Source organism: Ailuropoda melanoleuca, chromosome 5, assembly GCF_002007445.2.
Source record: "Ailuropoda melanoleuca isolate Jingjing chromosome 5, ASM200744v2, whole genome shotgun sequence".
Taxonomy (NCBI): domain Eukaryota; kingdom Metazoa; phylum Chordata; class Mammalia; order Carnivora; family Ursidae; genus Ailuropoda; species Ailuropoda melanoleuca.
The window spans coordinates 93937554-94009642 of record NC_048222.1 but is presented as its reverse complement, the minus strand read 5'-3'; the positions used below and the strand labels follow the sequence as shown (position 1 = coordinate 94009642).

The following is a 72089-nucleotide window of genomic DNA, read 5'->3' as shown; positions in this document are numbered from 1 at the left end:
TCAATTATCTCAAAATATGTTAAAAAAAAGATAAAACCTGTTTCCTTAGAGGGGATATCTATAGCAACATTCCAGCAGAAGAACACAGACATGCTCAAGGCACATTTACACGAAACTCAATTATAAATTTAAAAACTGGGGGTCTGATACTAAAGTAAAAGATAATTGTATCTTTGGAGATGCTTAAGTTTCATTTTCATTCAGTAACCTTTCTGACCAAACACTGTCTATCTCTTTCCACCATTTATCATTACCACTTGTACTTTCCACAATAAATGGATATATATTCTGGATACTGAGTCACTCACAGAGTTTCAGAACCCCACACTGGGTAAGAGAGGGCACCTCTTCATGGGGCACCTGGGTGGCTCAGTTGGTTAAGCAACCAACTTTTGATTTCAGCTCAGGTCATGATCTCAGGGCCATGGGATCAAGTTCCTCATTGGCTTCCATGCTCAGCATGGAGTCTGCTTGTCCTTCTCCCTCTGCTCCTCCTCCTCCTCTCTCTCTCTAATAAATAAAAAAATCCTTTTAAAAAAAGGATTATTTCTTCATGAATGGGCCTGCTTCTTCACATGCCCGGGTACTAAGGGGGTATAGACTTGGTGGTTTGTGATTTTTATTTGTTCTTCTAAGGCCTGGAACATTTCACTATAAATCTTGTAAGCTGGTGCTTCTCTCAAAACTTCTTAATTATTAGAAAATTATTTTATTCTAGACTAGAGGGGGAGAAATCTTTTCTTAAAATTTCCAGTTTCTTGGTTCAGAAACGAATCAAGAAAAAGAAATGGAGATTTCAAGTTTCAAGGTAGAAATTCATTCATTCAATTATTCTGCATTAGAAACTGAGGAAAACATGGGAATGAGCACCCAAGGAATTGTGTCTGCAAAACGGGATGGATGGCCAGTGACAGGAGTGAGGTAGCAAAGGATGGGGTTCTGGAGAGCACGAATTTACACCAGAGCAGGGGTTGTTCTACTGGAAGGCTTTGGGCAGGGCTTTGATGCTATTAGATATGGATTTTGAAGAGATCACTCTGCCTGAAGCTTAGACAATGAATGAAAGAAATCCAAGAGTACGTGTAGAGGCTTTTGCAGTAGGCCTAAGGAAAGAAATGAGACAGGAATAAAGGGAGCTGGACTTCTGTTTTTAGGTTTTTAAGAATTCAGAGACATTTAGAAGTAATGAAACTTAACAACTCTATTTGCAAATCTAAGTCTTTGTGGTTAAGACTCAAATAGAAACAAAGCCTTCCTTTCACTTCTTCCAAGATTTTTGCAGACTTAGTTTGTTCCTACTTTTTATAAAATTGTACTTACGTGGGACATTTGGCTTAATTTTAAGGACATTTAAAATAGGCAGTCCTTTAGAAGATCATTCCTAAAAGTAGTATTTGTGAAATATTCTTGAAGCATGTACATTTTCTTTATTACTCTAGGTAATCTTTTTCCTTGCACCAGACTAATAAAGAGATGTACCTGTACTGCAAGATTAAAAGTGTTTGGGAAACCGCCCTTATCTACCTGTGCTTTATATTACAGCTATGTTCTACAATGAGGAACACTGTGAGAACCTATCTTATGGAGCTCATTGCTGAACTTATTGTAAGGATGCTATTGCAATTGTTGTTTCTTATAATATGCAATATCCTTTTCAAGAGGACCTTGGGAGAAATTTCTCACTGGTCTCAGTATAATAAATGAGTATCTCCTAAAAACTGATGGCTTTTATCTAATGCATACTCAATGACAATCCAAATATTTTTAGTGCTAAAGACTTTCATACCTTTTCATCAAAAGTACAGAAATGGATGGAATAATTATGAAATTATACCACTTTCTACTAAGGAAGCAAACTTGAGTCTGTTTGGGCAGGGATTTCCAGGGTCCTGAGTATCCAGAGAGTGGGATAGAAAGAGGAGCATGGACTCCATGTGGGCATGTTCTTTGGCCTATGGACTCCTTGCACTAGGGGTAGGGCATGGCTGAAAGAGTTCTCGTTAGTGGGGGCAAAACCTGTCAGCGACCAACCACTAGCAGCTGAATGGAATGAGTGCTTTCGTCCTACTGGATAAATCATAGGACTGGCATTCCAGAGCACGTAATACAAGGTCAGATCAATACCAACATTTCTGAAATATCTCTTCAGTCACAGGTTTCATAGCTAATATTCACAACTAGAAAAAGCATGGCAAGATACCATTACTAATTCAATCCCTTTAGTGGAAAAAAGAGAATTCCTGAAAATCTACAAGAGTTAAGAGTTGCAGGGGCACCTGGGTGGCTCATTTAGTGAAGCATCTGCCTTCAGCTCAGGTCATGATCCCGGGGTCCTGGGATGGAGTCCTGTGTTGGGCTACCCGCTCTATGGGGAGTCTGCTTCTCCCTCTCTCTCTGCCCCCTGCTCATGCTCTCTCTCTCTTTCAATCTCTATGGCAAATAAATAAATAAAATTTTTTAAAAAAGCGTTAAGAGCTCCAGGATAGTCATTCAAAGTGTTTCACTTCCTTGTTTATAAGTCTATTTGGATCCATTGATCTTGGCATTAGAAAAATAACCTTGGCGTATGGCTGGAGTATTTGTATAAGCCCTGCAACAGTGTTAGAGGTATGAAACAACATCTATAAATCTCAGTAAGGTCAGATGGAGGTTAGTTAAAAGGGTGAGTAGATATATTTAATCCACTGAATGTGAATACTTAGCCTTAGATTCAAAAGCTAAGATCAGTGAGAGGAGAGAAATACTCTCTTCTGAATGGAAAATAATGAATATAATTGAAATATACCAGAAGTGTGTTCAATGAGGCTGGTTTGTTTGGTTTTTTTTTAACTCTAACGAATTTTAGTTGAGTGTTTCACTCTGTCAAATGATTCAGACAAAGCAGGAAAGACTAAAACCATGGATAAGCATTTCCGAGCAGCCGCAGGAAAGAAAACTAGGGTCAAGAAAACTAGCCTCCTTAAAATTTTGAGACTAGAGACTCCATTGAGATTTCTGATAAAAGCTGAGGACTCTGTCTCCTTCTCTCTTTTTTAGTACTCTCTCTCTCTCTCGAAAAATACTCCTACACTAAAATATTTACCTGTAATGTGCTGAGGGCTTCGGTATCCCCACAGGATCTTCCATGGACTCCACCATTTCAAGAGGCCAGAATGGGACCTCTGCTTTCTGTGATTTTTCATTCCTGGTATCACCACCCTTCCAGGCAATTTTATAACACTCCTGCTCTGTGTTATCCTCTCCCAACCTCTCCTATTGAGTTAACACTTCCTGTTAAATGTCACTCACCAGTTTAAAATTTGAAATAGTTTTCCCTCTACTACTGATCAAAGCACAAACCCCTCAACCCACTATTCAAATCTCTCTATGGTTTGATTACAGTTCATCTTTTCTCCCTATAAATTCTACTGTCCTTCCAGCTTTATTTCTTGCATGTACCTAGTAGAACTTTTCCATCCCCATCCAAGTTGTTTTGCTTTTAATGCCTTCTTTCTTGTCTCTGCCTATCAAGCTCAAGGTTCAGTTCAAACATCAACTACTCTTTAATGTGGCCCTTAGGTCTTTCTATATTCTCTATATCCCCATGACATTAAGTTAGTCTTTCATATGGAGTTTGGAATATATTTATTTATACTGTAATCATTTATATACATATAATTTATCTCCTTTTAAGACAGTCAGTGCTTTGGGTTTGTGATATGTCTTGTATACCTTTTTAACCCACATTTATCTATTCAATAAATTTTTATTGATATCAATCATGTTCTTTGTACCCGGCATAAAATCATTAGCAAAGCACACATGGTCTTTGCTATCATGGAACATATAGCTAGGCAGACAAAACACAGACAATAAATTGGCAATGAAATAAATAATTATAAAATGTAAAATTCAATGAAAGAAATAAACAAAGAGTTTAGTCAAAAAGTAACAGAAAGGTGGGGCGCCTGGGTGGCACAGCGGTTAAGCATCTGCCTTCGGCTCAGGGCGAGATCCCGGCGTTATGGGATCGAGCCCCACATCAGGCTCCTCCGCTATGAGCCTGCTTCTTCCTCTCCCACTCCCCCTGCTTGTGTTCCCTCTCTCGCTGGCTGTCTCTATCTCTGTCAAATAAATAAATAAAATCTTAAAAAATAAAAGTAACAGAAAGGAAACACATTGACAATGATCAGGAACCCCAAGTAGGAGACATTGAACTGAGAACTTCAGATTGAGAGGAAAGCTGCTATAGGAAGAGCCTAGGGAAGAATACTCTAGATCAAAGGAAAAGCATGAGCAAAAACCTGAAGATGAGAAAAGGAAAACCTTTTGAATGTTCTAGAAACTGAATTAAGGTCTATGTGACTGAAGCATAGTGAGTGAGAGGAGGGCTTGCATGAGATATGATTGTAGATAAAAGCAGGGACCAGATTATTTAGGGCTTCATAATCCATGATAAGAATTTTAAATTTTATGCTACATGTGAGGAGCAGAGGTGAGGCATAATTCAATTTGGATGTAAAAGCCCTTGTAGGCTCTTGTGTGGAGAATGAACTGAAGGTTCAGGAATAACAAAGAATCAGGAAAACTAATTAGAAGGCTACCTCTCTAATGAAGTAGTAGAGAGAGATGGTGGGAACAATGGAGAAAGTGCATAGTGTTGACTTGATCTATGAAGGTAAAATTAATGGACCTTAGAAATGGATTTGAAGTGAAGATGAGAGAAAGAGAAGAATTAAGGATAATTTCCGCACAACTGGATGATTAACAATTAATTCCAATCTTCTTGAGGAGAAATGGATTTGAGCAATTAGTAATTTAGTTTCTGACGTCATCAAAAATCACTAGAAGATTCTAGGAAGAGGATGGCTTGAAGATGATTCTGTTGACCTCCTCCCAACTCTGGTCTAAATACTAACATGAAACCTGAGAGAAGCATCTGGGGCCTGACTACAGGTCAGAGTGAGAGCCACATCCAGGCCATCGTAGTTCCTGCTTGTATAGCCTGTCCCTTCTGGTTGGGCAAGAACCTTGAGATTGAAAATTCTTGGAGAAGACAAAATGCTCAGGAAAACCTATATACTCTCTCTGAAACAAGGGGAAGATTGTTTCTGAGAAGACCTGAGGGTCTACCTGACCTCAACAGAGAGGAGCAGAATTCTCTTTGCCTTCGAGTCTGGATGGAGAGGAATAGATTTAGATATGGAAACAGCAATGTCAGCTGTGGTAATGAATCTTGTAATACACATATTCCATTTTGAATTCATAATGTACCATATGATATAAATGGTTTTTTAAATAGAAAAGAATATCTAGAATTAAAAGTATAAAATCACCTCAGCTAAGACCTAGCATATATAGAATTAAAAGTATTAAGCCACTTCAGAAAGACCTCACCCACTACACTGTCAGTATCCTCATGTTACATATAGAGAAACTAAGGCATTCAAAGAGTAAATCACTTGTGCAAAGTCACATAGCGACCAAGTGGCGGAGGCGATTTTTAATTCAGGCAAACAAAATCTGGCCACAAATGGCTTCCAGTGATAAAGATGCCCCAGGTTTGGAGGCCATAGAAAGCAAATCATTTTAACTTATTGAGCCTGCAGTTCATCATCTATAAAGTGTGGTGTGAGGGTCAGATGACTCTTACAGTCTTTTCCAACTCCAAGGCTCCATGAGAAGCACATATCAATGTCCTTAAATAAATGAACATTAAGGATTTGACATCAGAATCATGACCTATTTGGACTTAGATTTAATAATATTGAAATTTTCTTAAATCAGGCTTTTTGCCCTCTCAATGGAACAAGATTTAGTTACAATATATAGCACCGAAAAGCATTATATAAGCACTGACAGTCTTTAAGTGAACCAATACAGAGACTTTTTTTCTATAATTTGAGATTATTGTAGTTTTTTCAATAAATAGTATCAGGCACAGTAAAAGATGGGCCAATGTGAAGGTTTAGGTAGCTAAATTTACAAATATGGCCTGAATTAATGGAAAAATACATTTGGCATTTAGTGAATTGCTTGTAATGCTGATATTGGCAATGAGTCTACCTCGAATTTTTGATAGTGCCTAACAGGCAAAACAAAAAATAAGCTTGTAACAGCAGAAGCAAAAGACAATGGATTATGATATTAATAGGTCATGAAATGATGAGTGTGCATTTTTTATTAGTTAACTTCCCCAAAGCTGGTGTTTTTAATAAACTTTTTATTTGGAAATAATTAAATTTGCCTTTCACCAAATTTTCTCCAATGGTTGCATCTTATTATACTATATTATACTATATTATACTATATCAAAATTAGAAATTTGACATCAGTACAATGTGTGTGTATTATTCTATGTCATGAGTTTGTTTTAAACCTTAGGAAAAAATCCTTCATTTCTTCATAATTAATGTGCCTTTCCAACTATACTTGTGGCTGGAATTTTCCCTTGGGGTTGACATTTTAACAGGATAAAGCCTATTCTTGAATAAGGGGCTTACTGCACGCTCCTCTTGCCATATTTAGCACTGCTTAAGATATGCTCACCATTAGCTACAGTAGATCCTTATTTCTCCAAAAGCCAGATTTTATCCTATCTTTATAGGTAAAGTTGCTTCAAGAAAAGAAGTATTTGAAAAGTCTATTAAAACGTTTTTTTAATGGTAGAATTAGTCATGGAGAATGTTTCTGCCGGAAGTCAGAACTGGTGTTTCAAATTCTATGTACTCTAAATTTACAATTTTCTTTTCCTCTAGTGGTGCTGTCATCTTATCTGCTTTAGGATTGTTTGGAGTAATTTTCTCTGTACACCCTGATCTTCTGACAAGTATATTATCAGCTCAATGTATCATTGTTGGTCCTTGAGTCTGGTGGAAAAAGCAGTGCCTGAGTTCCCTCCAACACACAGAGAGGGTTACTGACCCTCAGCTCCCTCCACTATGTGATATGGAAGGACTATGTTGCAGGAAGGGCAGGTTGGAGCTCAAAACCTGACAGTAGCATCAGCTAGATTATGCTTACATAGACTTTGCTGAGCCTCCATTTCCCCATCTCTACAATGGAAATTATAAATTCAAGGACTTCTGAGACACTTTGTTTTTCTTTTTCTTTTTCAGATTTATTTAGTTTAGAGAGAGAATGTGTGGGGGCAGGGGTGGGGTGGTCACAGAAAGAAACTCAAGCAGACTCTGAGCTCTTCGCAGAGCAGATCAATGGTGGGGATGGGGGGGTGGGGGGGGAGCCGATCATTGGGCTCGATCCTACAACCCTGAGATAATGATCTGAACCGAAACCAAGAGTTGGAGGCTTAACTGACTGTGCCACCCAGGTGCCCCTAACAAACCACTTTCTATGTTTAATTCAATAATTCTGTGATTTCTCCAATTCAGCTAGGCCATGCAAATTCTGTAGCCAGCAGTCCCTAGTATAGAATGTTATCAGCAGGAACATAGTTTTAATTCTTTGAAAGGATACAGTTGATATACTTGAGACATCAATGATAACTTGGATGATGGGTCAATGAATCCTCTCCACCGTGACAGTCTGACTTGGCCACAGCCTTGACCATTGCACACTCCAGGCTAGGAAGCCTCTGCCAGGCTGTGAGCTGTGCCAGGATATGAGCAGCAACAAATTGAATTTCCCCTGCTCAGTTGCCAAAAATCTAGGATAATGGATGATGTGTGGTGCACTAAGAACAGGAGATTTGGAGCCAGTCCTTGGTTTGAATCCCAACCCACTTCTTGCTAGCTATATTTATAGCTATATAGGTGGGTCAGGACTGAGGGAGGACCAGGGTGGGTGAAATCTGGACCGAATTCTAAGAACAAGCACAGAGATAGTTTTATCCCCTCCTTCATTTCAAACTGCCTTCTGGCATAGATGCTCCTGGACCCAGAGGTATGATTTCTAGCCAAGCAGAAGTCAAAGGATTGAGAGTAAATCCTGCCCTTAAAAAATGAAGTCAAGACAAGGTAGGATGACCTCACAACAGGTAAGTACAAGCTAGGAACACAAATGAACAACTATAGACCTTTAGATTTGGAAAAGGAGTTCTAATGGCCTAGTCAATATCCTACTATACCCTACCCAGTGGCTGTTGACTCTCTGCTTCAATATCCCCAACTGTGGGTAATTCACCACCTCCCAGAGTAAACAGTTTAATTTTCTGCCTTCCTAATTGCCTTCTCAATTCAGTCCTTCCTAATTAAGAACGGTCCTTAATTTTCTTATATTTTTCTTATGCAATGTACTGAACAGGAAGTAAAAAGGAATATGGAAGAAAAAAACAACAGCAGCTGTTGCTGAACCTTGGCCTAAACGTTTGACAGTAATTTCGTTGGTTTTATTCACAGGAATAATTTAACCTCAGAATCCATGAATTGCTATGGATAAGCAATTTTTGGTGAGCATTGCCTTCAGGCTTATTTTGAATTTTATCACTTTAGAGAGAACCAGTTTATATTTCTCAAAATTTTACCATATTGTGACCAAGTTTTGGAAAAATTCCAGAATGGTTTCTTTTTTTATATCTATTTCAACTACATGGTTTGATGTTTTCTCCAAGCTCTTGCTTGAACTGCAAAATTGTTCCCATAGCTCTGGTAATGCTCCTTAAATTTCTCATTAAAAACAAAGGACAAAAGCATACTGTATATAAAAAAACTAACTTTAACAAAAATAACCAATCTTAGATGGAACCCGAGCTACAATGGCTGTTTCATACTTGTAGCCTCCCAAATGGTTAAAAGGAATCATTTTTTCTTTCCTCGAAATAGAGGGTTCCTTTGTATCCTTCTATGTGTAAATAGATAGGGATTATATATGAGGACAACCAGAACCATTAAAAATGAAGGGACTTTGTTTCAGAGGAATAATTTGTGTTTTCTGCAACCGCACTGCCATTATATTTTAATATCTAATACATAGTTAGCAGAAACTTGCTGTACTACTCAGCTCATCAGACTGCACTCCAGAAAAAACCAAACATAATGAATTTCTCCACATATGCAAGCATAAGCGAGGGTTACAATGAAGTCAAAGGGTTTAACTCTTAAGGAATCATCCATCTAGGAAATAAAGATACTCTAAGAGGAATATTGATACAACTAACTTTAACAACGAAGATTACCATGAAGTGACTAAAAACAAGAGAGAGTCTACTAATTAAATATGACTTTCTAATAAAAGTTACTGATTTTAAGGCATAAGAACAGAGCAGTGTTGAGAGGGAAGTCTCCAGAATCAGGCAGTCATGAATTTGGATTCTAGCTTCACCGTTAGCAAGTTATTTGTAGTTAAACCTAAGCCTATAATTATATGCTGAAAGATAAAGCCAACACAAGTATTTTACCTCATTAAATCCTTGTGATGGGTAGTGAGATAACACAAAAATTCACGTCCTATAGCCCCTAACTCATAGCGGTGCTTAGTAAATATACACACTATCGCATTATTGCTTAACCCTGGATTTTAGAAATATGTATTGCATTTGCTGTATTCCAGATCCTATGCAAAGTACTGAGAATATAAGAATTCAAAGTTCTTTCCTTATTGGTTCTCAAAATCCAGTAGAGAGGAGAGAAATAAAAACAAGTGGCAGTATAATGTGAACAGTGCAGTGACCCAGAAACGAGGGAACATAGCCTAGAAGGGTCAAGGCAGACATCTCAGATAAGACGTTACACTATTAGATGGCTTTATCACTGAAAGTCTTTTCATTGACGCAAACTTCTAGAAATGGCTCTTGATCCTTTATCAGTTATGCCAGACTCTCAATGGGTAAGGTTTCTAGGAGTAAAGTTATGTGCGTCTAAAATCTGCCGTCGTTTCTTTAGGCTCTTAAGGATGTTGTCCGGGCGCTATTCTAGTGATTATCATTAAACAAGAGCATTCAAGGCCTTTCCAGAAGTGTCAGGAAGTTCTATGGGGTCTCTTGGGATCCTTCACTGATGGGAGAGAATATGTAATCTTATATCACATAATGGTTTCAGTGTGGCCTCTGGAATCAGGCTCCTGGGATTGACTCTTTTATGAGCCCTGGTTTGCTGTGTGCAAAATACTCTGTTTGCCTTAGCCTCAGTGTTTTCCCCTATAGAATGGGGAGCATAATATCACTTATTTTATGAAATTTTGTGAGAATTAAAGAAGATAATATATGGAAGGCAATTGACAGATGTTAAACGATAAATGGAACACCTCTATTTGTGATTTAGTTCAATTTCCCTGGATAGTGAAAGATGAAGGATTCTGTGAGTGTCAAATTAGATAAGGACTGGTTTCCATTTACATTGTTGTGATAGCTATATTTTCTCTGTGCTTGTTCATAATGTTCTCATTTAAAGTGTAAATATGTTTTAGTCCTGACATAGTGTGCTCCTGGTTTTATGACCAAATCTGTTGCTATGCTGCCCATGGTTTTATTTTTTATATTTTAATAAGAATCCATTGGTTTATCCCTTTTATCAGGTTCTTGTGAGAATCAGCCAGAACTAAATAGCAACGCTTTGCTGAATACCCAAGACAATAAAGAAAGAAGGGAGCAGGGCCTTGGCAGGAAGATATGTCACCCATAGAAATATGGATAATAGACCCTGGACACAGGAAGTGGTGGGAGTGACATTCATACTAAAATAAACATGCTGATTAATTAAAATTTCACTCGCCATGCTTTGCTTGCAGGCACTTCATTGTTAGTTTCACCAGCAGCCAAGCTGTATTGTCATTCTCTGATTTCTAGAGATTATTGTCTGAAATGTTTTATTGTGATTGAAAAAAGCAGCTCCAGAATCACCAGCTATTCCCTACCACATGACAACAAAAAAGACCCCCACATTTGGTGGGTTCCATCAATCAGACATGTTTACACCATTTCATCAGTAAACCAAACTCATATCATTTACCTGTTTTAATTCCTAACCCCATACTCTCGTGCTGCTCAAATTTGATGGTATTTATGCAAGGTTTTCTGCTTAAGCAAGCTTTTTAGTGCTTTTTCAAAATTGTGAAATATGACACACATACAGAAAATTGCATAAAGTTTAATTGGAGAGCATAATGAGTAATTATAAAGAGAACGCCCAGAATGAGAAATAAAACCGCTGCCTTTTGAGTTCTCTACCTCAGTTTGTCTCCTCCAGATGCCATTCCTTTCCTGTCCTGCTGGAGGTGACCATGGCCCTGATTTTACAGTAACGTTTTGTCTATGGTTTCCCCAAATATGTGTGCATCCCTAAAAATATAGTTTATTTGGGGGTTATTGGGACTTCATATGAATGGTATCATACAAAATGTATTATTTTAGTCGTTTCATTTATTTAATATTGTCTGTGAAAAATTTGGAATTGAACCAGAGTTTACTTAGTTTTGTTGTTGTAAAATATTTCCAGGATATGAATATACCATGATTATCCTTTCTACTCCGTTTGGACATTTGGCTTCTTTCTACTTCAGGAGAAGTAAGGGCAATGATGCTATAGACATTCTTCTACATATATAGCATTCTGGTCCACATGGGCAAGAGAGTTTATGAGTTCTATCCTAAGGTTGGAACTGTAGGATGATAAAGTATGCATTTTTTTCAATTTTACTGGATAATTCCAAATTGTTTTCTAAAGTGGTTGTACCACTGTACCAGTGTATGCAACTCATACTGTTCGTATTTTGGGCAATTTTAGGGGTGAGTAATGGTATTTTATTGTGGTTTTAATTCACCTTTTCCTGGTTACTAATGACATTGAACCCCTCTTATATGTTTAGCAACAATCTGAATTTCCTTTTTTGTGAAGTTCAAATATTTTGCCCATTTTTTTAATTGAGTTTTTTCCCCTTTTTTCTTAATAGTATTTTTTTTTATAAAGTCTGGGTACCAGTACTTTGGAGGTCTCCCCAGTTTTATTGAGTTATAATTGAGAAATAAATATACCTAATATTTAAAGAGTGCAATGTGATGATTTGATACATTATACATTGTGAAAAGACTCCCCCATTGAATTAATTAACACATTCATCACTTCACATATTTATTTTTAAAGATTTTTTAAAATATTTTTAAAAAAATATTTTACTCATCCATTTGGGAGAAGAAAAAGAGCATGAGCAAGGGGAGGGGCAGAGGGAGAGGGAGAGGCAGACTCCCTGCCGATTGTGCTGAGTGTGAGCCTGACTCAGAGCTCAATCCCAGGACCCTGAGATCACGAGCTGAGCTGAAGTCAACCACTTCAACTGACTGAGCCACCCAGGCCTCCCTACACTTTTTATGGGGGAGGGAGGTCGGTCAAAACATGTAAGTTCCACTTTTTAGCAAATTTTAATTATATGATACAGTGTTATCAGTTGTAGTCACCATGTTACACATTAGATGTTCAGACTTAATTCATCTTATAACTGAAAGTATGTGCCCTTCTATTAACCACTTCCTGAATTTCCCCCACCCCCCCAAACTCCTAACAATCACTTTTCTACTCTCTGTTTTTATGAATTCTACTTTCTTTTTTAGATTCCCCGTGTGAGTGATACCATGGGGAATTTATCTTTCTCTGGCTTATTTCACTTAGCATATAATGCCCTCCTGGTTTAGCCATGTAGTTTCAAATGACAGGATTTCCTTCTTTTTCAAGGTTGAATAATACTCCTGTGTGTGTATATGTGTGTATGTGTGTGTAACACATTTTAAAAATTCATTTATCTGTGGATGAATGCTTAAGTCGTTTCCATACTTTGGCTATTGTGAATAATGCTTCAATGAACATGGGAGTGCAGGTACAAGATACTTATCTCATTTCCTTTGGATGTATACCCAGAAGTGGAATTGCTGGATCAGATGGTAATTCTATTTTTAATTTTTTGAGGAACCTCCATACTATTTTCCACAGTGGCTGCACCAATTTTCATTCTTACCAGCAAGGGTTCCCTTTTCTCCATATCTTCACCAATGCTTGTTATCTCTTGTCTTTTATTATTATTGTTATTATGTTAAGTTAGTCACCATACAGTACATCATTAGTTTTTGATGTAGTGTTCCATGATTCATTGTTTGCTCTTGGCTTTTTGACAACAACGATTTTAATAAATGTGAGGTAATAGCTCATTGGGGTTTTGACTTACATTTCCCTGAGGATTAGTGACACTGAGCACCTTCTCATGTATGTATTGGCCATCTGAATGCCTTTTTTGGAAAAATGTGTATTTAAGTCCTTTGCTCAGTTTTAGGTTGGGCTATTTGGTTTTTGTTACTATTTTTATCGTATTGAGTTGTATGAGTTCCTTATGTATTTTGAACCTTTACCCCTTATCAGATATATAGTGTGCAAATATTTCCTCCCATTCCATGGGTTGCCTTTTCATTTTGTTGTATGCAGAAACTGCAGAAGCTTTTTAGTTTGATGCAGTGCCACTAGTTTATCTTTGCTTTTTTTTTTAATTTAAATTCAATTAGCCAACATATAGTACATCATAAGTTGCAGATGTAGTTCTTAATAATTTATCAGTTGCAAATAGCACTCTGTGCTCATCACATCACGTTATCTTTGGTTTTGTTACCTTTGCTTTAGGTGTCAAATCCAAAAAATCATTGCCAAGACCAATGACAAGAATCATAATCATTTTATTTTCTTTCAGGAGCTTTATAATTTCAGGTCTTATAGTCAAGTCTTTAACCTATTTTCAGTTGATTTTTTGTGTATGGCATAAATACTTCAATAACAATAACAATAGCAACAACAATAATGATAATGATAAAGAATTGGTATATACTCATTTAATAAAATGTGGATATCTGTTCCCAGACTCTTTTGTACCATTGTTTATGTATCTATCTATTTCTGTACCAATATTATCTGAATTGTTATAATTTTGTATGTTAAAATGTTTAAGGTAATTATAAAAAAAACATATTGAGGGTATTACAGGACAGTAAAAACTAGGTATTTCTTAGTCAAGTTTCATAATTATTAATGGTCAATTATTAATGGTCTGCATGGTCAGAATCCATGTAAGATGTTTAAGCGTAGTGAAGTCAAGAAGTCATTTTTAAAAGATGAATGATTCTGTTGATCTGAGTCTAGTTTGAGAAGAAAATGTATAATAAAGAATCAAAGGGGAAGCAGTGGATCTTAACCAGGGGTGCACATCAGAGTAACTTATGGAAGCCTACAAAATTTACCTATGGTTGCTTAGTCCCCAGGAAGTCTGAGGTAAAGGGTAGGCATGTATACTTTGATGAAAAAATATGTGATTCCAATCATCATTCATGTTGATAATTACTCCAAAGAGTCAATAAAGTGATTTCAAGTTCCAGATCCGCCACTTACTAGCTTTATGACCTTGAATATGTTACCTAAACTTTGTTTTCTCAAATGTAAAATGAGGACACCTACCTAAAAGGGTTTTTAAAGACCTGTAGGCATCAATAAATTTTATTTCTCTTTCTCTTTTAATCTTGGTTTTCTGATCTGTAAAGTGGAGCTAATAATTATTTAGTACAAGAGTTGTAGGGGCCTAGGTAGCTCAGATGGTTGGGTGTCTGTCTGCCTTCGGCTCAGGTCATTATCTCCAAGTCTTGGGATCGAGCCCTGTGCCAGGCTCCCAGCTCAGCAGGAAGTCTGCTTTTCCCTCTCCCTCTGCCTCTCCCCCTGCTTGTGCTCTCTCTCTCTCTCAAATGAATAAATAAGATCTTTAAAAAAAAGTTGTTGAAAATATCTAAAAGAAGCAAATTATATAGGACTGGTTTATGACCTGAAAAACATTGTTTAAATAGAGGTATTTTCAGCTAAAGAGCTGTCAGGTCAAGGAAGGGCTACACAACAAGGGGTAGTGAATTTACTTAATACAAGGTATGAATGCAAACTTTAGGAGATTTAGTGGCAGGCTTTAAGTGACACTGAAAATGGTCTTTTGTGCTCCTGTTGGTATACCATCTTCTTGTGTGTGTGGTCATTTGGCAGGTAACATAAATAGCAATGGAAGGAGTAGGCAAGGATATGTCTTCAGCCTTAGTATCAAGTCAACCATACTACTGGGTCTCCCTGGTGCAACTCACTTGTAGATTATGCCCACTTGATCTCCACTTAGTTTACTTGGTTATTATTTAGTAGCCAAAGTGACTTGAACAGCAAACTGGAATGGAGTAGCCTTGTCAAACAAAAGTTAGGAGGAAGTCAGTGTAGTTAAAAATAATAAGCTGCTTACCTACCCAGAGAGGTCCCCAAGAGAGCCTCTTCATCCTAATAAAATGGCTCTTGTTCCTAAAGCCAATTGTTTGAATAAACACAAATTTCTGCTTAAAGCAAATGAAAGTACACTTAGGTGTCACATGTACCTGTCGCTTTCAAATTTCTAACTTACACCATAGATATCCACAATAAAACCACATATTCTTAAGCAGCCTAAATATATTTAACAAACTTTTGAGTCTCCTGACCTGTCCTAGGTGCTGCTTATGTGCCAACGCCTGTATTCAAGGAAGAAACATCCTATAACAATTGGACTTGGAACCAACAAGTAAAAAAAGAATAATTCTTGAATATGATAATTATCATTCCAGCAACATGAACATGAGCTGAAATTTTACTGACACTTATCTTTGGTTAATGCTAGCTCCTTTCTCAGCTAAAACATTTGTTCTTATTAAATGTTTAAAAATGACTTTTGCTTTGAATGTATGAATTATGTATAACATAGGCAAAGATAAAAGCAAAAAATTCTAATAATCTTGTTGTATGCTATTTGACTTGGCCAGATTAAGATTCTCTGCAATTCTTCCCGTCATGTGATAGCAGGCCTTAACTGCAGCTAATTCCCTTGCTCGCTTTGAAGGCTTGGTTTAGATGTCTTCAAGAAGCTTCCTTCAATCCAACTGAATTAAGTACCTACCAGAAAAGTATAAATGTACACTGGATTACCTTCACCACCTGCTATATGTTAAAATGATACGTTTCAGTACATCTCTTCCATGAAGTTAACATCTGTCAAGAGTAAGGGCAATCCTGTTCTATTGCCAGCATCTTCCACAGAACGGGGCACTGTATTTATGTGTTAGTTGAACAGAACTGAACTGATTCTACCATTTGCTGAGAGCCACAGTTTCTAGTATATTAGCTTATTTATTTTCACCCTGTTTTTCTCATTTGAGTGACTTCTTGAAGGCACTCTAGTAATGTTGAGGCACTTAGACTATTATCATGGCTATTTAATTATAAATTATAATTTCATGCAAGATGTGATTTTTACATTTTTAATACATTGTTTACTTATATTCAAGTACAATCTTTCCCTTAAAAGGTACTTAAGAGGTACCTGGGTGACTCAGATGGTTAAGTGTCTAACTCTTGGTTTCGGTTCAGGTCATGATCTCAGGGTCATGGGATCAAGCCCTGTGTTGGGCTCTGCACTTAGCAATGGAGTCTGCTTGTCCCTCTCCCTCCACTCTTCTGCCTGCTCTCACTCTTGCTCTCTCTGTCTCTCTCTAAAATAATTTTTTTTAAAAAGTACTTAAACAGGAAAATAACATTTCCTTGAAAAAAAAAGGCTAGTTGTATGGATGTGCTCAAGCTGAAAGCCATGTATACAACTTTTAAAACTTCCATTTGCTTGCTAGTGGGAAGTATAATGATGCAGTGTTTAAGCAGACACTTTTTGGAGTCACCCAGATGTGGGATTAAATTCAGCTTTTGCAAATGACTAACTGATTTGGGGGGATGTTTTGTAATCTTTGTGAGCTGCAGCTTCCTTACCTAAAATAACAGCACTATCTAACTTACGGCTTGTTGTGGGGTTCTAAGTGCTCACTTGGTAACTAATAACCTCTATGAAATAATTTGTACTACTAGTCATTGATGACAAAGCATTTCTTTCCCCATGGCCCCTTTCCTGCACTCAGAATGAGATTGTTTTATTGCTTTTGTTATTGTTGTTTGTCATTTTGTATTAGTGCTTTCTAATTAAATGTTTTGCAATTTCAAACCTTTTATTGGACAGACAGATCACTATCTTCCTTTTAATCCTTACTAACTACTGATTTTCACTATTTCCTTGAACCTCAGCAAAATCTCCTGGCCTCTGTGATCCTATGCTTGGCATAGGCCATATTGCATCTGAATTCCACTTTGCATACAGTCTGTTAGTTGGGGGCAATTTGCTTTCTTCTCCCCAACTTCATCCTACCCAAATATATTTCTAAATATCTTGTTCTGTTCCCAGTTTCAAAATGTCTTTTATATGACCTTTAAAAATATTGTCCATTTGGAAACTCAGGTGCATGCCCCTCATTGGCTCCTCCATACCCCCGACTCCCCCAGTCTCCCTCAGTCTTACATTCTGTTCCAGCCCAACTTGTTTCCCTTTGGTCATGTGTTTTAGCGTCTCTATCTTTCCCCAGTCTGTCCTTATGTATGGCACACGCTTCTCTCTTACTTTGCTATACCATGTCTCTCCTAATTTTTCAGGATACCTTCTCTGGGAAGATCTGCTACAGGTAGGACATTTTACCTACAAACAGTCCCTAACCAGGTATCCCCTTTCTATTAGCTCATTCCTAGATTTACTTAAATGGAATCACATAATTTTGGAGCTTATGTCTATCTTAGATATAAGATAGAAATTATTTAGTCTAGACATATATATATATATATATATATATATGATGTAAATATATCTATATAAGATACAGATATTTAGCCTAATTTCCTCTTTGTGCAAATTAGAGTGCTGAGGCCCAGGGAGATCATTATAAGCATTGCATGCAAGTCTATTAAGATTACCTAGAAGGAATGCATGAATAGTATTGTTTCAAAAGGAAATAAGAAATAAAGCAAAACTAATGGAATGAGAGAAAACACTTGATATGGGTACTTATTCATTTCACTAATTTTTTTAAAAGCCATAAAATACTAAGGCTCAAGATAAAAAAGAAAATTAAAAAGAAGGGGCCAAAACTACTAGCAAAATTTATTTTAAAAAAAAGAAAGAAAAAGAAGTCACACTCTTTTTTTTTTTGTCATTTGGGAAAATCACAATATTTTGCTTGATTACTTTTCCTTGCTTTTCAACCAGTAATATGGATTGCACAAAAAATAAACAAAATAATTAAACTTTATGGTTTCATTCCAATGCTTGCTGGTGTAGACGTATAAAAGAACAATCCATGGATTTTGCAATCACATAAATCTAGGTTTAGATTCCTATGGGCATCAGTTTACTCATTTGTAATATCATGAGTTAATGTAGAAATAAAAGCATCTGGTAACAGACCTTGAGTCAGACACATATTTTAATACAACATTCCCAAGAGGCAATTTAATCAACAAGCCTTTCTCTTCTATCTCCCTTAGAAGTGTAAGATGTAAATGCAAAGCCTGACATCAATACAGGTCTATAGATCGGTGACTTTGTCTCTGGGGGATATTTTGTGCATATCCAGTGAATCCATATGAGCACTAATACAGCAGCTTTCCCTGGAAGAAGTTGGAGCACTGCACAGATCTAATAAGAACGACACAATGTGAAATATAGGGAGAATTACCAAAATGCAACCCAGAGACATGAAATGAGCAAACGCTGTTGGGAAAATGGTACCAACAGACTTGCTCAACCCAAGGTTGCCACAAAACTTCGATTTATGAAAAAACACCATGTCTGTGAAACACAATAAAGTAAAGTACAATAAAACAAGGGATGCTTCTTTATGACATTCTGGAAGAGGCAGAATTTTGTGGAATAGAAAAGGGGTGAAAATATGCAGCTAACAGCAAAGAAATAAAACTCATATGAATAGTCAGATTCTATTTTCAAGCAGAATTCTCTAGTCCAGAAGGAAATTAGAGATACATATAATCTTAATGGCCATTTTCTCTCAACTTTTCTTCACTTCATTTCTTTCTACAGCCAAAATCAGAAAGAAGGTGAATGGTAATATCGTGCCCTAATAATTTAACTTGGAAAGAGAGAGGAATAAAGTATTTCTAAAACTCTATCCTAGGTTCAGCTCACTGCTTAGTTTAGTAGCACTGGACAGACCTTGGCTTGATTCTTAATCCCCCTGTTACTCAGTGTGGGGCTCAAATTTTATAACTTGAGCTTCGGTTTCCTCTTATGTGAGGTTGGTCATATTAGTCACGCATTCTCATGGGTATTGAAATATTTGACGTAGTGCTTGGCACATGCGAAGTGTTTAAAACTTCTAGCTATTGTCATTTTACTCTACATTGTCATTATGCTCTTACTAAAACAGTTGATTGGTTTTTGTTCTTGGGTTTAAGAAAACCCAGAAGTTCCCTAGTTGGTATTTAGTGTGCACATTTACTTCTTCTTGAATAACTCTGGATCTGTTGTTGACAAGCTTCACTATTAGTTCTTTGACATCTATGGATAAAAAAGAATTTTATATTCGGTTCATTATTTATGTAAAGCTACGGAGTCAGTGGCCTACGTAGCTGAATGAGAATCTTAGAAATGGCCATCTCAACAAATGTGCTGACAAAGAAGCACCTACGTATTAAGGCTGTTCTCAAGTAGCAATTTGTTTCCATAGCACCTAAGTGGAGAAAGACAAAATTTCCCATTAGTCCCCCAAAGCAGAAAAATGTTTAAAATTCCAGGATTTGGTAAGGAACAATGATGATATTTTCCAATGTATGTTAAAAGTTGGTTTTAGAATTTTTTTTCTTTGTTCAGTTAACAAAAAGTCATTATTAGGTAGGATTTGAATTCATATGAACATTCACCATGTAAAAAGTTTGATATTTGTTTGAATTACTTTCTTCTCCCCTGGACTAAACATGCAGGTTTCTAAAATCAAAAATGTCATTTTTGCTTAGTTTAGAAGGGAAAATAACATAATGAAAAGGGCAAACATCTCCTTGGTAAATATGAACTTAGGAGGAGGAGCCCCCCAAAATTTCAAGAAGCAAAGTCTGTAAGATCACAAATGAGAAGAGGAAATTTATTGTTTATTCATTTGTTTGTTTAAGAAATGTTTTTTGAGTAACTTGTAAGTACCTGGCACTGTGGTAAATGCACTGGGCATGGAATCCTGTAAAATAGCCCCTGCAGCCAAGAAGCTTCAAGAAGCATTGGAGGAAGACCACAGGGTAGAAAATGTTTCATTAATAAGCAGAAAGAGGATGTTGTGGGAACATCATGGGATGGAAACCATAAGAGAAAGAAAGAAACAAACAAACAAACAAACAAACTGAAGAGAGACATAAAAGAGACTACTCAGAAAAAGCAAAAACGATTTTAATAAAGAAAATGTCCCTCTGAAATCAAACACATTTAATACTTTTATAGTACACTGAAGTTATATCTTGTTCTTTAAAATATCTTTCCTCCAAATGATTCTGAGGCTCAATCACAATTACAGAATACATAAAATTAAGTATATTAACATGACACAATGACTTAGTACTCTATAAAGTACATTATTTATGACTCCACAAGGCACACAGTTTATACAAGTTAATATGGGCTATATGAAGTGTTCTCAGTTTTCAGGTATGTAGCCCTGCTAGCCAGGGTGAACATTCTTTTAACAGTATACTTTGGTGTCCTTCTTTGAAGAATGGACATTGAAAAAGTTAAAAATGAGTTAATATGTAGGCACTGATGTATGGAAAATACACTTTGTGTTTTTATATATTGTAAGCTGGAAATGCCTTTTGAGTCACATATAGATTTATGCTAGAAAGCCTGACAAACACTGAACAGTCTGTGAAGAATAGAAAACATCTTGACCAACAATTCAGATGAATGTAATTCAACCATTTGCTACAATATTAATTTGCTTATTAAATGAATTACTCTGAAATCCTTTGGTTGTCAGGTACCAAAATAATTTTGAAGTTAGAGAACTGCTTTCCCACTTAATTCTTGTGGGTGGCCCAATTCCCCATGATATTCACAGCTGAGAAGTATTTTTTATGCATTTTTATCTCAAGTGATAATCAGGAGCAAATTAAATCCTGTCTTAAATTTAAAAAAGATGCAAACCACTCCTCAGTGACTTCAGACTGTTAGGTCTGCAAGACATAGGCTTAGCTCCACTTCTTGAACGCTGCTTTTGCATGCTGTCACCTCTGTAACAGACTGAAATATGTCTATCATTACATCAGGATTGCCCAACCTAATGACCATCTAATCTAATCAACTCAGGATGGCCTGACCTAATGAGTTTCAGATGTAGTGCTTCTAAAGTCAGTCAATAGTAATACTTTAAAGAAACTTCATTCCAACAAATTAAATATAAAATCTTTGTATTATATGCAGAAGTTCACAAAAAGCACTTCAAGGATGTCTGGTCAAAACTATTGCCAGAAGATTCCAAAGCCCACACATTTTGTCCCAGTGTAATTATGACAGCTATAATAAAAGCAGTAAAAAGCAAGACAGCAAATCTTGGTCTTTCTTACATGATTACAACCTCATTCCCTAGGGGAACAGGTACTGAAAGGATGTTGCAAGTTGTGCTTGTTTTTAGACAGATGTCATCTGGGACAATAAGCTACAGGAGTTTCAGATTTTTTCATTATCATCATTGTTGATTTTCTTAAATGCGACTGGGCTTGCTTGTTTCAAAGAAGTCTTAGAAACATCTGTGTGCATGGTAGACATGGCTATCGTCTCGTAGTCATCATCCCGAGACCGGAAATCACAAAAGTTAAAGAAGAACTGCAAGTCTCTCTGGAAATTTTTGTTCAGGAATCCATAGAATATGGGGTTGACACAAGTGGATATCATTGCCGTCAGATGGCACAGCAGGAATAGTAGATTGTGGTTGCACGTCGCAATGATCTGGTGATTCCAATCAAACACAGTGTTAAAGATGGTCAGGGGCAGCCAGCAGACCGCAAACGCTACCACGATGGACAACAGCATGATGTTGATCCTTTTGGTTTCACTGGACCTGTATTTATTGTCTCTCATCTTGTCCATCATGTTGTTTCTCCTTTTTAAGCGTATATATATCTACAGAGAGACATACACAATAAAGTTCAAATAGAACCACTAATTTAATGTGGAATTCTGTGGAAAGCAGGTTAAAATGGAAATGGTAGGGGGAAACATTCTCTTACCTTGAAGTAGCAAATAAATATAAAACAGAGTGGGCCAAAATACTGCAGCATCAAGAGGAGAGTTGTGTATGACAACCTATGGGAGTCCGATGGAAATTTATCAAAACACACGTATTTGTCCTTGAACGCGTCAAGTGTTACATTCTGGAACGGCTCATCAGTCAATACTTGATAGATGAGGAAAGGTAGAGAAGAAACCACAGCAAGAACCCAAATGACACCAATACCTACGTAAGCATGTCTGTTATTTGGTCTCCACCCTCGTGGGTTGATAATCAGCTGATGGCGCTCCACAGCAATGAGAACCAGAGAGAAAATGGACACGGTGATTGAAACACATTGCACAAAAGGATTCAATTTGCACATTGCCTCACCAAAAACCCAGTGGTCCATTAATGTGTAGACAAATGTGAATGGGAGACACATGATGGCAACTAGCAAGTCTGAGAAGGAAAGGTTCACGATCAGGATATTGGTAACATTTCTCATCTCCTTTTGTTTCAAGATGATTATAATCAAGGCCAGGTTTCCAGACACCCCAAGAATTATTACAGCTCCATAAGCAAGAGCTAATGTAAATATCATGGCCAAGGGCAGATGACAATCATCACTTTCAAAAGCCAAAAACTGGGAATTCTCTGAAAAATTACAGAAGATTGAATGATTTTCAACTTGGGAAAATAATGTTGAATTCATTTTGATTGGTTGGGTTGTTATAGATTACTCTAGACAAATGGAAAATATGTTTCTTCAAAGCAGATCAAATGTTCAGCTTATTCTTAATTCTCCATATTGCAATCCATTTATCAAAATTATTCTCAATTCTTCATTCCCTTGAACTGAACAATCTGTAAAGAGAAAATAACCAATGGCATTACTAATTTTATTACGGGCAGTCAAAATGAATTCTGACTCACAGTACTGTTTTAAGTGAAGACATTGAAATAAATAAACAAAATGTAATCTGTATAAACATCTTTTTAAAATAGCAGAAACAGTGCAAACATTTTGAAAAAAAAAAACTCTTCTAATATTTTTAACTGGACTTGCAATTACCACATTTTGATCCAGCAAAATGTAGTAGTCTGTAAATTAGTAAGGTGTCTATAAATCTCATGCCCAAAGTCTTACATGAACCACTGCTAACAGATTCTGAAACATTGTAAAAATATGAGTGTGTAACAAAAAATTTAATGCACAGATTAACACATAAGCTGTGAAACAAAGGAAAACAACCACAAAAATTTCCCTAATTCTTCCTCTTACTATAGAAATGAACTAATTCATTAAGTTGTACGAATAGCTCCACCATATACTGAACTGCTCTTCAAAGCAGATATTATTTAGAACAATTATGTTCAAAAGGGAATGATCAATACAGGGAAACATCACAAACCTTTGTCATGTGAAGGGCTATGGAAGGGACAGAAGACGTTTAATCCAGAAAAGACTAGGAATGGTATAGATGTCTTCTCATATTTGAATGGGTAGCATGTGCCGTAGGGAGCTGGGCTTAAAATATTATATCTTAACTATACAAGTTAGAAATAGGACCAAGGGAAGTGTAGTACAGGGTATATTAAAAACAAAACAAAACAAATTTCACATCATTATGAGGAACAAAAGTTTAATCAAATGAGATCAACTGCCTGCAAAACTATGGGGTGCTCCATATACAAGAGTTTGCAGCTGCTATGTGAAAGACTTTTGGGGAGCTCTTGCATTGTGTAAGAGATTTAACTGGATATAACTGAAGCTCCTTCTAACTTTAAGGTTCTAGGATTTTATTAATACGTCAGAAGCTTTCAAAGGATTTCTAAGGTTTTATACATTCAAATATCCTCCCTCCCCCCTAGACTGTATACTGATACAATGCAGGGACCTACATTTTTGTGGTAATTTTGATCTTTCACAGCATTTTGTGATATGAAGACTCTTTTCTTACCAACAAGAGAAATTACGGACAGTGGTTTTTTAGAGATTAAAAGCTCCTTTAAAAAAAAAATGTGATTTCCTCCAGATTGCTAAATAAATATATGAGATTCAGGGTTTCTTATGTTAATTAACAGGCCATTGTGCCTGTGTTAAGAAAGGGAATTGCATTTATTTCTTTTTTATGTGAGAATAAAGAAAATCATGCAAATGTACTTCCATTTCAAAGGAGATAGAAATTTAATGAACATTTGCCTTTTAAGTGGTACCTCTAATGAACCCTTCCTTGAGTGTTTTTGCTTTCTAGAATATGAGGTGTTTTTTATTTTAAAACCACAACTTGGCTTTATAAAACTGAAGAATAAAAATAAAGGTTTCTAACATTTAGGGAGAATGGAGGAATTAAGACTAGGAATGATTTCAAGTGTAAACATTTTTAGAAGCATGGCCCTCCCTTCCCCCGTGCAACAACCAATACATAATGGCTCCTCAACTCCTGCAGCCATCACCCTTTCTCTCTCAAGAATGCCCAAGGGTGGAGAATAATCTCTGTCTCTTAGTGTCTGAGAACAAACCTTGAAGAAGTAAGGAATAATCTAACATTTCTTTGCAAATTCCTCACTGAAGAATTCAAGAAAATGTTTGCATCATACTTCATATTCGCGTTGCTCTCAAGATATTCAACATGACTTACTAGTTAATTATGAGTTTCTCTTCATTATTTAAAGTAAAACCAGCATGAGAGGAAAGCGCACCCTCTTTATCGTATGACTTCTCATGGCTCCCTGTCACTACACACCACCAGATGATAACACACTGTGAGTACATTCCTCAGCCCGACACTTGAAGACCTCTCATTTTGCTTCCCTTTGCCTTTCACTTCCTGCTCCAATAGCCCCATGGTGAATGCTCTGTTCCAGGTGGGCCAGTCTCTTCACAGCCCCCCGAGTGCCCCCCAGCCTGTTGGAGCTTCTGCACTCATCTCCGTCTCCGCCATTGCTCTTGCTGGGTGCTCTGGCTCATCACCAATCCAAATGCTACCCATCTTTCAAAGCACCATTTAGCGCCCCTGAATCCTTAACTGGCTCCTCCCAATTATGATAAAATCTCTTTCAGGTAGGTAGTGTATATACCTCATAGCACCTTGCAGACACTAGATTTAGAACAAAAATGTGTTGACTGACATAGTAGGCACATGGTTGGAATAGTAGGTTCTTATGTGAATTAATCCTAACATCAATAACTGAATTCTGTCATAGTCCCTTTACATGCAAGATGGAGGCTAATTACAATAATCATTTTAATAGGTCAGGTATATAGGGGAAAATGTTCCATTTTTGTGTTTAAACAAAGGAACTGTTTCTGAAAGAAAATTCATTCATGCAATAAATATTTACTGAACACTTAGTTTGTGTCAGGCATGGTTTTAGGGGAGACAATAGTGACCTTCTCATTGAGTTTCTAGTCTTGTGGACAAAGAAAGCCAAGAAAAAATAATTTGGTAAAAGGGACAGTATGCCAGATGATAGGTATTATACAGAAAAATAAAGCAAAGAAGGGCCACTGGGGTTGTTGGGAGTTGCACTTTATTACTGGGTGCTAAGGAAGGCCTCAGCTTGCCTGAAAGGATGGCATATGAGCTAAGACTTGAAACTGGTGAGTGAGGAAGCCATGTAGATATGCCAGGGATGGCATCCCATGTGTGTGGAAAGAACAAATGTAAAATCCTTAAGGCTGGACTGTACCTGGCATATTAAACAGCAATGAGAAGTGCAAAAAATAGGAGACAGACTAGTAGAAATTAATTAGAAAGGGTAAGCAGAAGAGGAACGGATTATATAAGACCTTATTCCATGGGTCAGTTTGACTTCTTCTCTGAGAAAGATGAGGAATCCCTGGAGAGTCTCTGGTAAAGGCATGAAGTTAGGTGGCTTGTTTTAAATTATTATTCTAGCTGTTGTTTTCAACAGACTTAAGATAGGAAAGAGAAGTATGGAGATTCATTAAGAGGATAATACAATAATCCAAATTAGAGGTAACAGAGGCACAGACTGAGGTGTTTACTATGGAAAGGAAGAAAAATAGAAATTTTAAATCCATTCACTTATTTTGACAAAATTCAGTACATAATACAGTGTGTGGGCTACAAAGGCAGTTTCTTACAGATGGTTTTAGGTGAATACTGAAATTCAACTCTGATACCTTTGAAATTATATTTGATGGACATGCTCTGGTAAGGAATAGTAGTCTTTCTACTAAGTAGATGTTAACTTAGCTATACAGAGAATGTAAACTATCTTTTTAATTGTTTGCAAAGCCTCCTTTTCTAAGTGCATGTTTGGTAGTCATTCTAGTTTGGTAAAACAGTTCTGCATTGGATAAAATGTGTATTTTCAGGCTACCTTAGTATAACTTCATGAAAGAATAGTTGTCATAAAATAATACCAGGAAAGTATTTGCATATATTATCTTTGCAAAAGAAAATAATTTGATATTTACTATCCCAATATTTAAAATAAGATATGAAGCTACAGACATTGCAAAAATTAAAGGTTATTAAACCTCAATACAACTGTTATGAGCAATTAGAGACAAAATAGAGATACTACATACATCACCAGTTGGAAACTTGGCCCCTTTCCAAAGGGAAATTTCCTTCTCCTTTCCAATGAGAACGCTGGCCTTTCACTGCTTGCCGTTCTTAGTGATGTTACTACCTGAAAATACACGTTCCTGGTCATAGTCTGCAGCAGATAAATTTTTTCATATCCTCAGAACTGGCTGTTCACCCTTACTTGTTTTGGAAAAGAAATGCCACCCTTGTTACATACAGCCTCCCAAAGTTACTGCTGGTTTATCTACCTGAGTTACGTAATTCCCTGTTCTTTCCTCTCCTGGTGCAACAGACAGCTGCCTTAAAACGATAAGGGAAGACTCAGAATGCAGTAGTCACCCACCAAAAAGCACTCACGATTTAGCCATAGGTGGGCAACAGGGCTGGATAGCTTTCAGCTCTCTTTACCAGTGAAGCATTCTAGAGTCTTGGGGCTGCCAGATACTCCTCCTTGGTTTCCGTCCAGGGAAAGAGCCCCAAGCTCCGCACGCCCACCCTGCCTGGGTGCCACCTAGCGACTTAGGCTTTTGCACAGAATCCAGGTACGCATGGCAAACCTGAGCGGGGGGGGGGGGGGGGGGGGGGGGGGGGGGGCGGGGAAGAAAAAGTGAAAAGAAATGTCAAAACACACTCCCTCTTCCCTTCCTCTAGGTTTTTCCTGTGCTCCTGCAGTTACCAAAGAATGAAATGGCATGGTTAAATCAAAATTCCTATTGTTATGTGCCCACCTTTTCATATTGTGTAACTAGGTGAATTGTCCCAAATCTTCCTCATCCGTAACCTGCCCACCTTCTCCCGCCCCCCCCCCACACCCGTTTGCCACCCATCTATCAAGGAACATCTCTACCCGTGATGATGAGACTGGCAAAAAAAACATCCAAACCAACCAAAAATAAAAAAGAAGCAGAGCCGAAACTCAGTCTGTTCTCTGTGGACTAACGCCAGTTCTTAAAACATTCACCTCTCTCTAGTCTACCTGGAGACCAACGGAACACTCTTAAACCACCTGTACCTCCAGTCTATGCCCAATCTCCTAATCCTGCCAGGGTCCATCATCGGTGTTCTAAAAGGAGCTGAAGAGTTCGCTGAAATAAAAGAATAGGGCTCGGGGTGTCTACCAGGGCGCAGTGACAAACTGGAAGAGTCAGCACCGAGGGAGAGGGGCTCCATTCCAGCCCAGACGCGGGGAACCGTTAAATGTCCGGGGGACCGTGCCTGCGTCCGGGTCCGCGGCCGCGCGGACAAGCCCGAGCCTCCGCCGTCTTCCCGCGGGACACGTGCGGCGCGAGGGCCACTAAGGTGGACCACCGGTCAAACCCACCGTTCCCCAGACCATCCCAGCGACCCGTTCCTCCGCGCCAACTCCAGCGCGGCCGCCCGGGCAGCCAGCTCCAGAAAAACGCAAAAGATGAGCGAGGTCAGCGGAAGACGGCCTTACGAGAACCCCAGGAGGGGAGAACTCATATCGCGGTGCAGAAACCCTGGGGGAGCAGGGTGTGCGGATGCCGCCAACTCCCAGTTACTAACGTCGGCCGACACCCACAGGCAGGAGTCCCGGAGGTGTCCGATCTTCTGCTGCACCTTGCGACCTGCCTGCACCGGGAGCCCAACTGAAAGGCTTGACTATGCCCCACCTCGGTTTCGCAGAGTCAATTTCGGGCACTCGCACGTTGTTTCTTCCTCTCTCATCCCTCACGCCATCAATGAGAGATTTCCAAAAAGTCCCTTAAAAGGTGTAAACTCGAAACTTACCCTCTGTTGGATTCATCTTTCTCGCCCGTTTATTAAAGTGGGAAGAATGGTAATGGAAGGGAGCAGAGAGGGGAGAAAAGATCCGTTGGTATTTCTCCTGCTCAAATCCTAAAGATTGATGAAGATAGGAAGAGACGCCCCCTTAAAGCCGAACTCCACCTCATCCCCGGATCACGTGACGGCGCCCCGCGAGTAGCGCCTGATGCCCCCCCCCCAGGCACCTCAGCTTGGATATACACCTCGGGGGTGCGTTGCCTAGGAATTCTGGAAAGAAAAGCAATTAAACATATCCACACATTGTTAGACACATACGCACGGTGCAGAGGAAAGTAAGCTCTCATCCCTGCCCTCCTTAACTCCCGGGAAGGCAAGACAATTTTACGAGGCTTTTACAAAGTCAGCGCCACGGTTTCCCTTTGTTTGCAGGTCAGTGCCATCTTGTGGCCGAAGTTATAACCGGCTGAAATGTTGGAGCGTCAGCCGAACTCAAGAGTGAAAGGGATTGTTATGCAGAAGAATAGGAAACGTGAAATTCACCGCAACAATGCCACTAATAGGTTTCTCGCTTTCTTTTGTATATTTCCGTTTGTATATTTCTCACACCAGTGCCGAGAAGGTTTTTCCCCATTTTAAAAGCGAACAAAGAGAAAACCTTACAAAAAAAAAAAAAAAGGTAGCAAATCTCGGATGAGATAGCCTGGCCCTGTATTCCTTCTTTCTTTCCACTGAGAAAATGCTGTCAGGTTTGTTCCCAGTGCCTCGCTGCTTTTTTTAGGAGAGCACGATGAACTGAACATCTCCCTGGTGGTCAAAAAAGAGTCAATGCCATTTCCTCGGTGCTTAGTCTACTGCTGTACTGAACGTTATGCAGAAAAGAACGGAATGTACAGAAGAGTACATTGACGGTGGCAAAACCATCATGGTGCCCGGTGATTCTGGATAATTACTGATACACTGATCTTAGATGTTTTACATAGTTGTGTTCTACTTTGAAAAACCAAAGGTGTGTAATTTCACAAACACATGTACGCAAAAATTATTTACTGGTGAGGATGAATACAACTTCTTTCAAATCAAGCTGCCAGAAAATAAAAAGTGTTCCTAATAAAGGTATAGGACACTGCCTAGGATACGCATAAAAGTTTTATTACATAACAACTATGATTGCATTCTGTCTTCAAACTAAAAACAAAACAAAATTCCAAGAAAAATGGAATGCCCTGAACTTTACACTGTTAAAAAATGCTTTCTTTCTCTATTAGGCAAAGTAAACACTATTTAAAGTTCAGTATAAGTCATAGCTGGTTTATTTATATAGTGATATAAACATCTCTTTTTCCCCCCCAGGAAATCTTTCTAAAATATTTGTCATTAGACATATTTTTGTACAGTTGAAAAGGGTGTGTGATCAAGAATTAAAATATCATGGTCATGTAATAAATGAGCTATAATAATAGATGTGAGCATACATTTTACAAAATCCTACTACTGGCTAAACAGTAAAATGGCGTATGTATTTTCTTTTTTTATTCTTTTCTTTTTTTTTAACCAAGGATGAACATATAAAGCCTAACTTAAGAAGTTCAGTTCTTTTAAAGAGCAATAACTCTTTAGGTTTCTTGTCACCTTTTGTCTACTCCATTCCCTCAAGTCACATTCTGAGAAGCAAGTTTACCCCCAAGGTTCTGATATCAGATTGGCTGTTTTCAGTCTGCTGCAAGAATTACAAATGAAATCATCTAATTTTCTTTGAAGAATACATTTTTATGTAACCATTTTTGCTATGTCAGCAAATTTTGGAGTTGAAAATATAATCTGGACTCGTTAGACACTTTCTGTATTTCCCAAGAATGCTATAATAATGCTCAAACTACTATGGCCAGTGTATTTTATCACTTTATTAACTGAATTGCTATAAAGTGTCCCCCATAAGGCAAATTTATAAAGCTGCATTCTTGAAATATTAATATAAATACCAATCTTTGAAAGATCATTGGTCTCAAAGACTTTTCTATGTCAATTTTTGTGGTACAAAAAAGTTTTGAAATGCTCAACAACATAGCAAGTTACATAATTCTCTAGGAATATCATTTATTAAGTACTTTTCCAAAGTGTAAAATATAAATAAAAATTTTAAAAGTGTAAAATAAAAAAATTAGCATTGTATAGTAGCCAAATACAACATAAGATCCTCTTATAATGTAATCTTATGGAAGGTTTGACATAAAGTAATCTGAGTTCCTCAGAAGACATGTGTTAAAGAGTAATCTGAATTCTTCAAAAGATGTATTAAAGAGACTATATGTGTGAAATAAAGATAACTTCTTCTTCTACTCTTAAATGAACAGCCAGTTGCATACTTTCTTATTTGGGATTCAAACTAGATAAAACCTCACCTTTGCTAGGGAGAGAGAACTTTTTCCATTTTGTGTATTTCCTTCTGAAATTTCATAGCCGTCTGACCTATAAACCATGCTAGGAGAATTAAATTAATGACATGTTTTCATGTTCTCTTGGGCAAGTCTTTTGTTCTGTCATTTAAACAGAAGAATAGGCTCTACTCATTAAATCTCTGCAGACCTTAGTTTTATCATCTAAAAAATGGTCTGGCCCTTTAAATTGCATGATTCAATGACTGCATAGATAAAAGTGTATCATTATACTTGCTGATGGAATTTATCCATTGTAACTACTTTATTGGTCTCCTGATGAATTTCTGCTGCAAGGGTTAAAGATTCTAAAATGCTATTAGGTCTTGATACAGGAAAGTTGTCATAAATTATGACTCAGAAAAATCTTGATAGGCATTAAACTACATGTGAAAACTAGAAAGTGGATGACATTGTAGGAGAAAATTCCATCAGGGTAAAACTTGTATGAACCACGTTGGTGAATAAGTTCATATTCTATTCATTAATTAGGTGCCAGTTTTTCCACTTTCTGTAACTTACCTATTACATTTATTTGAATTGATGATGTCATAGAATATAGATTGCAACATTATTTTATGGACCACGGAGGAAGAAAGAAAATGCTTCCAATAAAGCAAAGACACAAAAGCAATTGTAAATGAATCTCAAAGTCAGGGTACTAAAATATTTTTTAAAATCCTCATCTTAGAACCAATGAAATATAGGAGGCAAAGAGTTTTGACTAAATTGGTTAGTCCAATCAAATGGTCAATACAATCACTTAATTCAATTGTCTTTTTGAGAATTAACTCGCAGAAAGAAGTAACAATTAATTTAGTGAAAATGTTAGTATACAAGTATGTAGGCAAACAATTCAATTACCTTCTTTGTGCAGAGAAGCTAAGTAATATTTATGGATTTGTTATTGATTTGATTTGAACTGAGAATGCACTTCAAGAAAGTTCTCATTTCGTTACATAGACTACAAATTCAGAGCATTTGTTTTAAAATTCTCAGAATAAGACTCTAGAGGACTAGGGTCTTAAAACTATTTAGTAAATAAATATCCAAACATTCTCTTGCAGATCTCACCTTGTCCAACACCCTTTATACATCCAACCAAAGTGTAATGTTATTTTACAAAAGTGTCACATTGTGTATTTATTACATGGTATAATGAACAGAGCTTTGTCATTGTTACTATTATTGCTTTTGATTAGAATTATTACTATTCCCTTCTTATCTCTTTCCAAAGGTATGAGAAGCGCTAGTTTGAACGCGCCTCTAAACCTGCCATCATCTATGACCAATACCTCCGACAGTTCATCTTGCCCCACTTCCACCTCCCACCACCCCCATCCTGAAATCTCAGCCTTAATATTAGACCCTTTCACAACACAACACAACACAACACAACACAACACAACACAACAGGCAGCCAACATCAGTAGATCAGACTTGGTTCCATGATGTAAAGCTACTTCACGTCCCTGAGATAGGGCAATTTTTCCTAAAGGAAAAAAACAAACAAACAAGACTCCTTATGTCCACATAAACAACTTCACAAACTGGCACAAAGGTGGTATGAAGTGTTCCCAGGCATCACTTTGCTTAGGTAAGTATCCCATCTTCATTCCTTTGTTTAAAGTCTAGCTATTGCTTTTCTTTCTCCAGATACATATAAATTTAGAAAGAGAATAAATATCCAAGGATGAGCTGGGGTACAATTGGACTCTTCTGAACCCAGGAAATTGCTTGGCTACCATTCTCTACGCATAGCAGCATAAAGGTAAAAATAACCAAACTGCACAGATTATCCAAAACTTTAGCTGAAGGACACCTAGGTGGTTCAATCCGTTAAGTTGTCTGCCTTCAACTCAGGTCATCATCCCAGGGTCCTGGGATCGAGCCCTACATCGGGCTCCCTGCCCTTCTCCCTCTCCTTCTGCCTGCCACTCCCCTGCTTATGTTCTCTCTCTCTCTCTCTCAGACAAATAAATAAATACAATCTTTAAAAAAAAAAAAAACCCTTAGCTGAGCCTTAAATACTATCCAGAAATTCTTGGGCTTGAGTGACTTTCAGTTTCTCTCCTTTGAGAAGTTATTTCAAATTGTCACCCTTCTCCCCCAGTCTCCTATCTTCTACCGAGAAACTCTCAGTTTCTAGATTCCTCCTTCCATCTGAATTAAGTAAAAACCATAGGACATTTACTCCCTCACTTCTGCATTCCTCATTTCAGCAGCGACTCCTCTGCCCCAGCTGTTTCAGCCCCCAGGCTTTGAGTCAGCCTAGCCCAGATTTCCCAGCTGACGCCCCAAACACCATGTGACAGAGATAAGCCACCACCACTGTGCTCTCCCACTCAATCCATGAGCATAAAATCCATGAGCGAGTTGTTGTTTTACTCCACTAAATTTGGGAGGCTTGTTACACAATAATATAACTGTAACACCTGTTTATTCAACAATTCAGTTTTCTTGGCGCAACACTAAAATGAAAACAAAAATAAAATTTCTCACTCTTGCATTGTAACTCCCTCACCCATGTCAAAGCTTCTGTAGCTCCCTTCTCTTTCCTGGTAACTTTTCCAAAACTGAACATTTACTGTCCCCTTATTTGCCCTTCAGATATGGCCCACCTGAAACCACCTCTGCCCATTAACACCAATGATCAAAGCCAGTGGAAACAATTCAGACATTATTATATTTATTCTTTATGTTGGTTTGACTCTCTTGACCTTCCTATGCTCTTGGAATTTTCTTTTCCTTTGACTTCATGAACTCCACACTTCAGGCTTTTCTCATTCCTTACTGCTTGTTCCTCAGTTTTCTCTCTCAAGATCTACTTCTTANGCTGTCTCTCTCTACTTCTTAAGTGGCTCATGCTATATAAATGGGCCCGAGATGGCACCTGCGTATTAGCCTAAAATGCCCCCCCATATTGTTTTCTCCTTCACACAGCAGGCTAGGACTATTGGCCCAAAGCCNACTTCTTAAGTGGCTCATGCTATATAAATGGGCCCGAGATGGCACCTGTGTATTAGCCTAAAATGCCCCCCCATATTGTTTTCTCCTTCACACAGCAGGCTAGGACTATTGGCCCAAAGCCAGACAGCCCCAAACTCAAATTCTCACATATCTAATTGCTTTAAATGTAATCCAAATAAATATATTTTTAACCAGTTAGAGGCCATCTACTTTTCATACCCTGAGAAACTGCACCCTCATCTGTTAACCATAGATAAAAGAAATCCTGTAGCCATGAGAAACACCAAACTGCTGTTGCCCTTTAGAGCTCTGTGAACCAAGTCTCTCCACTAGCTACTGAGTGATATCACCTAGGCAAGTGAGCCCACTCTCTATTTTCCCCCTCTCCCCAAGAGTCCTCTGTCCTATGTCCCTTCTGGATGGTAGCACCATGCTGTTGTCTTTGGAAAATCTCTTGCCTGGAGAACCTTCCCCTGTCGTGCAACACTGTCCAAGACCACTCCCAAAAAGCTTGTGTGCTACTGCTTTTCGTGGTCCTTTCATTTCCTTGATTGACCTGAAATCCCCAAATTTACCAGAGATCTCATTCTTAATCTTCTCCTTTTTTTTAAACCTAATGCATAATCATAACCTCTGTCACCAATTATATGCCTATATGCTCACAACCCTACATTTCTATCTAAAGGACAGATCCCTCTCAGGCTTCCTTGGCAAATGTGCTTCCCAGCTGGTGAACAGGAATCTCAGTCTTGTCATCATCTCCATCCCTCAAACCAGAATCTAAGAACTATCCTGTGTTTGTCTCTCACACTCTCAAATTCAATTGCTCACACATTCCCATTGATTTTACCCCTTAAACATCTCTCAAATGTGTTTTGTCACACCATCGAACTCTACTTAGTTCTCTGCTAAATGGACCTTCTGCCTCAGTGGTTTTCACAATGGTCCAATTATACCCCTCCCCAGCTTAAATAGTCTAGTTGCTCTCCAGACCCTTCAAGTACAATGTCCTTTTAACCAATATTTTCAGTATCTTCCTCTACCACTTCCCACACACTCAGTCATACCAAACTCTCTGTGCTTCTTTCTTACATCTGCTCTCACCTTCATGCTATTTCCCCACTTCTTACTTACCCTTCCCTGCCATCCGGGGATTCAACTCTCACCAATTCCTCAAATCTCAATTCAAGTAGCTTCTCAACTACGAAGCCCTCTTTTATTCTCTCCCTCTCTCCAAATGCCCCCATAGGCTGAATGTGCCTTATTCATGTTCCTGAAGCACTCTAAGTTTATTTCCAACATAGAATTTAGTACACTAGATATAATTAATTGTTTATTTGCACAGAACCACACTGTGGTCTCTGGAAGGCAGTGACTACTTTTTTCACTTCTTTGAACTCACAGCTTAGAATTCTATCTGTTATATCACAAGATATTGAAAAAAGTTCTGTTGAAGGATTGAAGAACAAAGAATAAGGTAGGATAACATAAATTATGAACATCATAAATCAAGCCCATTTGTTCATCCGAAACATTTAAAACTGTCTTGGGCATTTTAGTTATGGAGGATTACTGCTCCTTTATACATGCACATAACACGTGTGTGTGTGTGCATTTACATATATGTAAATTCTACATATATTTTATACATATATATGCTTACTATATTCTTCTCTTGATGATTCTTCTCATTCTTTAAATTTTCTTTATGTGTTAATTCTGCTTTCCCTAGTAAGTATAAACTTGAAAAATGAATCCTATTGCCTTTAAAAATGCATATAATGTCCAGCAGAAAAATGTCTTATAAGTTTTTCTACCTACCCACTTTTAAAAGCTGAATTACCTGTGAGCATGAAAAGAGTAAGAACATGGTAACAGATTCCTTTTTGAAGAGCCTGTCATTTAACCACATCAACTTTTTATTCTGGGCTTATGCTTTGAACAGTTCTCTAAACATTCTTTTTAAAGACTATTCAAAACAAACCAACATATCAAAAACAAACTATTTCTCTTTCACTTCCACTTAAATATAGTGAAGCTATATTTAGACTTATAAGTAGATTTAAAATACTAACCATGAAAACTTAGCTAAGAAATGAAAATTTATTTTTAAAAAGCATTATTGGGGGATACTTATCAACAACACCACTTTTTGTTTTGATTTACAAAAGGGAAGAATGTATGGCCTACCTATGGATTTACATGATAGCAATATTATGTCTCCAAAAGAATCTACGTTCTCTTCTTTTATATTTTTTGTGCTGTGATTTTTAAAATAATATAATTAGATGAAGAATCATCTGTTGATATGTAGGACATCCACAACTTTTTAAAAGAATGAATCAAGTATCATTATGTAGTTATTATAGCTGCGGGGAAGAGAATGTGCCAGTAAAAATGGAAAGCTATCAACAGTATTTCTTTTTTTCTTTTTTTCTAATATGGAGAGAATCAATTTCTATAACCATCAAATTTTTCTCAAGATCCAGAAAGTTTCTCTTTCTACACATATATCTATGATGCAAGCTTGTTAATGGCATAGAGTCATAGGTAGTCAGAGCTTAAAGGACACTCCATATCTACCAGTCAAAACATTTCATTTTACACAGAAAGTGAAAACTACAAAAGTCAAGTGTTTTTTCTAAAGCCACACCATTAATTTGGAATAAAACCCGAATGGAATCCAGGTCTTCTGACAAGTATCCATTATACAAATACATCCGCGATATGTGATTGCATAACTATATAGATGCATACAACACGTATGTGTGCATGTATTTTCAACATGGAAAATTTATTGAAAGAAAAAAGAACTGTACATTCTGTCTGGCAATTAGTCACTGAGTTATAGTTAATGATTTAATCATTAGGGAATCAAAAGGAAAGATAAAGTATTGCTTAAGTAGCAAAGTGCTAACTGGGGATGTACTGCATGTTGACTAAGATAAGAAAATAAAAATTATAAAAAAGAAAGTAGCAAAGTGCTTGTCAGAAGAAGACAATTATATGTTTATCCCCTTAGGACCTCAAAATTATCTTTGAATTCTCTGGGAAAATGGTTCTATGCACCCAAAACTTTGGGTCAGCTTTTTTTAATTGCCTATGTTTCTTAAAAAACTGCATGTATTTCACAGTTATGTTAGTTCCTTGTTTTAAGTCCTAAATATTGATTATATCACAAACTATTACAGTTCCAAAGAAATCAATGCAGCAATGCACATCCTAAAAATATTTTGATAATACGTGGAAATGGCCCTCACCACGTCTTTTAGGAATTAAGGATTTAAATTTACCATGATAGAAACAGTGGATAAAGAAATGTTTACTCTTAATGAATATAACAAATATCCTCACCGAGAAAAATGCATCAAATAAGATAATACTATTTTTTCTATTTTATCACCACTATTGCTATAACTAATATATCGAGATCACATATCATTTGAGATTATGTCAATGCACTTTAGTAACTGTCCTTCACAAATGGTTAAGCTGTTATTAAAATGCAGCATAACTTTGTCAAAGACAACAGACATGTTCCTCAGAGAAATGTTACCCCAGGCATTGTTTGGAATGTCCTATTATTCAATAATTTGTCTTAGGAGTCCCGAGTGGTTTTAACTTTCACCTTTATAGAAATGCTTTCTTTCATAACTGATGAAGAGCCATGAGAACTGGAAAATAGCCAGTTTAATTTTGTAGCACACATAAAATCCAGCTTAATTTCCCAAATGAGCATTTTATAAATAGTGAGTAGGAAAAATACACAGAGCAGAGGTGGACATTACTATTTGTGTTCCCAAAGGTAGTACTCCACCTGCTTGAATTTACTCCATAAAATAGGAACAAAGTTACTTATTATATTCTACACGGAGTGATGATGATTAGTCTTGAATCTCTCCCGGGAAATTTGAAGATAAAAGCACACTGATCTTCATATCTTCCTCTTTCTTTATGTAGCATATTGTTGGAATTTTCAAGTTGACCAAATCTTCAAAAGAAGGATTTTTTAAAATAAGTCGTTTACTCCATGTATATTAAGTGTGTATTTAAAGAATGCTTTCTGAGTCTTGCATGTTTGTGTGTGCAGTGGGAAGGAAACGGTGGGTTAATCGAAATCTTTATCTCAATGACATGTTCGCCTTTTATTTTTAATACTTTAATAATAACAATCACTTAAATCTAAGGGTCGATATCATCAAAAGAAAAAACAAATTTGTGGAAAAGAAATAAAATCCATCTTGTATTTTTAACATACAAAAGCTTGTAGCATAGATGAGTATTTTGGAAGATAGTCACATGGGGTTCATTTGGAAGCTGTTTTAACAACAAAGCCTATTTGAAGTAAGTATGTATTATAACTGTGCAAGGGATGGAAGAATAGAAATTTAATGTGGCAATGTGGAGTGGATTGATCCTGCTGATGTTGGAATGAAGAAAGTCTAAGAACCAAACTTTGTTTTCTTATCAGTCACCCCTTCTTGACATACTATCCTTCAGCTCACTGACTGCACGATCCAATAAGCCTGCTCAGACTGCCTTTTCTGTCAAGCTTTCGGGGGAGAATGTACTAATATTCCAGAAATAAGACAGAAAAGCATGAAGTAGGAACTGGACTTACTTGAGGTATTTAAAAGCTCTTGGATGACTCTTTAGCCAACACAATGACAGTCTCTACAGATTCCCTGAGTATCAAATATTAAAATTCAGCAGAGAAGAGGCACAAGAAATTTTGTCCACTTCTGAGGTAACAAGTAGGGTTTGCTGCCCCTAGAAACTAGATTTGCAAGTTGCATTGCTACTAAGGGATCCAGTCCTCTCCAGTTCAGAGTGCCAGTCCCATTGGATNATAAAGGTAAAAATAACCAAACTGCACAGATTATCCAAAACTTTAGCTGAAGGACACCTAGGTGGTTCAATCCGTTAAGTTGTCTGCCTTCAACTCAGGTCATCATCCCAGGGTCCTGGGATCGAGCCCTACATCGGGCTCCCTGCCCTTCTCCCTCTCCTTCTGCCTGCCACTCCCCTGCTTATGTTCTCTCTCTCTCTCTCTCAGACAAATAAATAAATACAATCTTTAAAAAAAAAAAAAACAAACCCTTAGCTGAGCCTTAAATACTATCCAGAAATTCTTGGGCTTGAGTGACTTTCAGTTTCTCTCCTTTGAGAAGGTATTTCAAATTGTCACCCTTCTCCCCCAGTCTCCTATCTTCTACCGAGAAACTCTCAGTTTCTAGATTCCTCCTTCCATCTGAATTAAGTAAAAACCATAGGACATTTACTCCCTCACTTCTGCATTCCTCATTTCAGCAGCGACTCCTCTGCCCCAGCTGTTTCAGCCCCCAGGCTTTGAGTCAGCCTAGCCCAGATTTCCCAGCTGACGCCCCAAACACCATGTGACAGAGATAAGCCACCACCACTGTGCTCTCCCACTCGATCCATGAGCATAAAATCCATGAGCGAGTTGTTGTTTTACTCCACTAAATTTGGGAGGCTTGTTACACAATAATATAACTGTAACACCTGTTTATTCAACAATTCAGTTTTCTTGGCGCAACACTAAAATGAAAACAAAAATAAAATTTCTCACTCTTGCATTGTAACTCCCTCACCCATGTCAAAGCTTCTGTAGCTCCCTTCTCTTTCCTGGTAACTTTTCCAAAACTGAACATTTACTGTCCCCTTATTTGCCCTTCAGATATGGCCCACCTGAAACCACCTCTGCCCATTAACACCAATGATCAAAGCCAGTGGAAACAATTCAGACATTATTATATTTATTCTTTATGTTGGTTTGACTCTCTTGACCTTCCTATGCTCTTGGAATTTTCTTTTCCTTTGACTTCATGAACTCCACACTTCAGGCTTTTCTCATTCCTTACTGCTTGTTCCTCAGTTTTCTCTCTCAAGATCTGCTGTCTCTCTCTACTTCTTAAGTGGCTCATGCTATATAAATGGGCCCGAGATGGCACCTGCGTATTAGCCTAAAATGCCCCCCCATATTGTTTTCTCCTTCACACAGCAGGCTAGGACTATTGGCCCAAAGCCAGACAGCCCCAAACTCAAATTCTCACATATCTAATTGCTTTAAATGTAATCCAAATAAATATATTTTTAACCAGTTAGAGGCCATCTACTTTTCATACCCTGAGAAACTGCACCCTCATCTGTTAACCATAGATAAAAGAAATCCTGTAGCCATGAGAAACACCAAACTGCTGTTGCCCTTTAGAGCTCTGTGAACCAAGTCTCTCCACTAGCTACTGAGTGATATCACCTAGGCAAGTGAGCCCACTCTCTATTTTCCCCCTCTCCCCAAGAGTCCTCTGTCCTATCTCCCTTCTGGATGGTAGCACCATGCTGTTGTCTTTGGAAAATCTCTTGCCTGGAGAACCTTCCCCTGTCGTGCAACACTGTCCAAGACCACTCCCAAAAAGCTTGTGTGCTACTGCTTTTCGTGGTCCTTTCATTTCCTTGATTGACCTGAAATCCCCAAATTTACCAGAGATCTCATTCTTAATCTTCTCCTTTTTTTTAAACCTAATGCATAATCATAACCTCTGTCACCAATTATATGCCTATATGCTCACAACCCTACATTTCTATCTAAAGGACAGATCCCTCTCAGGCTTCCTTGGCAAATGTGCTTCCCAGCTGGTGAACAGGAATCTCAGTCTTGTCATCATCTCCATCCCTCAAACCAGAATCTAAGAACTATCCTGTGTTTGTCTCTCACACTCTCAAATTCAATTGCTCACACATTCCCATTGATTTTACCCCTTAAACATCTCTCAAATGTGTTTTGTCACACCATCGAACTCTACTTAGTTCTCTGCTAAATGGACCTTCTGCCTCAGTGGTTTTCACAATGGTCCAATTATACCCCTCCCCAGCTTAAATAGTCTAGTTGCTCTCCAGACCCTTCAAGTACAATGTCCTTTTAACCAATATTTTCAGTATCTTCCTCTACCACTTCCCACACACTCAGTCATACCAAACTCTCTGTGCTTCTTTCTTACATCTGCTCTCACCTTCATGCTATTTCCCCACTTCTTACTTACCCTTCCCTGCCATCCGGGGATTCAACTCTCACCAATTCCTCAAATCTCAATTCAAGTAGCTTCTCAACTACGAAGCCCTCTTTTATTCTCTCCCTCTCTCCAAATGCCCCCATAGGCTGAATGTGCCTTATTCATGTTCCTGAAGCACTCTAAGTTTATTTCCAACATAGAATTTAGTACACTAGATATAATTAATTGTTTATTTGCACAGAACCACACTGTGGTCTCTGGAAGGCAGTGACTACTTTTTTCACTTCTTTGAACTCACAGCTTAGAATTCTATCTGTTATATCACAAGATATTGAAAAAAGTTCTGTTGAAGGATTGAAGAACAAAGAATAAGGTAGGATAACATAAATTATGAACATCATAAATCAAGCCCATTTGTTCATCCGAAACATTTAAAACTGTCTTGGGCATTTTAGTTATGGAGGATTACTGCTCCTTTATACATGCACATAACACGTGTGTGTGTGTGCATTTACATATATGTAAATTCTACATATATTTTATACATATATATGCTTACTATATTCTTCTCTTGATGATTCTTCTCATTCTTTAAATTTTCTTTATGTGTTAATTCTGCTTTACCTAGTAAGTATAAACTTGAAAAATGAATCCTATTGCCTTTAAAAATGCATATAATGTCCAGCAGAAAAATGTCTTATAAGTTTTTCTACCTACCCACTTTTAAAAGCTGAATTACCTGTGAGCATGAAAAGAGTAAGAACATGGTAACAGATTCCTTTTTGAAGAGCCCGTCATTTAACCACATCAACTTTTTATTCTGGGCTTATGCTTTGAACAGTTCTCTAAACATTCTTTTTAAAGACTATTCAAAACAAACCAACATATCAAAAACAAACTATTTCTCTTTCACTTCCACTTAAATATAGTGAAGCTATATTTAGACTTATAAGTAGATTTAAAATACTAACCATGAAAACTTAGCTAAGAAATGAAAATTTATTTTTAAAAAGCATTATTGGGGGATACTTATCAACAACACCACTTTTTGTTTTGATTTACAAAAGGGAAGAATGTATGGCCTACCTATGGATTTACATGATAGCAATATTATGTCTCCAAAAGAATCTACGTTCTCTTCTTTTATATTTTTTGTGCTGTGATTTTTAAAATAATATAATTAGATGAAGAATCATCTGTTGATATGTAGGACATCCACAACTTTTTAAAAGAATGAATCAAGTATCATTATGTAGTTATTATAGCTGCGGGGAAGAGAATGTGCCAGTAAAAATGGAAAGCTATCAACAGTATTTCTTTTTTTCTTTTTTTCTAATATGGAGAGAATCAATTTCTATAACCATCAAATTTTTCTCAAGATCCAGAAAGTTTCTCTTTCTACACATATATCTATGATGCAAGCTTGTTAATGGCATAGAGTCATAGGTAGTCAGAGCTTAAAGGACACTCCATATCTACCAGTCAAAACATTTCATTTTACACAGAAAGTGAAAACTACAAAAGTCAAGTGTTTTTTCTAAAGCCACACCATTAATTTGGAATAAAACCCGAATGGAATCCAGGTCTTCTGACAAGTATCCATTATACAAATACATCCGCGATATGTGATTGCATAACTATATAGATGCATACAACACGTATGTGTGCATGTATTTTCAACATGGAAAATTTATTGAAAGAAAAAAGAACTGTACATTCTGTCTGGCAATTAGTCACTGAGTTATAGTTAATGATTTAATCATTAGGGAATCAAAAGGAAAGATAAAGTATTGCTTAAGTAGCAAAGTGCTAACTGGGGATGTACTGCATGTTGACTAAGATAAGAAAATAAAAATTATAAAAAAGAAAGTAGCAAAGTGCTTGTCAGAAGAAGACAATTATATGTTTATCCCCTTAGGACCTCAAAATTATCTTTGAATTCTCTGGGAAAATGGTTCTATGCACCCAAAACTTTGGGTCAGCTTTTTTTAATTGCCTTTGTTTCTTAAAAAACTGCATGTATTTCACAGTTATGTTAGTTCCTTGTTTTAAGTCCTAAATATTGATTATATCACAAACTATTACAGTTCCAAAGAAATCAATGCAGCAATGCACATCCTAAAAATATTTTGATAATACGTGGAAATGGCCCTCACCACGTCTTTTAGGAATTAAGGATTTAAATTTACCATGATAGAAACAGTGGATAAAGAAATGTTTACTCTTAATGAATATAACAAATATCCTCACCGAGAAAAATGCATCAAATAAGATAATACTATTTTTTCTATTTTATCACCACTATTGCTATAACTAATATATCGAGATCACATATCATTTGAGATTATGTCAATGCACTTTAGTAACTGTCCTTCACAAATGGTTAAGCTGTTATTAAAATGCAGCATAACTTTGTCAAAGACAACAGACATGTTCCTCAGAGAAATGTTACCCCAGGCATTGTTTGGAATGTCCTATTATTCAATAATTTGTCTTAGGAGTCCCGAGTGGTTTTAACTTTCACCTTTATAGAAATGCTTTCTTTCATAACTGATGAAGAGCCATGAGAACTGGAAAATAGCCAGTTTAATTTTGTAGCACACATAAAATCCAGCTTAATTTCCCAAATGAGCATTTTATAAATAGTGAGTAGGAAAAATACACAGAGCAGAGGTGGACATTACTATTTGTGTTCCCAAAGGTAGTACTCCACCTGCTTGAATTTACTCCATAAAATAGGAACAAAGTTACTTATTATATTCTACACGGAGTGATGATGATTAGTCTTGAATCTCTCCCGGGAAATTTGAAGATAAAAGCACACTGATCTTCATATCTTCCTCTTTCTTTATGTAGCATATTGTTGGAATTTTCAAGTTGACCAAATCTTCAAAAGAAGGATTTTTTAAAATAAGTCGTTTACTCCATGTATATTAAGTGTGTATTTAAAGAATGCTTTCTGAGTCTTGCATGTTTGTGTGTGCAGTGGGAAGGAAACGGTGGGTTAATCGAAATCTTTATCTCAATGACATGTTCGCCTTTTATTTTTAATACTTTAATAATAACAATCACTTAAATCTAAGGGTCGATATCATCAAAAGAAAAAACAAATTTGTGGAAAAGAAATAAAATCCATCTTGTATTTTTAACATACAAAAGCTTGTAGCATAGATGAGTATTTTGGAAGATAGTCACATGGGGTTCATTTGGAAGCTGTTTTAACAACAAAGCCTATTTGAAGTAAGTATGTATTATAACTGTGCAAGGGATGGAAGAATAGAAATTTAATGTGGCAATGTGGAGTGGATTGATCCTGCTGATGTTGGAATGAAGAAAGTCTAAGAACCAAACTTTGTTTTCTTATCAGTCACCCCTTCTTGACATACTATCCTTCAGCTCACTGACTGCACGATCCAATGAGCCTGCTCAGACTGCCTTTTCTGTCAAGCTTTCGGGGGAGAATGTACTAATATTCCAGAAATAAGACAGAAAAGCATGAAGTAGGAACTGGACTTACTTGAGGTATTTAAAAGCTCTTGGATGACTCTTTAGCCAACACAATGACAGTCTCTACAGATTCCCTGAGTATCAAATATTAAAATTCAGCAGAGAAGAGGCACAAGAAATTTTGTCCACTTCTGAGGTAACAAGTAGGGTTTGCTGCCCCTAGAAACTAGATTTGCAAGTTGCATTGCTACCAAGGGATCCAGTCCTCTCCAGTTCAGAGTGCCAGTCCCATTGGATTACACTCACCACTGAACACTTGATGCTATGATTGTCCCATGATCGTTTTCAGCTTTGAAATACACAACAAATACAATCTTTTGCCTGCAAGGCCATGGTCAAAAACATCTGGACCTCTACCCAATCTCTCCAGTCTTTTTCTCTCTCTGTCTCTCCCCACTCCTACACACACACACACACACACAGAGAGAGAGAGAGAGAGAGAGAGAGAGAGAGAGAGATACACAGACACAGAGCACAGAGAAACCTAAAATACCTGCCAACTAATGACTAACAACAACAACAAAAAAGGCAAACCTGCAATTCAGATTTGGAAACACTGGGAATGGAAATCACGTTCAGGAGAGAGGGCCAAATTTTGTGGTGCTTTTTTGGTTGTTGTCTTTTTTTTTTTTTAACCTATGACAACTCTTTTTACCCCCCAATCTTCTTTGTTTGTTACTCAACAGTCCTGAGAAANTGTTACTCAATAGTCCTGAGAAACGTGGATTCCATTTCAACCTCACTCCTCAGCTCCACGCCGCTTGCCCACGCCCACAGCTACTTCTCTTTAGTAATGGGAATAAATCCTTTTTCCTGTTCTTCGCCGTGCATCAAATCTCTGACCCTTTGTGTCCCCCGCTCCCTCGGATCAACCTCCCTGCTTAGACTTCTCCTTTCCTCATTCCAAAAAGGTGCGAAAAGAGCAGCGCTCTGTTTTCGTTTTTATTTTTTTTCAAACAAAGAGAAAACCTGGGCCTTGAAGCTTTTTCTCATGTAGCCTAAGCTCTTAGAGGTCCCCCTGCACTCGCTCCCACATCAGCTCAAGACTCCTCCAAGTTCCCTTCACCAGGCTGGGGACAGAACTGGCAAAAATCTTCCTGCTCATCAAGTTAACTTGGCCTCGGCCGGGAACCAGAGGCCAGAGTGACGGGGTGCCATCTCGAGGGCTGCAGCTTCTCCCCGGGGCCCCAAACAGCAAGGTAGGGGCTGGGATGCCCCGAACCCGGGCTTGGGGAGAGGCTGTCGCGGAGCAGGCGCCCTAGAGCAAGGTCTCCGGGGTCCCGGGAGCAGTCACGTGTTCCCGAGGCGCCTCTAAAACCCCCGCTGCTCCCCGCTCCTTCCTCCCTACCCCCGCCTCTTCCCCACTGCCACCTCCAGGTCCTCCCCCTGCAGTCGCCGCCGCCCGGGCGCAGAAGCGACCGAGTCCCCGGGAGCCGAGGCACCAGCACCGGCCCGGGCGCCCCGAGGTACCGGATTCAGCCTCTCCCCGCCGCTCCCTTCCGCGCGAGGGTGGGCCTGCAGGGAGCGGCCGAGGCCGTTCCTGGCGGGGGCAGAGAGTCCGCGGGGCTGGAGAGCCGCACCCCTGTCCCCGGTCCCGGGGGTAGTCGGGAGTCCCGAGAGGGCGAGTGGGGAAGGCATAGGTAGAGCGGCTGGAAAACTGGGGGGTTTGGGATGGAGGAACAGGCAATTGTTAGGCGTGAAGGGAGAGCTGGGAGGGGACGAAGCTGAATTCTTTCGTGCGGGGCAAGTACTCACCCGGGGTGGGGCAGGCACTGGCTTAATCTAGGAGGAGTGTCCGGAATCCGCGCTGGAGCTGGATCGGGAGCGAGCGGGAGGGGTTTCTGCGGGGACCTAGCGCTTCCCCGGGGGGAGAGCCCCGGGGCAGCCCGGCTGGCATCCGAGGCAGGGGAACCGCAGCCCACGGGGTGCTCAGCTAGTGCACAGCCGTTGCCGGGCTCTGGCGCGGTCCCGGGGCGCGGTCCACCGGGCGCCACTCGGTCAGTCCACCTGCCTCGCAGTCCCGCAGCTGGCCGCAGACTCAGAGGCAGCCGCGCGCCCGGATTTGCGCTCCTGTTTGCAAGGTGGCCTCCTAGGACAAATGCTAGCAGTACCATACATTCATACACCTTGAATTCCAGAAACAAGGAATTTTTTATCCCCAAGTTCACAGACCTTTAGTTTAGCTTTTAAAGGAACTGAACCAGCGTGTTGGATGAAAGTCGAAAGACTTCGCCAAGACCATGGAATAGCCTGAGGCTCTCAGCAGAATTTTGAGCCGGAATGCAATTTTAGATTTCAGATTTCTCAAGGGAAAAGAAACTCTGCTGTTAGAATTAAGAGAGGGTGGCGCGTGCCTGCGTGTTTGTCAGCTGAGCAAAGCTGTATTTATCTTTCCGAGTCAAATTTTGCCAGATTCTAGCTTTAAAAATAAATCATGGGAATATTTGAGAGCATGGAACCTGGCCATTGTGCCAGGATCATAGCAAAATAGGCAATAGTTGATATTTTATCATTGCTAGAGGGAAAAGAATTCATGTATTTTATTCTTTTGTGTGTGATTGGCATTTTCTGTGAAAAGATGTGCATTTTCATAAGACAGGAAATTATCCTAACAAATGACCGTTATTTAACTATATTAGCTGTCTCTTAGCATCCTTTGAGTTCCCTGCAGTTCCTCCTATTATTCTTTTTAAGAACTATCTACTTAACATACCTAAGGTCTATTCGGAAGATTTCATTTGCCTTGGTGTCAGCTATAGATCAATTTTTATAAGAAAATTACAATATCAGAAAATTACAGTAAGTCTACAAAGACATTGCTTTTTAAAAGTCACCACAGTTTGACAGAACTTTTATTTTTTTCACTTTTTACTCTGAGGATTAAAGTTTGATGTTGCAGCCTGGGAATTCTGATGGTGGGAGCTAAAACTAGATACAAAAGAAGAAAATGTCGTAAGTAAACAGAACAAAGGTTTCACACAGTCAATATCAAATTTCTTCTAAAATAATATTTCATTTTTGAAACATTCTTTCTGGTTATAGTTCATAATTCTCTAGCACTCTGAGATGAAGAAAAGTACACATATTACATTACTCTTATTATGTATAAAGTATTCATGTTTTATAAAATTGTACAGTATTCATTATAATACTTGTTGAAAAGCAGATAATTATTAAACAGATCTACATTTCATTATAGGTTTGCTTATTATGCTTTTCAGGGAAGTGAAGGGGTAAATTTAAGAAAAGAAATCCTTTGTGCTTTTTTCCCTTTCATTTTAAAGTAGTTTCTCTACCTTTGATTTTCAATTAAAAAAAAAAGACAAATTTTATTGGACAACATTTCCTACTGCTTGAAATATCCCCTGGCTACTGTCAGGAAGGAGGAAATTTTTCTTTGTCCAAAGTTCTTCTAGTTGGACTAAGAATTAAATTTCCATGAGACAGATTAACAGAAGAAAATCAAATTTAGTTCCTACCTACAGGGAATCTACACAGACATGGAAATTCCAAAGACAGGCAAAATGAGGTATATATGTCATCCTGAGCTAAGGAGAGGGGTAAGGGAGGAAAACCATTAGCAGGAAGGTGAGATGAGATGTTTGGAAAATGAAGGTTACCCTGTTGTGCAGATGTTTCTTAGGCAAAGAAGAATCCCTATAAATAGCTCTTTTCCTGGTACAGGTACACTATCTAAAATTTTTTTAGGCAGTTGCTGGGGAGGTCAAAGTTTCTACCTGAGTTTTTTGGGTCTTGATTTCATTTTCAGCTCAAAATAATCTACCTGCTATTGTGTGGCCCACTTTGGGTATCCTGCCTTTGGCCCCCACACTACAAGATGGCATGTTAAAGAAACAGCTAAGCATTCCATTCCTTCCCTCCGGCCCCATTTGCAATATCTCCAGTTGTAAGAAGTTATTGGAGCAAAGATTCACAAAATGTTCATGTAGTGCAGAGTACATTAGGTATTATGTGTATGTTCCCGCGTAGATGGGATGGGTTGGCCTGGGGCTAGAGGGAGAGCAGCACAAGGTTGATTACAGTCACACCAAAATAAAATGAACAAATGAATGTTGAATGAGTGAATGAATGTTAGAAAAGGGGAAAAAACATAAGAAAAAATGATAATTTGTCAATCTATCAATGGGTGCAAATAAGCATCCATGATATTCAGCAACAATGTTAAGTGTTCACGCTGTGGTGAAAAAAATCCATTGCTGGCAGTCAGGAGAATGTCATTCATTCACTCACTCACTCACTCATTCATTCATTCATCATCCATTTAGGGCCTTTTATACCTCAGGCACTTCCAGTCTGTAATTACTCATTGTGTAACCTTGAATTAACTCCTCAGAACATTACTCACATAGTATCTTGTATTTGTTATCTTTATGCCAGAGCCTACCAGAGCATCTCACACATTAATTGTTCAATAAATGCTAGTTGAATGAGCAAAGGAGGGAACAACTAATCTGTCTTAGCTATTCATTAATAAAAGGAGCCTTCCCTTTAAAATTGTATTTAAGTAGTGTTTTTTTAGGGAGGCAAAGAAGTGTTGGCCTCAGTTTTTCCAGTGTCCAGTGAATACTCAAGATGATATTTCCTTGATCTGCTTACTAACAAGGCGGTGGTTTTTATAATTTAATGAATTCAGTATTTTCTGTTCATGTATTATCATAGAAAAATTTTAGTGACACACCATAATCTGATGTATTTCTTTTACATTTAAATAAAAACAAATGTCAGTATTTTTTGCTATTTTAGTTTCATGTTGCTTTATCACTGAAAATATCTTACTTAAAATTTTAAAATGCTAAGGAATCCCCATTGTCTACGGATGTACCACCTTATTCCATTTTAGGGCCATTTGAAAACCTAATTTCAGTGGTTCCAATATATATGTGTACGTAAAGAGACATATACAATATATACCTAATATACACACAGTCATACACTATCCTGAACTTTCTTATATTCTCCGGATGATTCATTTCTGTTATATTAAAGCTGGGAAAAATTAAATTAACTTTTAAAATGATGAGTCACAAGTGTTTACTTAGCATCCACTATGTACAACATAACTCTATTAAGCACCATTTCCATCATGAAAAGAATTAAGACATTTTCCTTTGTGTCCATTAGAGTCTAATTGAGAAGACCGACCACTACATTGGAGTCAATCTGAATTTTAGATTCAAAACCACATTGTTTCTCTTACCACAAATTGTACTGCATTTCCTCTTCCTTCAGAAAATTTTGGACAGTAATATTCTACTTTAAAAGAGTGTCATCCTCTAGTCACGTGTCCCAAGAAAGCAAAAAGCCATTGTAGAATCAACTACCCAATTTCTCTTTTGTCCTTCCTTACCTTGGTCGTAGAAAAAGTAGTCAATAGCCACTTATCTACAGCAAAAAACAAAACAAAACAAAACAAAACGATTGTCTCTAGAAAGTGAGTCAGAAGAAGAATAACTGAGCAGGATCACAGTAACAAATAACCTGCACGTTATCGGTATACATAGGATTTCAACAAGGGAGATGGAACCCAGGAAATTAGGCGGGAAAACCAGCCAAAGCTACTTTGATTAGACGCTCAACTAACCTATACAGAGCAGTTACTGGGATGCCATTAACTAACTGGTAATATGAAAAATAAAATGGTTCAGTAGATTATGTGAGTAACTTTTGCACCTCTTACCCCTTTTAACATGGGGCAATATCAATATAAATTGTTGGCTAGTGTCTAAGAATGAATGAATAAGCCCCTGAGCTTGTGAGTTAATTTATCTTTAAAGGGATGTAATTAGTTCCTGGAAAGTAATTTAATCAACATAGAATCAGTTGTAGAAGTTGTGAAAAACTTAAACTTTCAAATTTTCTCATAGAACAATGATGCCTGTATCATTCTATTGAGACCTACTGTATATAAACCTGAAGTTAAAATAACTGATAATGAATGTATGTACACAAAGGATTTTCTATTTCAAAATATTTTGGATCAGGACCTAAAAGTCTCTTATAAATTAAAGATAGTAGTATTCACTATTAATTAAATATATATGTATTTTTAAAATTTTAACCATAGTTATCCAACTGTAGATCTAGAAATACATACATAAATATAAATTGATATGTAGTGTAAATGCTTTTTAAAGTTGCATTATATAAGGATCTCTATTACAACATCTATATTCATCAGAATTAATTAACTATTGCTATCCTGAGTATTCTATAGGAAACTCTTGTTAAAAAAATAGTAGTGCTTACTTTTTTGTAATTCTGTCAAATCTCTAATATGTAGCAGTAAATGAGAAATACCATTGTACTATTAATAATATTACATTGTTAATTTTGTTTGAAATGAAAAAAAATTTATTATGGGGTATGATATTAGTATTACTTCTAAATTTAACTTTAGATGTAAGATTTCCTCAGACAATATGAATTTATTCATTCCTTTTAAAGCTGAAAGTTATTTTCAATTTTTAAATTAAAAAATAAACAGGGAAATTTTGGTTTTAAAAACATTGTCAGACTGCTGGTCAGTGGCTATCTTGATTCATGATAATCTGGCACATCTCAAAGGACTAAGAATTGATTATGGAATGATTTTGCCATCTAGTATTGTGCACACATAGTCAACAGTACAGCTTGATAAACACATAGTAAGTGCCTACTATATAGACCTAAGTCCTGGGATAGTGTTTCTATGCTTGAGAAGCTTACATTTGAACATGCATGAGCTAGATAATATTTAGGATACTAGACATTTGTTTGAATTTTTCATTTTTCCATAAGTATTTATTTAGCACCTACAGTGGTGAAGCTACTGGGCCATGTATTGTGGTAGATACCATGAAGAATAAAGGACAGTTTTCTTCTTTTCCATTGTTTACAAATAGATGAGGTAGGCTGCTATGTATTTTAATTATATTGCAAAGCAAATTGCGACATACAGCATCACACAGCTATAAACAGAGCAGTATGGGGGCTCCAAAGAGGACTTCGTATCCAATTGAGTGTCTAGACCAAGGAATACTTCACGATAGGTGACTTTTAAGTTTGACCTTGATTGAAGTTGGAAAAGAACGAATGTTTAAGATAGGATTATGTGACCACACCATGAATAAGTACACTGACTAGATTAATAGTAATGCGCTATTGTAAATTAGATATCTTAAAGTTCTTATATACATTTGCCTTTTCCTTCCCTTTCATTATGTCTATGTAAATCTAAAAAACAAAGTCTGCTGTTTTAACACAAGTTAACACACCATAGAAATGATGACAGACTTAGACTTACTGTAATTGTTATTGGCTGGTATTTGCTTTGCGCTTGGAACCAATTAAAGACCTTGTGGAACTTTGTTGAGGAGATTAATAAGGTATGGGAACAAATTTTTAAATTTAGTTTCCTTCTCAGTGGATTAATTTATAGTAGTCATGTAATTTTTTTTAAGTTGTTAATTAATGTCTTTTTATTCCAAGCAGGGCTTTAATATGGATTTAGAACTCCAGGATTTTTACAACAAGACCTTTGCCACTGAGAACAATACTGCTGCCACTCGAAATTCTGATTTTCCGGTCTGGGATGACTATAAAAGCAGTGTGGATGACTTGCAGTATTTTCTGATTGGACTTTACACATTTGTAAGTCTTCTTGGTTTTATGGGCAATCTGCTTATTTTAATGGCTCTCATGAGAAAGCGTAATCAGAAGACGACAGTCAACTTCCTTATAGGAAATTTGGCCTTCTCTGATATTTTGGTTGTGCTCTTTTGCTCCCCTTTCACACTGACCTCTGTCTTACTGGATCAGTGGATGTTTGGCAAAGTCATGTGTCATATTATGCCTTTTCTTCAATGTGTGTCTGTTCTGGTTTCAACTTTAATTCTAATATCAATTGCCATTGTCAGGTATCATATGATAAAACATCCTATATCTAATAATTTAACAGCAAACCATGGCTACTTCCTGATTGCTACCGTGTGGACACTAGGTTTTGCAATTTGCTCTCCCCTTCCAGTGTTTCACAGTCTGGTGGAACTTCAGGAAACCTTTGGCTCAGCATTGCTGAGCAGCAGGTATTTATGTGTGGAGTCGTGGCCATCTGATTCATACAGAATTGCTTTTACTATCTCTTTATTGCTAGTTCAGTATATTCTGCCCTTGGTGTGTCTCACTGTAAGTCATACCAGTGTCTGCAGGAGTATAAGCTGTGGGTTGTCCAACAAAGAAAATAAACTAGAAGAAAACGAGATGATCAACTTAACTCTTCATCCATTCAAAAAGAGTGGGCCTCAGGTGAAACTTTCCAGCAGCCATAAGTGGAGCTATTCATTCATCAGAAAACACAGAAGAAGATACAGCAAGAAGACAGCATGTGTGTTACCTGCTCCAGCAAGACCTCCTCAAGAGAACCATTCAAGAATGCTTCCAGAAAACTTTGGTTTTGTAAAAAGTCAACCCTCTTCATCCAGTAAGTTCATACCAAGGGTCCCCACCTGCTTTGAGATGAAACCTGAAGAAAACTCAGATGTTCATGAAATGAGAGTAAACCGTTCTATCATGAGAATCAAAAAGAGATCTCGAAGCGTTTTCTATAGACTGACCATACTGATATTAGTGTTTGCTGTTAGCTGGATGCCACTACACCTTTTCCATGTGGTAACTGATTTTAATGATAACCTTATTTCAAACAGGCATTTCAAGTTGGTGTATTGCATTTGTCATTTGTTAGGCATGATGTCCTGTTGCCTTAATCCTATTCTGTATGGTTTTCTTAATAATGGGATCAAAGCTGATTTAATTTCCCTTATACAGTGTCTTCATATGTCATAATTCTGAATGTTTACCAAGGAAAGAACAAATGTTGGGATCATCTAAAACACAGTCATAATAACTCTGTATGTATAATAAACAAATTTTAGTAACATAAAATTTAATTTATGTATCAGAGTTCTGGATTTGAATGTCAGTTCATAATATGTGGGAGATAACTTCCATGTGTAATTATATATAATATGATGAATTCATTTAGTTGTATAAAGACTGTGTCAATGCAATCTATAATTTCACTTGAAGAAGTATATTAAGTTTCACTTCATCTTGTCTCGTAAACAAATGAATTGTAATTTTTGTTTAAAATAAAAGTTGTATCTAACCAGCTAGGTATTTTTTTGTTCAAAGTTATAATAAACAAAATATTTTTCCTGAGGATCATTTCATTTCAAATATTAGGAATATATATTACCTACTTATCTTCATTTCTACTTCACAGGCTTCTTAATAGTTAGCTTGTGAAAATACAGAAAACATTCAGTATGCTTAGCAAATCATAACAAATGACAGATGTACGCCCAAGTCATGATTATAATTGTAAGCATTGGATACAGTTTTGGCAGGAAAACGCTAATTTCCTGTTATTGATAATTGGTGAAATTGTTCATTTGCCCCCACTGTATAGTAACACACAATTAATTTACCAAATAAAAGTAGGTTTTAAATCTTTTCTAGTCTTATACCACAGTAACACTATGAAAGAAAAATTGTTTTCATATGCATCTTTTATAATCTAAAATGTGAAGTATAAATAAGTATCTGTATCTTCAAATATTAAATAAGTTAAAAATACTTCAAGTGTCCACAGGGGGGAAAAAAAGGTTAATTTTTTTGATCAAGATATAGAATGATTGGGGGCGCCTGGGTGGCACAGCGGTTAAGCGTCTGCCTTCGGCTCAGGGCGTGATCCTGGTGTTATGGGATCGAGCCCCACATCAGGCTCCTCCGCTATGAGCCTGCTTCTTCCTCTCCCACTCCCCCTGCTTGTGTTCCCTCTCTCACTGGCTGTCTCTATCTCTGTCGAATAAAAAAATAAAATCTTTAAAATAAAAAATAATAATAATAAAAAAAGATATAGAATGATTGATAGACTTTGTGCTATTTCAGTACTGAGGTCTCATATGCTATCTTACTAAATCTTTCAATTGAAATTTTTTTCATTTCAGACAGCTTTTTGAAAAACTGAGTCCCTGAAAATCGTTTAAAATTTTCACAAACGGCTCATATGTACAAAACAGCATTGCTGTCTTCAGTTCTTATAACTGGTTTAACCCTCCCCTGTATTGTTTCCTGTCCACAAAGAAAAGCAACAAAACAAAACAAGAAACATTTTAGGTTTGCAAATAGATAATTCTGGTACTTATCTAATCTATTGAAAATCCAGAATCTCTATGGGGGCTTTCCTTCACACACCTTCTTCCTTTCCTTGATGTTGTCTACACATGGGGAAACCTGAAATGGTGCTGGTCAACATGGTGCCCTATGCTGTCCCCACTGAACCCCAGCTGAGGAGTAATTCTCTTGCTAACATGGTCTCCATGTTATGTCTGTCTGTATAATGTATGGCTTGTTCTCAGAAAGGTCAGGAGCTGAGAGTCCAGCCCCAGTCCACCCCTGCTGACATTTCATTGACCTTGTGGTTGCATGGAGACTCAGCCATGTCCTCCATTTTATTCTGAGCCTAAACTGTCTGCTCTATTGGTCTTGTACCTGCCAAGTCTGGCAACTATTGAGAAACTTCAAATTCACAACCAAGAACTCTGCAGGAGATTATGAAATTCTACTCCTCACATCGATCACTAAGATCTGAGGCAGGCAGCATGGGTGTACTGAGGCCTTCTCTGCCCAAACACTATATGCTGACATATCTATGCTGTTGTGTTCACCCTCTATTGCTACAAAAGCACTCTGTTTTTCTGTCTCTTTCTAGATTTTCAAATACGGAACTCAGTATATTCCCCTCTACTTTCAGCTTCTCCAATCTGTCTGGTTCTATGTGAGTGTCCACCCCAAGTTTTTGGGACAACAGGTAGAAAAAGTGAAAGAACTGGTTCACTCTTGTTTTTCTCTTTTTCTTTTCTCTCTCTTTTTCTCTCCTTTTTATTTTAAGGGCCTGTAGTCCCTACCAAGAATGTCCCCTAGCTCTTCGTTTTTCTCTTCACTGTAGGTTGCAGTAAAACTATGTTCAGGACATCAAGGTTTGCTTTTGGAAGAGGAAGCTTTTGTGATTTAAAACCTTTGCCCCTCACAGTGCTTAGCTTCAAGACTTGTTGTCTTACTCTAGACCAAGACCAGAAAAGTCTAAGTCGAAGAAGGACCTCTTATTTTTAAAAGCAATAGGTATTTTCACTTTCACTGGGGCAGTCAATTTTCAAGGTTTAATTTTAGTGTCTATGGGAGTGAACTCCCTGGTAAGTGCAAATATACACATGTAGAGAGGTATTTTATCCTGGTAGAGTAACTTACATTAGTTAATGTAGAATACTGTCAAACTTCACAGATTTTATGCTTGCTGAGAGAAGAGTTTAGTTAAAATGGATAAACTAATTTGGAGCTTTTCAACTATTGAACTCAAAGGAAGCAATTTCTCTACCCTAACCAGAAGGGACTAGATGTTCTTAACAATTGAAAGTTGAGAAGTCTAAACAGATTGGAGGATAGAAGTCATTAAGGGTGGTGGGAGGGGGGATGGGGGATAATGGTTTTGGAAGTTTGTTATGAATGATCATTTCTATGGAGACTTGGTTAAGGAGTTGAACAATGTATGTTTAATCAACTCTCCATTGTCCAAGAGCTGATTATCTTAACTCCCCTATTCTCTTCTGGTATCTGACTTGATTATTGTTCCATAGCACCTTCACAAAGCATGGCTAGGGGAAATAAATAGAGATGAAATTATAAGCAGTCAACCTCATTATTTTTAACAATTATTATAAAATATTTATTTCAGAAGAGATGTTAAATTGAGTTTTGCTGCTTATTTAAATTATTCCTGCTGGCTATATCGCCTGTTATTGTGGGTAATAAAACACTAAATGAAAACAACAACAACAACTGGGAAATGCACAAAGAGCAACTAAGATGATTAAATGATGAAGAAATGTATACAAGGATTACTTCATTTGGATAGTATCGAGTGCCTGCTGTGGGCCAAGAACTCTTGTAGGTGCTTTGGAAATAGCAATGAGAAGGATCCCTCCTATTTTATGTTTGCCTTATGGGAAGAGGGGAGTCAGTGGCAGGAGGTGGACAAGCAATAAGAACAATAAAAAGTGAATTAGGCAGTAACTACATAGTATACAGATAGATGTATTCATTTCCTAAGGCAGCCTTAACAAAGTGCCACAAGCTGGGTGGCTTAAAACAACAGAAATTATTGTCTGACAGTTCTGAAGGCTAAAAATCTGAAATCAATGTGTCCACAGGGCAACACTCCAATGAAAACTCACAGAGGAATCCTTCCTTGCCTTCCTAGCTTCAGGGTTAACCAGTGATCTTTGGTGGTTTTTGCAGGTGCATAACTCATCTTTGCCTTCATCTTTTTCCCTGTGTCTCTATGTTCACATTTTCCTCTTCCTTATAAGGACACCAATCATGTTGGAGTAGCCCCCACCCTTGCCTCCATTCCAGTAAGACCTCATCCTAATTTAACTAATTACATTTGCAAGACCCTATTTCCAAGTAAGGTCACATTCTGAGGTCCTGGGGTTAGGATTTCAGCATATCTTTTGTGGGAGATGGGGGGCGCAGTTCAATTCATAACAATATAGTAGTGAATATGAATAATGATAAGAGCCTTAGGAAAATAAAGAGGAGAGTCAGAAAGGGTGAGCATTTGGCAGGGGATGCAGAGAGTTGGAGGTAATTTCTAACAGGATGCATGCAAAATCTTCATTGAGAAGATAACTTTTGTGCAAAGATTTGAAAAAGGCAAGGAGTTAGCTCTGTGGCAGTAAGGAGAAGGAGCACTCCAGGCAGAAAATACAGTCAATGCAGAGGGCTTGAAGTTGGAGCATACTTCAAGTGTTAAAGAACAGGAAGGAAATCATTGTAGCAGGAAAACAGTCAAGAGAGAGAAATTAGATAAGGAGCGAATTCAAGGACAGCTTTCATAGGTTCTTTCAGGCATTCGGAAAGACGTTGATTTTTACTCTTCAGAAAATTGAGAGCTATTGTGGATTTTGACCAGAGATAGGATAAAATATGACTTCCATTTAAAAGGATCACTCTAGCTATGAGAAGAGACTATGTTCCTCTGTCTTTTTCTGTGATGCCAGTGAACACAAGTGCTTAATATATATCATCTGTCTATCTATCTAGATACACATATTAAAACATGAAGCATACATATGTGTGTATGTACATTTTAATTCCATAATTTCTTTTACATTTCTTACATTAACTACATAAATGAAAAGATGTTCTCCTTTATCCATTATTTGGCTACTCAATCATGTAGTTCTATCAGGAAAGAGAAGATGAATGCTTAATACCATCTGTGTATTTTCTGGATGTCAGAAAGTGACCAGCTCATGGATTTAAACACATTTGTAGGTTTTGGATCCATTGCCTTTATTGTCTTTATCGAAGAAGCTCAAATAGTTTCACCTTTGGCCAGTGGAAGCTTCTGCAAGTTGGTTCTGGGTCATTATTATTTTTTTTCTAGCCTAGTATTTATGATTGTTATCTGTGGGAAGATCAGGTCCAATAGAAGCTACTTACCTACATCAGATGTGGAACTCCATTATGCACATTCTAAATCATAAATGATAAAGAGAAAATTTGAAAGAATGAGAGTTTCTCAACTATAGGATTTCAAATCTCTCTTCCTTCCCCTCAGAAGGTATACTAGGCATTGAATTTCAAGTGCTAAACAGTATAATATAGAACCTAAATAATTTAAAAAGTAACTTTCTCATGAAGTAAGGTGGCCAGAGTCCTGCACTACTCTCAAATTTACCACAGAAATGCTTTTGAGGATAGTGATTTAAGGAAAACCGTTTCTCTACCCAGAGAACATTTTGACACCACATGGGTGGGGTTTTCCCTCACGCCAACCACCAATTCTCCAACTCTTGGGGTACTAGTTGGGTGTTCTACAATTTACCTCAATTCTGACACTAACCACCTGGAATTAGCACAGATCTCACAGGCAAGGGCTCAATCCCACAAAACCGCTCCCACTTCAGACACTTGTAAATCTCATGCTGTCAACCAATGGACTATAAACTTGGGGTTCCCACAATCCCTCTTCAGGTTTGATAATTTGCTATAATGGCTCATAGAACTCAGGGAAATTCTTTATTTACATTTATTGGTTTATTATAAAGGATATTATATAGTATACAGATAAACACCCAGATGAAGGTGTACATAAGAAGAGGTCTAGAAGGGTCCCAAGCCCAGGAGCTTCTGTCCCATGGAGTTGGGGTGTGCCACTCTCCCGACAGGTGAATGCATTCACCAATGCAGAAACTCTGCAAACCCACAGAGATTTTTATGGAGGTTTCCTCATGCATGCATGACCAATTATTCCCTCAATTCCCAGCCCCTCTCACCTCCCCTGAGGATGGGAGGTGAGGCTGAACATTCCAAGCTTCTTTTTTTAAAAAGAGAGAGGGAGTACGTGTGGTGGGGTGGGGGGGGGACCAGCACAGTTAGAGGAAGAGAGAGAATCTCAGGCAGGCTAGGTGTTGAGTCTTGAGCCTGTGGAGCCCAGTTCTCACAACCGGGAGATCATCACCTAAGTGAAATCAAGAGTCTGCCACTTAATCAATTGAGCCACCCAGGGCCCTCTGAAAGTTCCAAGCTTCTAATAATCATGGCTTGTTGTTTCTGGTGACTAGCCCCTATCCTGAAGCTATCCAGGAGCCTACCAAGAGTTGCCTCATTAGAACATAAGACATTTCTCTCATCCAGGAAACTCCAAGGGATTTAGGAGCTCCATGTAAGAACCTCTTAACAACACGATCACTCAGGAAACTACAAGGGTTTTAGTAGCTTTGTGTCAGGAACAGGGGCAGAGACCAAAAACATATTTCATCTTATCTGTGATAAAAGAATGCCAACATATTATGACTGTACTCTTCTTACACATCATACATTAAAATCTTCTTATTCATAGTATTCCATTTTAAATACATGTCAACAAATTCTTATCTACAATTACTGACCTGATAGGATCTAAACTTACACAAAGCTACATATAAGCTTTATTTATAACACTTCGTAGATATATTAATGCATTTTGTTGCAGAAATATTAATATTTTTGATTATAGAATGCTACTCCAGGCCATACTGAAGGTAGTAAATAATTTTACTCGCCATCAACCATATTTTAGTAAATAATTTCTTTGAATAATCTCTTTATCCCTTGTGTATACATGTATGTATTTAAAAAGAGTCATAGTAGGTGTGTCACGCACTTCTAAATTTCCTAATTCTCTCCTAGTTCTAAACTTCACATCCTTTTCTTGGATTCTAGTTCAGGTAATAAACCGTCATTTAAACGCCCTAATCCTTGAGATAAGACCTCTAGAATGGCAATCACTTTTGTCAGGCATAGTCAAAATTAGTCTTGGCTGCTTGGACACCACGTAGGAGGGTTTGTAAAGGCTCCTCTGGTCTCTGGAGGGAGGGGTGCGATGACTGGTGATCAGTGTCTTCCCTGGAGGATGAGAAGGCAGAACAGAGCGGCATTATTGTTGATCACGCTCTAGTTGATTCTCTAAACGAGGCACAATGTCTAGTATGTCTTAAAACAAACTGAGTTGAAACAGCACTTAATAGCACAAAGCTAGTATTTAGCATGATAGGGTAATCATTGATCATCCTCTTCTCCATCATCAACAACACACAGAAGGCACTTTACATGAATGGTTTCCTTTGCAACTTTACCTTCAAAGACAGTGCTGTCTGGTAGTGCTTTGACCCAGTGTATCCTTATTGTTGTCTATAGACATTCATGGAATTCATGGAGGGGTTTGGGGACATTGAAATCATTAAAGATACTAACAGGTGCTGTTCAAGTGTCTATTAAAATAATATTTATTATGTAATCAATCTCTTTTCTTTTAACAGCACAGTTTTGAAAGATCCTACATGCATACTGAGTCAAAGATCATGGTAGGGGGTGTAAGCCAGAAGAGCATGCTGGTAACATAGTAAGTCAGCTGAAAACTCGAAACCACAGTGGTACTTTTTATCATTATAAAGTTTGTAACTGTTTTTAGTCTTATGCTCAAGTTGTTTCACATGGACTATTGTTTCATAGAAGCATAAGGAACACTGTGTTAAACCAGAAGTTAGTGAGAAGGATGAACATAAGTTTTGCAAATTTGTCTCAAGATTCTATTCAACAGCTTTAAAAGTTGCATTATCTAATTAAAAATTTTATATAGCAAATTAAGATGTCTCTACAACTAATAAAAACATTGTTAAAATGGAAAATAGTTGGGCCTATTTGGTGTTTGGTTTATTGGAAATAAAGATTATCTAAATCCATGATAAACTGTTGGAGTGAAGTGCTCTAAATAGAATCTCTCGAATCAAGATGCAAAAATATTTATTAAAAAGTTTAATATATGAAGTGCAAATTGAAATAATCTGAAACATCAGGTTATGAAAGCAGGGTTTTTTGTTTGTTTGTTTGTTTGTTTGTTTTTGTCTTTTGGTATATGATTGACTTCACAAATATTTAGTTGCATCTTAATCTATAGGATAAGATTTACCTACCATTAAAAGTATAATTTTCATTTGTAAATTTGTAAAGTTATTCTAACTTATTTTTAAAGTAAGTTAAGATATGTGTTAGATGTAAAAAAAAAATCTAAATCTCTCTAGAGATATAGTGGATATTGTTAAAGCTCATTAAAAATAATACTCCTCTTTCCCATAAAATAAAATAAAATAAAACAAAATAAAATAGAATAAAACAAAATAAAATAAAAGGTCACATTGAGCAGTAGCTTTGGCAGATCTATAAATACTTCTGTTGTGTATATGTACAGAGTGCTGAGCTAAAAGTTTTGGTGGCAATTCAAGGCGTTAGGAAAGAAAGGGGCAAAGCAGCTCACTATAATCTTGTGTTTTTGATTATTTGCTTTTTTCTCCATTCAAATCCACTGACTCAGGCTTCCCACACTCAATAATAACTGATTTGAAGTCCTCTTCCTCCAATTGATCTGTCTCACCTCTTTTCTCCTAGAGTTAACCAAGCATCTTTTGTTTCATTGTTTTCTGTTACACTTTCCTACACCTTTTTCTCCTATTCTATTGTGCACCCTGATTAAAGCTGTGACAGATTGCTCCCTGCCCTCATTTTGATGATTTTCCTTAAAGAATAGGATTCTTACCAGAAAGAGTTTCCTTCTTTGACTTATTAGAACATGATAATGAAAAGATTTGGTTTAAATGGAATCTAACTCTGTTTTCCTAAGAGATTTTGTCAGAAACAGTAACACTTGTGCGATGACCATACTGATGATCTCAGGGTTTAGGCAGCTGATGCTTGAATTTCGACTCTCCCTTCCATTTCTAAATGCTTAAAGGAATATACGTCTACTCTGTCTATACTTTACCAAAACCGAAGTGTCTTTGCTTCCTGTCCTCCAACAAGACAGATCACTTCAGGCATGCATAAATAGCTAGAATGTTCTCATTCTATTTGCAAATATTTTAAAAGCTGCAGTAATTTGATGTGTAATCAAAAGTAGTAGAGATGGGGGAAGGGTGACATAGAGACACAGGTCATCCAAAGATAATGTCCACCCGACTTCGTTATTCCTTTTTCACTTTGGAAAACTTACTGTTTTTAAAAACACACTTACTTAGACTCTTGATAAAGTAGGAATGTTTATTAACTTGAGTACACTATGCCAGGTAACAGTAAGGAGTGGTAGAGAAAAGCCCTCTTACTACTTAGGTGCGTGATGAAGGGTTTGCAGTGGTTAATACCAGACACTGATATTTCCACCATGTCATTTTCAGGTAGCTACAGAAAATTTTAATTACCTAAGAAAAAAGTCAATTCATCTGCAGTATACTCATTTTACTCCATTTCCAACAACAAGATTAAGACATGTTTTTCTATTAAAGACTTTATATCTTTATTTGAGAAAGAGAGAGAGAGAGCAAGAGCAGGGGGAGGGGCAGAGAGAGAAACAGAATCCCCGCTGAGCAGGGAGCCAGACACTGGGCTCCATCCCAGGACCCTCTGATCATGACCTGAGCAGAAGGCAGGCATCTAAGCAACTGTGCCACTCAGGGGACCCTGGGCACTTTTTATTTCATTTTATTATGAAACATTATTATTGATTAATTCTTAATGCTTTTAAGTATTGTTACTTTTTAAAATCTTTTGTGTATTTCTTTTGATTTATGCTTTCGATAAAGTAGGTGTTGCAGAAGCATGTGATTTCCTCTTTTCTGATTATTGCAAATAATTTTTTAAAGATTTTATTTATTTATTTGACAGTGAAATAGCTAGTGAGAGAGGGAACACAAGCAGGGGGAGTGGGAGAGGAAGAAGCAGGCTCCCAGTGGAGCAGGGAGCCCAAGGGGGGCTCGATCCCAGGACCCTGGGATTACACCCTGAGCCGAAGGCAGACGCTTAACGACTGAGCCACCCGGGCTCCCCTATCGCAAATAATTTTCACAATCATTTTCTGTTCAGGGTAAGCCTGCCTTTCTGGTGTGATGACAAGGGCAGGAAGAGCAAGCTAAATAACAGACTCCCCACCCTAGCTATCTGGCTAGAGTAACACGAGAATAAGCCCCTGCCTTTTTCCACACCACAGTTTCCGCCAAGCGTCAGTGTCAACTACATCATGAACAGGTATAGTTGCTGGAACTTCCTTGAACCAACCAGAAAGCTCAAGAGAAGGAAGAATTCCCAGGACCTGGAAAAACATGCTTGGATTTACTTTTTACAGTGCCACCTATTTCAGTTGCTCACATTGGATTTATAAAACCACAGTTTATAATTAATGTCATTAAATATAGGGAGCAGTAGAATGTCTAATGCCAGTTGATTTTCTTATAAGTGTGAGTAAACCATATATCCAAAAGCCAGATGTTTGTTTTCATTAATATATAGAAACCACTGGATTATTACACTGCTCTAATTTTTCACTGTCCTTGTAATTTTTTTGTTGGGAACCTAAGATCAAATTTATATTTTAAAATGTTATTTGAATTTATTTATATATCATAGTGTGAATTTTTATTCACATCATCTTATTCTTCAATGCTAGGAATACTCTTTCTTTTCATAATTATTTTATCTCAGGTAATGTTGACTTTCATTCAAGTATTTCACTATTTAGCTGGAAACACATATATATAAAGTCGACTTCAATGTTAACAAAATTTTAAAGAGGAAGTTTCTTCTTATAGTAACTTCAGGTGTAAAGAAAAATATATTGTTTAACCATATGAAATTACCAGCAGTTATTTTGATCTATAAAAAATGGATACCGTAAGATTTAACTTATAAATAAAACCCAGAAGCCATCCAACATCAGCAAGGTATAGAGGTTTGAGACCAAATCTTCAAAAAGGAGATTTATTTTCTTCAACTTCTTTCTTCATTTGATGTTTTAATTAGGTATAAAAAAATCTAAGTTATATTAAGCTATATGGGGTTGAGTGTAAAGATACATATAACAAGAGGGAGCTAGGGAATCTTTTTTTTTTTTAAGATTTGTTTACTTTAGAGAGAGAGAGAGAGTGAGCAGTGGGAGAAGCAGAGGGAGAAGGAAAGAGAGAATTTCCAGAAGACTCCCCACTGATCATGGAGTCCATCACAGGGATTGATCTCAAGACCCTGAGATCATGACCTGAGCCGAAATCAAGAGGCAGACACTTAACTGACTGAGCCACCCAGGCACCCCTGGAGCTATGGAATCTTGAGAACATTCCCTTAGAGTATAAGCTCCATGAGGGTAGAGATTTGTCTAAATTATATCAGTATAAATTATTCATCAGTATATCCACAATCTATTAACAGTGCCTGACATAGAACAGGTGATAAATAAATTAGTGTTGTAAAACCAGATCTATGAACAGACATATTGCAAGTTTTCCCAAAGAATTAAATATATTTTGGGAGTTGAGAGCTCCATGAAGCACTGGGGTGGGGGAGGGAGGGTCTCATCACAAGACACTACGAATCTTAAATCTAGGGTTCTGCCAACCGAGGTGATTCAACTATTTTCCATGTGTCTGCTTCTTTCTGTATAACTATAAGTTCTGTATGCATTCAGTCTCCATATATCATTCTCTTCTATCCCCTTCCTACTTTCTCCAAATTCAACTTGCTATGACTCTCCCCTCTTCTTAACCCCAATTTCACCTGATAATCTCAAATGTGATATCTAGCATCTCTCAATTGCACTCTGTTAACATTACTTAGTAATATTGCTAATTGCTTTATTTTTTTCATAATTGGGGCCAGGTTTCCTACCTGCCTACCTACATGGTATTTTTAGACACTCTGGGGACCAACTTTACTCACAAAAAACAGTATTTGGGACATTTTTTATTACCCTTGAACTAGAAATGGGAAGTCCAAAGTGGTAAGTCCAGAGATGACGAGCGAAAAACTTGGCCAATGGGACAGTCCCTGTGGCAAGGGTAATGAGGTTCTGTAGGTTAATGATCACCATGCTCAGTCTCTTATTGCCAGCTGCACTCATTATCACCTCCTCATTATCACCTCCTCATTTCCTGAGGAAAATCTACAAAACACTAGTCTTGCTTAAGAGCTCACAGAGGGAATAAATGAAGTGAAATGATACTCCGTGTCAGGGGAGTTCCACCTGTAGAAAGAAAGTAGACTACGTAAACAAAGAACATTGGTGACAAGACAAATAATAAGGGGAAGCAATCTTCAGCACGTATTAACTGGGGAGCAGATATGAGTGAGGGAAAGAAAACATTTCCTCCCAAAATATTAGATGAAGTTGGCTCTTGAAAAGGTTATGCGTACGACCATATGCTTCTTGTGTTTCTCTCTGGTGGTTGACACAATTTTCATCACTCTTTTGTCCTAGTTTGCTTCAGGTTTCTCCGTTCTGCCTCAGTCTCGGTGCTGCTCTTATTGGCCAAAATAAAGATAGAATCTTCTGCCAACCCACCGAATCCATCCCAGAGAGGCAGAAAAGAATTTAGCGGTTTTATTACCAAGTAAGCATTAAACTAGATTCGATGTCCATCACAGGCAACTTGCTACAGATGATGAAGATGAAAGGAAATCTCATCCTTTTATAAAAACAGGCAGGCAGATGCAATCCATTACCTTCACAGCCTCAAGATAAATGACAACTTGCCCATAGCTGAGAGGACTCTACAGAACGATTTTGCTCTGCATAGTTCTTAAATTCAGTCGATATTGGCGTGACATCTGGGTTGGCTAGTTGTCTTTAACCAACAGAAAAGAGAATGCCATGTAGCTCTACAACAAGCAGGCACTGTACTTGGAGCCACGAACCCAGGGTAAACTCTCGCAGAGACGGGAGACTGGGCACTATCTTCCTTGATGGTTTCAATTCAAAGAGTGGGCTCCAAGGCCTTTATGAAAAACTTTCCTGGGTTGTAAAATTGGCAAGAGGGGTTTTTTTCTTAGTTTTTTTTTTAAGCATTACAAATTAAAGTGACAGAGAAAGAATTTGCAACAACATTTTTAAAGAAAAAGATCTAAGAAAAGAAAAAGAGATCTTTTTTTTTTGCATCAGAGAAAATTCAGGGTTTTTTTAGAATTGTTTCAACCCTTACAATGTATGACAGTGGTTCTCAGAAGAGGGAAATCTCCCCCACCCCCCTGGGTTATTTAAAAATACCTGGAGGCATTTTTGGTTGTCATAAGGAGGGTAGGCCTCTAGGGCATGAAGGCCAGGGGTGCTGCTGAACATCCTTTAGAGCACAGGACAGCCCCCACAGCAAGGAAGTATCCAGCCCAGTACATCAGTAGTCCTGAGGTTGGGCAAGCCTGCTCTCCCATAAGGAGAGTAACCACATACTTTATTCTTTACACTGCAACGCTTTGTAATGAGAAGATGGCATCATTAATAATGAAGCTGGGACAGCAGATACGTATATACATGGTGTCTACGTGTATACATATGTATGACGTATAGTCACATTGTCTATAAACTGGTTGCCAATGATTGGACTGTCAAGAATTATACTCAGAGCACTTTAATCATTGACAGAGTCTTTCAGAATATGCTGGTAACAGTTGACTCCCTGCAAGGGAGTGGGAGTGCCCTGATTTGTACTGTCTGTGATTTGGGTAGTGTAAACACCACCAACCGGGTCAGTGTTAGACTGTCAACATGACCTCACTAAATGTGGACTTGGGAGGAAGGCACAGGCGCACCACTATGTGGCATTTTCACCGTACAAACACAAAAGACGTAAATAACCTCAAGAACAAATAGTAAAGTTGTTAGAAAGCGATAAATTTGGAATATCTAGCACCTTTGTTTTTAATGTGATTTATTTAATTATGTTTATATATTTCTTACTAATGGATGTTTTTTAACAACTGACTTGCGCATTCCCAGGCAAATAGACAATAAGCTTTCCTGAGACAGTACAGGCTGACTCCAGCCCACCTCTACAGCTTATTTTATGACAACTGGAAATAAGAATTCTCTTCTGAGCTCTCGGGGTATGTAAAATAAATACAAAGAGTGGGCGCTTGTTTTAGCTTTTTCTCACACCAAGCACCCTGCAGCCCAAATCCTTCCCATTCTCCCTTGTTCCCCCTAGATTGAGAAGAATTCACTAATTTAATTGTTCAAAGCTCAGGGCAGTTGTTGAACTATATCAGTGAAATGAAAACGTTTTCCTCAAAAGCAGGAATTTAGGCTCCACAGATCTCTGTGCATCCTGCCCCGGGGTCCAAACTAAGTCCAGAGACAAGAAGAGAAAAAGCTGAGAAAGTCTCAGTGGCAGGATCCAAATTTCACATTATCAGGAAAAAAATCTTTACAGTCTGTATGAAGTTGTGGCCACTTCCTAATTTCCTCACAAGACAAGCCCAGTATTACCATGGTATACTAATATTGCCAAACGTGATTGCTAACATTTCATTAGACTTGTCACATTTATGTTAGTTTCACTTTAATTTTATTTTAGTTTCAATAAACATGATGTTTGGCAAAAAGAACTGTGAAAAATATTTAGAAGATAAAAATATTTGTATAGTAATATAAACTATATTATTAATGTATTGATCAATTAGTTATACTTTCCATAATTTTCTACAATGTACTCCTTTTGGTTGTATACAACCATATATTCATATAGAATAAGCATCCTTAAAGAGGTTGTTTTTCTTTTTTTACAAACTTTCATATTTTTTTCTGGTCTCATATGATTCAGATTTTGTCCCCAAAACATTTTTTTAAGGATTTTATTGATTTATTAGCGAGAGAGAGTGCAAAAGAGAGAGCACCTGCGGGAGGAGAGGCAGAGGAAGAGGGAGAAGCAGACTCCCTGCTGAGCAGGGAGCAGATGATGATGATGATGATGATGTAATGATGCAATAATGCGGGGCTCAATGCCAGGACCCCGGGAGCATGACCTGAGCTGAAGGCAGATGCTCAACTGACTGAGCCACCCAGGCACCACCCAAAAGTATTTTATAAAAATGTCAATTTTTTAAAAACAGATTCAAATGAGTTAATGTATTCCTTTCTTACAATAAAAATTTTTCTGTGTCTGGTTATACTGTCTCCTTACCTAATGTTGTATATGTATCTTATCTAGTTTATTCTATGTCGAACATTCCAGGGGATTTTCCATCTTAAAGGACTAAACTCTTCATTCTGTTTATTTAAATAGACTTCTTTGTTGCTGAAGGCTAACATTCATACACAAATCATGGGTGTTTAGTTAATTTTCACAAGAGGAGCACATCCACATAATCACTGCTCAGATCAAGGTAGAGTAAAGTTCCAGGGCGCAGAAGCTTACCTTGTTCTAGTCACCACACCTGTCTTGTCTTGTAAGGTCATTACTATTCTGGCTCCTAATATTATAAATTGATTTCAGCAGTTTTTTATCTTTATATCAATAGAATCCTATACTATTACTCTTGTGTGTCTACCTCTATCATCTCACATTATATATGTAAGATTCATTTAGTTCACTGTGTACATTAATTTATTTTCATCACCATTGTATTCCATTTGATGAGTATAGAGGAATTTATTTATTCATTCTAGAATTGATGGACATGTGGGTTGTTTCTGGTTTGAGTTATTCCAAATAGCGCTGCTATGAACATTTTTGCACTCGTTTTCTGGCGAACATATTGTCCACATTTTGGTTGAGTGTATACCTAGGGATAGAATCACTGGATCATACGCTGTACACAGGATAAGCTTTAGCTGATGCTGCTGAAGAGTCTTCCAACGTGATTATACACGTGCACATTCCTATCAGCCCAGAGGTGTAGGAGCGTTCTATTTGCTCCAGATCCTTGCCTGCATGGGATATTGTCAAGCTTTTTCTTTTTATGTTTTTATTTTTAAATTTTAGCCATTCCTGGGCCACCTGGGTGGCTCAGTTGGTTAAGCGCCCAACTCTTGGTTTTGGCTCAGGTCATAATCTCAGGGTAGTGACACTGAGCCTGCATCGGGCTCCTCACTCAGCACAGAGTCTGTTTGAGATTCTTCCTCTCTCTCTCCCTCTGCCCTTCCCGCTCATGTTCACTCTCTCACTTTCAAAAAATCAATAAATAAATCTTTAAAAAAAAACCCATAATCTAAAAAAATAAAAAAAAATTAGTTATTCCTAAGGATAGTCATATCACATTATGGTTTTTAATTGACCTTTCTCTGATGATTAATAAAGTAGCACATTTTAAAATATATTTATTAGTTATTTGGATATGCTTCTTTGTGAAACTTGCCCAAGTTTTTCCATTTTTATAGTGGCTGTCTTATCTTTATTTATTGATTGTTTGTTTTTTATATATTCCATGTTAATGTATACCTTTTGTGTTCTCTCACTTTGGCTTGTCTTTTCACTCTTTTATTTAATAGAGGTTCCTAATTTACATAATTTGAATCAATTAATCACCTTTATGTTAACCCACTTTTTATGAGAAAAATCTGAGAAACTTTTCCTTAAGGTCAAAAAGATCTTATATGCTTTTCCCATAGCTCTGATAAGAATTGATGTTTAGAACATAAGTTCTTCAGATTTGTTCTTTTCCTTGATTAGTCTTTCCCCTTTGCATTTTTTTTAAAGATTTTATTTATTTATTTTTGAGAGAGAGAGAGACCATGAGCGGGAGGGAGGGGCAGAGGGAGAAACAGGCTCCCCTCTGAGTAGGTTGCCTGATGCAGGGCTTGATCGCAGGACACTGGTATCATGACTTGAGCCAATGGTAGATGCTTAACTGACTGAGCCACCTAGGTGACCCTCCCCTTTGCACTTCTATAATAAATTTTAGAATTTCCACACTAGAATTCAATAATAACCTTTTATTTTGCCATTTTGAATAATGAATAGGATTGCAATCAATCTATAAATCAGTTTTAGTCAGAATTGACACCATTACAGTATTAAATTTTCAAATTTATAAATATTTACTTGAGTAATATTTGTATTTTCTCAGCTATATGCTACTGTTTTCAGAATAGCAGTTTTGCACATCTTTTAGATTTATTTCTAAGTATTTGGTGCTTTTCAATGTGATTTTAAATGTTAATTATAAAATTGTGAACATTTCATTTTTGAAGTATTCATTTGCTAGTATATAAAGATTTTCTTTTTATATTGACTTTCTTACCAGTAAGCATTCAATTTTGTGTATAAATTCTAATGATTTATATGTGAATTATTTTGGATTTCCTACAGATACCATTATGTGATCTACAAATATTGATAGTTTTCTTTCTTTCTTTCCCATCTTCATACATTTTGTTTATTGTCCTTCACTTATTTTTTTTAAAGATTTTTATTTATTTGACTGAGAGAGAGACAGCCAGCTAGAGAGGGAACACAAGCAGGGGGAGTGGGAGAGGAAGAAGCAGGCTCCCAGTGGAGGAGCCTGATGTGGGGCTCGATCCCAGAATGCCAGAATCACGCCCTGAGCCGAAGGCAGACACTTAATGACTGAGCCACCCAGGCGCCCCAATTGTCCTTCACTTATTACACTAAGTCCTCCACTATAATATTAATAGTATAGTGATTGCAAGTACCCTCATCTTGCTGCCAATCTCAGGGGGAAAGAATTCATACTTAATTTCTATGCACATGGCAAACTCTATGCTGGGAGTACAAAACTTAAAATTGGATGAAAAAAATGAAAATTTGCCATGAGACTTCTGTTGTTACATCCTAGTGTCCTAGGTATCATTCTGATAAAATACAACTCATGTCCTATTCACTTCACCTGAATTATGAGATGAAATTTGAGGGGTATTTCAAACATTCTCAGACTATTAACCAGGTTAAAGTGTTAGTGTCAGCATTTTGGTATTTTCTTTTTCTTCGTATGTCAGTGCAGCTTACTGATCTCAATCAGTCTTAGAGATTAATCTCACACTTATTTTAACTATGGTACTAGATCTCAGTACACCTAAAAATGATGCGGTCACTATTATTTAGTTTGCTTGTTTTCCCCTGGGTCAATTCAGTAGTCAAGTTAGTGGAAACCATAGACTTTGGACCAATACAGGCCTGGATCAGTATCTCATTCATGTGTAGCCTTAGCTTGAGGGACCCACTTCTCTAAACCTCAGTATCTTCATCTATTAAATAGGGAGAAGATTAATCATATAGGTAAATGTGAGTGTTAAGATAAGATAATAAAGCATCTAGTATAATGTTTGAGACAATGACTAGGTCCCAACAATTAATATGTCGGAATTAATGCAATACAATATGATAAAAACCAGCTGCACCAATTATTATCTACGTAAATACACAGAAAACATTCACACCTCTGGTAAGTTACTTGAGTTAACACCTCTGAAAATAAGTTCCCACAGTAAAAAATAATACTAACTCTATAGGATTAAAGTTGAAAATTAAAGGAGATTGTGTATATAAGAAACAGCATAGGGGCACCAGGGTGGCTCAGTCAGTTAAACTTCAGGATCTTGATTTCAGCTCAGGTCATGATCTCAGGGCCCTGAGATTGAGCCCTGTGATGGGTTAAGGGTTGGGGTGGAACCTGCTTGAGACTCTCTCTCTCTCTCCCTCTTCCTCTGCCCCTTCCCCAACTTCTCTACCTCTCTAAAAAAAAAAAAAAGAAAGAAAGAAAAAGAAACAGCACAGCACAGCTTCTGTACATGAGAAGCCTGGAATCCAAGGCAGCTGTTGAATTATCAGTGCTGCTAAACACTGAAGATTAAGCCAAGGTATGGAAAGCCCCTAACAAGGGTACCTGAGCCAGGAAGTGTTAAAATTACTCCCCACTGCAATTGCCATCATTCCTACCTCCACCACCACTACCACTAAAGATCGACTCCGCAATTCCAAACTTCTAAAGGTCAGAACTGAATATATGAGTATAATGAGTGGGGGCTGTGAATGGGATAAAAAAATTCCTGAAATTTTCCAGAGTCTCTGCAAAACTCTTTAGCCTGTGGATTGAGTTTTCATTGATAAACTTATCTTCTCAAAATGCATTTCTTTTGCCTTTGTTTTTGTCTTTAAGCCCCTATATAGAAACAAGATCTCATGTGTTTGTCATCTCAAAAATACTACTTGGGCTTTCTACAAAAACCTGTTCAAAACTGGCTACCTAGGTGTACTCACCAAAACCCAGCAAGACTATGACTGTTACTTGTTGGAAATTGGAAAGCTCCTGCGTTTTCTTCTCTTCAGCCTCTTTAATCTACTGGTAATCCTATTTTCTGGACTCCAGTAAGCTTCCCTGCCTCTTACTTAATGATCTAGGACCTTCATTTCCTGGACAGGAATAGGCACACATGAATGAA

General features: G+C 37.5%; 2 protein-coding genes across 11 annotated transcripts; one reads left to right on the top strand and one right to left on the bottom strand.

Moving 5' to 3' along the window:
• Positions 1 to 20199: 20199 nt before the first annotated feature.
• Positions 20200 to 28617, bottom strand: NPY1R (neuropeptide Y receptor Y1). Of its 4 annotated transcripts, none has more exons than XM_019808244.2 (4): positions 28345 to 28617; positions 26592 to 26695; positions 22047 to 22894; positions 20200 to 21939 (listed from the first exon to the last, which is right to left on the bottom strand). In XM_019808244.2, the coding sequence occupies exons 3-4, from the start codon at positions 22740 to 22742 to the stop codon at positions 21487 to 21489; spliced, it is 1149 nt and encodes a 382-aa protein (XP_019663803.1). In that variant the 5' UTR covers positions 22743 to 22894; positions 26592 to 26695; positions 28345 to 28617; the 3' UTR covers positions 20200 to 21486. The 4 variants fall into 4 exon arrangements, with proteins under 4 accessions (XP_019663803.1, XP_034517318.1, XP_034517315.1 ...); XM_034661427.1 differs by lacking the exon at positions 28345 to 28617 and adding an exon at positions 26936 to 27156; XM_034661424.1 differs by lacking the exon at positions 28345 to 28617 and adding an exon at positions 26950 to 27156.
• Positions 28618 to 45209: 16592 nt separating this feature from the next.
• On the top strand, positions 45210 to 53852 carry NPY5R (neuropeptide Y receptor Y5). 7 transcript variants are annotated; one of them, XM_034661421.1, is made up of 4 exons: positions 45424 to 45480; positions 45659 to 45747; positions 47160 to 47233; positions 51773 to 53852. In XM_034661421.1, exon 4 carries the CDS (start codon positions 51782 to 51784, stop codon positions 53120 to 53122), a length of 1341 nt encoding a protein of 446 aa, XP_034517312.1. In that variant the 5' UTR covers positions 45424 to 45480; positions 45659 to 45747; positions 47160 to 47233; positions 51773 to 51781; the 3' UTR covers positions 53123 to 53852. The 7 variants fall into 7 exon arrangements, with proteins under 7 accessions (XP_034517313.1, XP_034517312.1, XP_034517311.1 ...); XM_034661420.1 differs by lacking the exon at positions 47160 to 47233 and having other exon boundaries at positions 45431 to 45480; XM_034661419.1 differs by lacking the exon at positions 45424 to 45480 and having other exon boundaries at positions 45555 to 45921.
• The last annotated feature ends 18237 nt before the right edge of the window (positions 53853 to 72089 follow it).

What these genes read in the sequence shown, in the direction of transcription:
- NPY5R (XM_034661422.1), top strand. Translation starts at nt 51,782, where the DNA reads ATGGATTTAGAACTCCAGGATTTTTACAACAAGACCTTTGCCACTGAG.
- NPY1R (XM_019808244.2), bottom strand. Translation starts at nt 22,742, where the DNA reads ATGAATTCAACATTATTTTCCCAAGTTGAAAATCATTCAATCTTCTGT. An exon ending in TATTTATTTGCTACTTCAAG is followed by an intron (nt 21,940 to 22,046) that starts GTAAGAGAATGT and finishes GTCTCTCTGTAG; the next exon opens with ATATATATACGCTTAAAAAG.